Source organism: Scyliorhinus canicula, chromosome 6 (genome assembly GCF_902713615.1).
Source record: "Scyliorhinus canicula chromosome 6, sScyCan1.1, whole genome shotgun sequence".
Classification (NCBI taxonomy): domain Eukaryota; kingdom Metazoa; phylum Chordata; class Chondrichthyes; order Carcharhiniformes; family Scyliorhinidae; genus Scyliorhinus; species Scyliorhinus canicula.
The window spans coordinates 92079287-92151375 of NC_052151.1; the positions used below are offsets into that span (position 1 = coordinate 92079287).

The following is a 72089-nucleotide window of genomic DNA, read 5'->3' on the forward strand; positions in this document are numbered from 1 at the left end:
ATTTGTCAGACTTTTGCCCACTCACTTAACCTATCTATGTCCCTTCGTAGCCTCCTTATGTCCTTTTCACAATTTACTTTCCTACCTACCTTTGTGTCATCAGAAAATTTAGTAACTATACCTTCAGTTTCTTCATCCAAGTCATTTATATGAATTGTAAATAGCCCCCAGCACTGATCCCTATGGCACACCACTTGTCATATTCTGGCCAACTGGAAAAAGACCCATTTATGCCAACTCTGTTTCTAGCCAATCTTCATTTCATGCCAATGCGTTACCGTCTCCAACATGAGCTTTTATTTCATGCAATAATCTTTGATGTGGCTCCTTATCAAATGCAGTGATGTTTATTCGTTTTATCTTCCTTTAACATATTTGATATTGACTTTTATAGGAAAGGAATTGTGCTGCACTATACAAAGTTCGACAGAAATTCAATTTAAGGAAAATCTCATGCAAAGAAACTACAGGTATACTATGCAAATCAATCCTATTTTACTAAGTGACAAAATAGTTATTTGTGTAATCAAGTAGGTCTTGTGGAAGTCTTGTGGAAGATACTGCACTTGATGTATATCTCCAGATGTTCTGTTGCTGTAAAACTTTGATTTTTCCCTTATACAGTTTAGCTCTATAAGAATGGAAATGGTATAAGCAAATTCACTTTCCTCTGAGGATGAGGCATGTACAATTGTTATTTTTTCACTCACAGCTCTCAATGAAGGTATAAACCACATAATGTACTACAGCAATTTCAGATCTGAGAATATGTCCTCTGAGTCAATACAGGCCTGTTGACATTTGCAAGATGTGATCCACATCATCTTCCACATGACGATTTCTCCATCAGTGCAGTTAAATTCTACTTTCACTGTTTTTTCTTTGTTAGGAACACAGCAACGGGAATCTGAGCATGTACCACAGAATATCGGTCTGTACGTTCTTCTACTTGTGCAACCCGAGAGAGTAAATGTTTCAGGCTTGGAATACCTAAGAGTCTGTAGACACATCTTGTCTTTCTAATAGGGAAAGAAATGAAAAATATATAGCATATTTTTGTTCATTAATCAAAAACCATTCAGCCAGTAGTTATGTTATTTTACAAAGTTATTCAAGATCAGACTTCCCTGAGTGTACTTTAATATTTTGCTCTATTTTTACCATCTACGCTTATGGTATAGCCAATTTTGTCGAGGCAGCTCCAGGCAGGGAACAATTATTAAACTAAACCCCAAAAAATCTGATTCCTTAATGTTGAAGTGGAGATGCCTGTTGAAGTAGAGATGTCTGTTGAAGTGGAGATGCCTGTTGAAGTGGAGATGCCTGTTGAAGTGGCGACACTTTGTTTACTCACTGCCTAATATCCTAAATGCAGTTTAGAAATATGGATCATATTGAAGGAGTTATAAAATCTTGTTTTCTTCATGGCAAAATGCACGGAAATGAGACAATTTTTTAAAAATTCACAAATATTTTACTGAAAGTACAGGCAGAAAATATCTGTAAAAGAAGGTCAAATCCCATGCAGCCAATAACCACCCCTTCAATCTACTCTCAATCATCAGCAAAATGATGGAAGGTGTTGCCGACAGTGCTATCAAGCAGCATTTACATAGCAATAACTTGCTCACTGATGGGTTCCTTCAGGGTTACTCATCACCTGACCTCATTACAGCCTTGATCCAAACATGGACATAGAATTGAACTCAAGAGGTGCGATGAGAGTGACTGCTCTTGACATTAGCCCAAGTGTCAAGGACTCCTAGCAAAACTGACATCAATAGAAATAAGGGGGAAGTTGAAATCGTACCTAGCACAAAGGACGACGGTTGTGGTTGTTGGAGGTCAATCATCTCAGGCTCAGGGCATCGCTGCAGGAATTCCTTGAGGTAGTGTCCTCGGCCCAACCACCTTCAGCTTCTTTATCAATGACCTTCCCTCCATTATAAGTAAGGATATTAGCTGATAATTGCACAATGTTCATACCATTCACAACTCTTCATATACTGAAGCAGCTTGTGCTCATAGGTTGTCCAACCTGGGCATAATTCAGCTTGGGTTGATAAGTGGCAACTAACATTTACACCGCACACAAGTGCCAGACAATGAATATCTCCAACGATAGAGAACCCCATTGAATCTCCCTTTGACATTCAATGGCATTACTATCACTAAATCTCCAACTATCAACATCCTGAAGCATTACCATTGACTAGAAGCCTAACTGGACCGGCCATATAAATACTGTGTCTACATGAATAGGTTAGCGGCTGGGAATTCTGCAGTGAGCAACTCACCTCCTGACTCCCTAAAGCCTGTCCAGCAGAGCGGAGCCGCTGATTGGCTTTTGCGGGGAAAATTTGAATCAGTGCATTGCGGTCACTGTATCCAGAAGGTGTACCTGAGCAAGACACCCTCCATATTCAAGTGAAGGCAAGCATCCAGCAGAGGGCAGCAGAGTGGAGCCGCTGATTGGCTGTTGCGGGGGAAATTTGCATCAGTGCATTGCTGTCACTGTATCCAAAAGGTGGTTTGTGGAGGAGCTGTTATCAAGTGCCAGTTTTAACGTGGAATTGGTAACAATTTTCCTTTTTTTTTCCTTTTTAATTTAGCTATTATTTGATATTACAGTTGGACTAAGTTAATTTTAAGATTACAAAGGGCAGGAGTTCTCAGACCCGTATTATGCTCCTCTTACTGAATGTGGGACCTCAGGGACGTGGCTGATATCCCTGGCCCCTTCACGTGTGTCCAGCTGCAGCTCTTGTTAAACCGCATGACGGCTCTGGAGGTGCGGATGGACTCACTTTAGAGCGTCCGCGATGCTGAGGAGGTCATGGAAAGCATGTTAAGCGAATTGGTCACACCACAGATTAGGATTACTGAGGGAGAAAGGGAATGGGTGACCAAAAGGCAGAGAAAGACCAGGAAGGCAGTGCAGGTGACCCCTGCAGTGATCTGCCTCCAAAACAGGTATACCATTTTGGATACTGTTGGGGGAGATGGCTCACCGGGGAAGGCAGCAGTAGCCAGGTTCGTGGCACCGTGGCTGGCTCTGCTGCACAGAAGGGCGGGAAAAAGAGTGGAAGGGCTATAGTCATAGGGGATTCAATTGTAAGGGGAGTAGATAGGTGATTCTGTGTTCGAAAACGAGACTCCCGAATGGTATATTGCCTTCCAGGTGCACGGGTCAGGGATGTCTCAGATCGGCTGCAGAACATTCTGCAGGGGCTGATTTAGCTCACAGGGCTAAATAGTTGGCTTTTAAAGCAGACCAAGCAGGCCAGCAGCACGGTTCAATTCCTGTACCAGCCTCCCCGGACAGGCACCGGAATGAGGCGACTAGGGGCTTTTCACAGTAACTTCATTGAAGCCTACTCGTGACAATAAGCGATTTTCATTTCATTTCATTTTCATTCTGAAGGGGGAGGGTAAACAGCCAGTTGTCGTGGTGCATATAGGCACCAATGATATAGGTAAAAAAACGGGATGAGGTCCTACAAGCAGAATTTAGAGAGTTAGGAGATAAGTTAAAAAGTCGGACCTCAGAGGTAGTGATCTCAGGATTGCTACCAGTGCCATGTGGTAGTCAGAGTAGAAATGAAAGAATGGGCAGGATGACTGTGTGGCTTGCGAGATGGTGCAGGAGGGAGGGGGTCAGATTTTTTGGGACATTGGGTCCGGTTCTGGGGGAGGTGGGACTACTACAAATTGGATGGTCAACACCTGGGCCGGACTGGAACCAATGTCCTTGGGGGTGCTTTTGCTAATGCTGTTGGGGAGGGTTTAAACTAATGTGACAGGGGGATGGGAACCAAATGAGGAGGTTAGTGGACAGTAAGGAGGTCGTAACTAAAGCTTGTAAGGAACTAGATCATGAAGTCAGCGTGACTAAGGGGAAGAGGAGGCAGGGAGCAGATGATGAATGCAAAGGGACTGGTGGTCTGGGATGCATTTGTTTTAATGCAAGAAGTGTAGTAGGTAAGGCAGATGAACTTAGGGCTTGGATTAGTACCTGGGAGTATGATATTATTGCTATTACTGATACTTAGTTGAGGGAAGGGCATGATTGGCAACTAAATATCCCAGGATATCGATGCTTCAGGCGGGATAGAGAGGGAGGTAAAGGGGTGGAGGGGTTGCATTACTGGTCAGAGAGGATATCACAGCTGTGCTGATGGAGGGCACGATGGAGGACTCGAGCAATGAGGCGATGTGGGCAGAGCTCAGAAATAGGAAGGGTGCGGTAACAATGTTGGGGCTGTACTACAGACCTTCCAACAGTGAGTGTGAGATAGAGGTACGAATACGTAAACAGATTATGGGAAGATGTCGGAGCAACAGGGTAGTGGTGATAGGAGATTTTAATTTTTCCAACAGTGACTGGGATACACTTAGTGTCAGAGGTCTAGATGGAGCAGAATTTGTAAGGAGCATCCAGGAGGGTTTTTTAGAGCAGTATGTAAATAGTCCAACTCGGGAGGGGGCCATACTGGACCTGGTATTGGGGAATGATCCTGGCCAGGTAGTTGAAGTTTCAGTCGGGGATTACTTTTGGAATAGTGATCACAATTCCGTAAGTTTTAGAATACTCATGGACAAAGACGAGAGTGGTCCTCAAGAAAGAGTGCTAAATTGGGGGAAGGCCAACTATACCAAAATTCGGCAGGAGCTGGGGAATGCGGATTGGGAGCAGCTGTTTGAAGGTAAATCCATATTTGATATGTGGGAGGCTCTGAAAGAGAGGTTGATTAGAGTGCAGGATAGACATGTCCCTGTGAAAATGAGGGATAGAAATGGCAAGATTAGGGAAGCATGCATGACAGGTGAAATTGCGAGACTAGCTAAGAGGAAAAAGGAAGCATACATAAGGTCTAGGTGACTGAAGACAGACAAAGCTTTGGAAGAATATCGGGAATGTAGGACCATTCTGAAACGAGGTATCAAGAGGGCTAAAAGGGGTCATGAAATATATTTAGTAAACAGGGTTAAGGAAAATCCCAAAGCTTTTTATTCATGTATAAGGAGCAAGAGGGTAACTAGAGAAAGGGTTGGCCCACTCAGTTACAAAGGAGGAAAGTTATGCGTCGAGTCAGAGAAAATGGGTGAGATTCTTAACGAGTACTTTGCATTGGTATTCACCAAGGAGAGGGACATGACGGATGTTGAGGTTAGGGATAGATGTTTGATTACTCTCAGTCAAGTCGGCATAAGGAGGGAGGATGTGTTGGGTATTCTAATAGGCATTAAGGTGGACAAACCCCCAGGTCCGGATGGGATCTATCCCAGGTTACTGAGGTAAATGAGAGAGGAAATAGTTGGGGACTTAACAGATATCTTTGCAGCATCCTTGAACACGGGTGAGGTCCCGGAGGACTGGAGAATTGCTAATGTTGTCCCCTTGTTTAAGAAGAGTAGCAGGGATAATCCAGGTAATTATAGATTGGTGAGCCTGACGTCAGTGGTAAGGAAGCTGCTGGAGAAGATACTGAGTGATAGGATCTATTCCCATTTGGAAGAAAATTAGCTTATCAGTGATAGACAACATGTTTTCGCACAGGGAAGGTCATGTCTTCCCAACTTAATAGAATTCTTTGAGGAAGTGACAAAGTTGATTGATGAGGGAAGGGCTGTAGATGTCATATACATGGACTTCAGTAAAGCATTTGATAAGGTTCCCCATGGTAAGCCGATGGAGAAAGTGAAGTCTCATGGGTCCAGGGTGTACTAGCTAGATGGATAAAGAACTGGCTGGGTAACAGAAGACAGAGAGTAGCAGTGGAAGGGAGTTTCTCAAAATGGAGAACTGTGACCAGTGGTGTTCCACAGGGATTCGTGCTGGGACCACTGTTTGTGATATACATAAATGATCTAGAGGAAGGTACAGGTGGTCTGATTAGCAAGTTTGCAGATGCCACTAAGATTGGTGGAGTAGCAGATAGTGAAGGGGACTGTCAGAGAATACAGCAGAATATAGATAGATTGGAGAGTTGGGCGGAGAAATGGCAGATGGAGTTCAATCCAGGCAAATGCGAGGTGATGCATTTTGGAAGATCTAATTCAAGAGCGAACTAAACAGTAAATGAAAAAGCCCTGGGGAAAATTGATGTACAGAGAGATCTGTGTGTTCAGGTCCATTGTACCCTGAAGGTGGCTGCGCAGGTCGATAGAGTAGTCAAGAAGGCATATGGCATGCTTTCCTTCATCGGAAGGGGTATTGAGTACAAGAGTTGGCAGGTCATGTTACAGTTGTATAAGACTTTGGTTCGGCCACATTTGGAATACTCCGTACAGTTCTGGTTGCCACATTATCAAAAGGATGTGGATGCTTTGGAGAAGGTGCAGAGGAGGTTCATCAGGATGTTGCCTGGTATGGAGGGCGCTAGATATGAAGAGAGGCTGAGTAGATTAGGATTATTTTCATTAGAAAGACGGAGGTTGAGGGGGGACTTCATTGAGGTCTACAAAATCATGAGAGGTATAGACAGTATGGATAGCAAGAATCTTTTTTCCAGAGTGGGGGATTCAATTACTACGGGTCACGAGTTCAAGGTGAGAGGGGAAAAGTTTAAGGGAGATATGCGTGGAAAGTTCTTTACGCAGAGGGTGGTGGGTGCCTGGAACGCATTGCCAGCGGAGGTGGTAGAGGTGGGCACGGTAGCGTCATTTAAGATGTATCTAGACAGATACATGAATGGGCAGGGAGCAGAGGGATACAGATCCTTAGAAAATAGGCGACAGTTTTAGATAGAGGATCTGGATCGGCGCAGGCTTGGAGGGCCGAAGGGCCTATTCCTGTGCTGTAATTTTTTCTTTGTTCTATCTTCTTTGTTCTGTCCATCATCCAGAAGGCATGAGCCAGGAGTGTGTTGGAATAATCTCCACTTGTCTTTTTCAGTTAAAAGCATGGGCAGCAACTGTTCCCTACTGCCTTCTCCATGTAATGCCTCAATGAATCAGAATCCACTTGCCAACCAATCAGTATCCTTTATTCATGCAAGATAAATTGTTGTTCCCTTTGAAATGTTGTATTATTCTATCTGTTTTAATGAGTGGAAGACAAAATGCTTCAATGGCTTGTCTCTTTTTCAGCAAGACTCAATTATTCATCTTTGAGGCTTTTGTTTTTTTTTAACCAAAGGAGAAAGCTTGACAGTCTTTATTGAGCTGAAGATGTAAATAGAACATAGAACATAGAACAGTACAGCACAGAACAGGCCCTTCAGCCCTCGATGTTGTGCCGAGCAATGATCACCCTACTCAAACCCACGTATCCACCCTATACCCGTAACCCAACAACCCCCCCCCCCCTTAACCTTACTTTTTTTTAGGACACTACGGGCAATTTAGCATGGCCAATCCACCTAACCCGCACACGCACATCTTTGGACTGTGGGAGGAAACCGGAGCACCCGGAGGAAACCCACGCACACACGGGGAGGACATGCAGACTCCGCACAGACAGTGACCCAGCCGGGAACCGAACCTGGGACCCTGGAGCTGTGAAGCATTTATGCTAACCACCATGCTATCGTGCTGCCCGAGTTATTGGCGCAATGGACAGAACATGGCAGCAAATTTGTGCACAGTAAGATCCAACAAAATGTAATGCAAAAAGAGCTCGATGATTTTGTTTTGTGATATAGATCAAGGGATAAATATCGGCTATGACATAGTGTTAGCTCCCCTCCTAATCCGTGAAAATAGTGCCATGGGACATGCCTCGTCTGTCTGAGGGCCACATCACTTCAGAAAGACAGGACCTCTCCTTCAACACTGCACTGACGTGTCAGCTTTTTGATTTTATATGCTCATGTGCCTGGACTGGAACTTGAATCCAAAAGCCTGACAGAGGTAAGAGGGCTATAGATCGAGGCGAAACTGGCACCAGAGAGCATCACAGGAACGGTACTCAAGTATTGTACATCCGCACAGAAGTCATGGACCATCTTCTTCCTCAAATTAGGCAAAGGTCCCATGCCACTGCTGTGAGGAGCAGCTGAGTGAGTCCAAGAGTCCTGACCAATAAAGATTGCGAAATAAATACCCAATGCCAGAAAAGAAATCTCCTCACAGGGAGAAGAGTTGTAGTTTGAAAGTAATTGAACTCCTCAGGATTAACTACCTTTTTTGTCATATCTCTGGTGCGTTATAGGTCAAGAGAGGAAGCTGCACCTGCTTAAAAGGGGAAAACTGAGTGGAATTCCGTGGGAAACTGGAACACTCTGGACATGCCCCTAAACTATTTCTGAGATGTTGGGTTGTGCAAGGATGAAGAACCCATCTATGTGGATTGGAATTCAACTAAGTGTGGATCTATGTGGATTGGAATTTATCTTGCATGAATAAAGCATCCAGGTTCACACATTTTGCACTCACTCCCTTTCTGGAAAATCCCAAATTTCAGCCCTCCCCCAATCAATAAATTTAAGTCATATGATTATGTTTACCTACGAATTCTACCTGAGACTACCAAATTAACCAATGGAATGGCGGTTAACTTTAGATTGTATTTTGCTGTGGTACATGAATATATACCTCCATGCAATCATAATAATATTTTCACTCTATTTCTGTCACTCTCCATCACCCACTTCCCCACCCAAAAAATTATATTGTTAATGTGGCTAATAGATTATTTCTGAAGTGATTTACCTTCATATTTTTCAAGAGTCTTGTGTCACAAGGTCGAATAAAGCACAGTCTACTTTCTCTCTCAAGTTCACATTTGGTATTGTCATTTGTTACTCTGACTGAAATTCCTATGTCACAGGACTTTGAACATGAGCTCCATGGAGTTGTTTGAAGCCGGCATTTCTTCCACTGTATTACAGGCCTTGTCTTATAAACTGGTAATATAAACAAATATAGGCAAAACTTAATTTGACTTCAGATTTAAGTTTAAAGGTATTAAAGGTGAGGAAATTGCACAGAAAGAGGAAGATTGCTGAAGGATAGAAAGCATTAATTATATGGATTGCGATGACCTATATCTGTTTTTATCATTTTGTGTTATGTTCCCTTCGCACCAAAGATAAACAGATGAGTATTCAGAAAGGAGTAAATGGATTTTCTAGCAAGCAGGAAGAATTGCTAATTTTACCTAAAGTTGTCATATGGATAAGAAGCAAAGGGTAAATAGAGAGCTAATTGCAATTGATGTTGGGTTTCAGTCTGTCTTTGGGACAGACAGCTCAGAATTTACGAGTCAGTGAAAGCAAACAAGGCTCTCAACAGATACTAGATTTCTGTTTGACAGTTCAGACCAGATTCTGTGTTGAAGCAAGTCTCTCAGAATCACAGAAGTATTATTGTGGGACAGAAGGAAAATAGAGCAAATATGTAAAATACCATCTTTATTTTTAAAAATAAAATGTATTTATTCACAGGATGTGTCCATCCCTGAGGACATTTAAGAGTCAACCACATTGCAGTGGGTCTGAAGTCACATGTAGGCCAGACCAGATAAAGACAATCGGTTTCCTTCCCTAAAGGACATTAGTGAACTAGACGGGGTTTTATAATAGTCACCAATAGTTTCATGGTCACCTTTAGACTTTTAATTCCAGATTTTTATTGAATTCAAATTTCACCATCTGCCATGGCAGGATTTTAATTCGCACCCCCCGAGAATGACTCTGGGTCTCTAGATTACTAGTCCAGCGACACTACTACTAAACCATTGCTTCTTCATATACAATTACAAAGGACAGGGAGCTGAAGACAAGATGATTAGGGAATTGTGAATTGGACAAGACCCACTGCTGCTGTTTCAGTATTGCCAGAGCCAACCGCATCATTTAAATGGAAGGGAGTCTCTGGGACTTCTGTGCCATGAGGAGTGTTGTATTCCGAGTGAGAGAGTTTGTAAGTGTTTGCCTTTCTGGTATCAACTGTGTCCGTGGACTTCAGGTGGAAAACTGCTGCTGGTGAATGCACCTCAAGAGCAGAAACAATTGAGTGGACAGTGAGATAACCTACCTAATGAAGGCCATGTTGGAAAGCCTGCGGAATTGCATGGAGTGACACATTTGTATGGTAAGTAAAGCACAACTAGATGAGGTATAGCTTTGGTGTCTGGACTATTTCAAGTGGAATTTACCTTTATTGATTGAAATATCCCTTGCCAAACATAGATTTATGTTTGAATTATGTTAGTTTTCGGTGGTCAGTGAAACCTTAACCATAGGTTTTTTTTCTGCCGGTGTCGTGGGGATTCCTTGCTTTTAAAAGTTATCAGTCTCTATGGGAATCTTAACAGGATTTATCTCAGATTAGCAAGATTAGCTAATGTTATTTTTTTTGGATGTGCCTATACAGAAATTGTTTAGGCATGGACGTAGAAAATTGCAGACAATGGCAAATGTCAGAGCATAGCAAACCATGAGGAAGAATGGAAAAGATGACAGGATATGGGTCTGGGCTGCCATCCCTGGTTCTGCAGGATAAACTTCTATCTGAGGATTAAATTGGGGAGGGAAGAGTGGCGGACATGTATGGGAGATTTCTGGACAGGGAGAGTGCCCCCGTGGAGGAGGTTAAGTGTAAGTGGGAGGAAGAGCTGGGAGGAGCGTTAGGGACTGGAATGTATTATTCTGCGATTCTGCGATATAATGAGATTAGGGTCCAGGCAAACACATAGCAACTATAGTGAAATAGTTTGGAAAATAGCGATTGAATTTGCAATCTAAACAATAACTTCCCTTCATTATTTCATCATTTTAAGTCTAAATTAAAATTGCTTAATAAAGCATCAGTTGTAGAATTAATACATGTTCAGCAAAATTAATTATTTACATATTGTAAGCTGGTCTTCCCATATCCTATTGAAATAAAGATAAGAGCAAAATATTTCCAATGGGGGTTCTGATTTTAAGGGCAGGCTTACAAGGAGCACCCAGTGGACCTCAACCTAGGGTCGGGGTGCTCAGTCTCAAAAGTAAGCTAGTAATGGAAGTGCTCCCTCCATTGCCCAAGGCCTGAACAAGTTTACCCGCCACTCTGTGAACCCCCTCCCCCTGCCCCCCCCTTTCCCTGAACCGCTCCCGTCAACCTCAAAACCCTCCCCCCAGCCCACCTCCCCTATGTAAAAACCCATTAGAGAGCCGGTAAAACTTTGCACATAGTTTAGAAGGAATGTCTGGTGAAGTGGTAATATGGAAATGTTTATTTTGCCACATATATTTTTTTTTTCTCCTTCCAATTCCAAAATATATTGCAGGTTTGTCAAGTTATAATGATGTCCTTTTTACGACATACTATAATTTTTCTATACAGAGCATAAATTTAAGCATAGAACTACTGAGGCTTACCAGGCTGAAGGAAATCATTTGACCAAACATGTTTGGCCTTGCTGCTGTATTGAATCTTTACAAAATCAAACCGTCTTCCTGGACAGGGAAGTTGTCCTGATTATGTCACCCACATAATATTTAAACAAAGTTATTCAAAGAAAATAAATGTCGGTGTTCGAAACCCAGATTTTCTGAAACCTTCCTTGATTTATATGAATAATGTAACTTTAAAAATAAGCAGTCTGTAGTTTGACTGCATAGAAATCACTTTTCTCACGATATAGTAACTCATTTTTAAAAATGGAAATGCTGAAATTTCACATTCCTTAAATGTTAGAATTAGCTATCTGAAGGCTGCATTATAAAATATTTCTGCACCAACATTACATGGTCTGTACTTGCTGGCAATTTTTATTTTTATTTATTTGGATTTTAATTCCCAGTTTACCTGCTTGATTCTTTCATATCCACACATTTGCAGACTCCTTCAATATCAATGCTACTCTGTAATTCTTTTCAAGAGCAGAACTGCCAAATGGGACCTCCCAGTATTTCAGGTAATCTACCTTAAGCAGAGACATCTTCTTTTTAGCTGGCTAAAAAACAATCAAATCAATCCCATGCCTATCAAACAAGTTGAAGAGCTATCCATTGACTTGGCTGATTATCACCAATTGTGCTATTCCTTTTCAACTGAGGTATATACATCTTTAAACTTTAGACTGCGCGGGCTTATTTAAATTACCTACCAGGCATTACTCTATATGTTGCTGCCTGCTGAATCTTCACTCCAGTCTTATCGCAAATAGACTTCTCACAGCAATATTCAGATATCTTTATGGCCTTGGGATTTCTACATTGGCCAGCTGCCAATTTCTTTGTACAGGTGGGCGTACATCCAAATGCCCCATTCACACATGTGCATTTATAGTGACAGTGTGGCTGGAACATCTGCCCATGCCTGTAATAGATTCCATTTGACTCACACCCAACTCCAAGAGTATCTAAGGAAAGCAAAGAGCAGTTTGAGAAAGTTAGTTCAATATAGGAAATAAGTGTCCAAAATAAAATTGTTCCTCTCAATTTTTGAAAACCTGTAAACAGATTTTACTATTATCATAATAGGTTGTGCAAGTTTCTAACTGACTGAATTTTGATTCTTGTGGCTTGCAAAATAATAACAATGGGTCATGATGTGAAGAGACAATTCCAGGTGTTGGCAAATTTTCTGCTTGCTTGCTATCAGGTAAGACTTTGTAAACATGTCAGCATAGTGATCCCTGCATGGGAGCTGGCCATTCCATCATCGAACCCTTGGGTACAGGGCAGGGGTGGAGAGGGGGTGTTGGAGTTGAGAGGGAGGGGGAGGAGAGGGGAGGGGTACCGGGGGTGATGTGCGGAGTTCGACCTGGAGGCCCCAGCCCATGACCACCTCCACCATCTTCCCCCTTTTCCTCCAGCTCCCCCTTCTGCAGCCAGCCCAGCCCAGCCCAGCCCAGCCCAGCCCTCAACAATATGTGGATATCTGCCTAGAGACATCAGTAGACTGTATTCAAAAGGTCCAGTAATTGGCATCTCTTCCTTTAATGAGTTTAAAAGACATTTTAGCTAAGAATAACGTGTGAATGAATGATTTATGAGTAGAAACAGTTCACATAGATAATTGGAAATCATCAATGAGGTCTACATATGTTAATGTATAGTTGAGGATGTTGATGGGGCAGACAGTCAAATAGACAAAAGACATAATCAAGGAGGAACAAAGGTATAATTGGCTGGATGATCAGAAACTATGCAGACAGTTAACATGAGGTCTACATATGTTAATGTATAGTTGAGGATGTTGATGGGGCAGACAGTCAAATAGACAAAAGACATAATCAAGGAGGAACAAAGGTATAATTGGCTGGATGATCAGAAACTATGCAGACAGTTAACATGTAGCAGTATCAGAAAGCAGACAGGCCAGTTTCCAGCAACTAAACTAAAACTACTTTTCCAGCTAGCGGCTTAGAAGCCAGTTTACTTCAACAATCTTCTAAGTCTTAGAGGCAAGGCAGTGTAGAAAACCTTCATCACAGCAGTTTTAAATGTCTTCCCTGGACCAGGAAAAGAGAATTCCCAGACTTGAGCATCATCCCAGTATTGTGTGGTAACTATAAGCTGGTTATTTAATTTGGATGTTGTTTGGTGACAGGGGATGTCTTACAAAGTTCAGCTATCATAGGTATATTTTGGTTCTACATAAATTGTGCATGAATTTAGAAATTCAAATACTGTAATTGCCTGAGAGTCGAGTAGTCCTGTTTGTGTGTTTTTATCTTTTCTTTATTTTAACAGTGCTTAATAAATGTTACACAATGACTGGGCTGTTTATTCACACTGCGGGGTTCACTTGTGTCCTCATGCCAAAACAAAACTATACATCCCCATGAACTGGTGTTCCAAGTTGGGATACCCTCACAGATAACATCAGCATGCTTCGTGACAGTGGGTTGGATTCTCTGCCGGCAGGATGCTCCATTTTGCCGGCAGCACGGGTGTTTCCCAACGGCATGGGGCTGCCCACAATGGGAAACCCCATTGACCAGCCGGTGAAACGGAGCTTCCCGCTGGCATGCTGAACCAGAAATAGGGCGCGGAGAATCCAGCTCCAGCAGTCAGTTTCTCCCACTTATTGCGGCAGCATCTCTGTTGCATGGATCCTGGCGAGAGAAATTAGGGCTTACTTGTTGGATATCCAAAATAGATTTATATATTTAAAAAAAATTTAGAGTACCCAATTATTTATTTCCAATTATGGGGCAATTTAGTGTGGCCAATCCACCTACTCGTCACGTCTTTGGGTTGAGGGTGTGAGACCCATGTAGACACGGGGAGCATGTGCAAACTCCACACGAACAGTGACCGGGTTCAGGATCTAGCCCGGGTCCTCAGCGCCGTGAGGCAGCAGTGCTAACCACTGCGCCACTCTCTAAATAGATTAATTAGAATTGGTTTGGTCATTGAACCAAACTCAACAATGAAAAGACGGAGATGCCAATGTTATTTCCATCCTTTCAGGCTCCCAAAGTCTCAGGAACCTTCTGTGTCTTAAGACCTGCAACCCAGAGGCAGACCATATTTGATCACTACCCCCTCTTTTGTTCTTTCAGTGGTTAACAGCAGCTCCTCAAACCTGCTAAACTGTTAAATGTGGTAACAGATTAGGCATCAGAGGAAGCACACTTCTGAGGACATCAAGTATATGATTGTGAATATCACCTAATACATGTTCTTTAAAATTAACTGCTTTTGCTTGGATCAATGATTTTCTCTAATTCCCCGAATAGGTAAGTCAGTAATTTTGACCAAAAAACTTCCCTATTTCAAAACTGAAGAATAAATATTCCGATGGGGGTCCTCCGTTTCAGAGACTATGGGCGGGATTCTCTGGCTGCATCCACCTGGCAACCGGAGAATCCCGCTCGAGGTCAATGTACTTCTCCATTGCCCACGTCTTGCCTGTGACATTCTTGCGGCAGGTGGGGTGGAAGAATCCAGTGCTAAATGTTTACACCGGGACAGAATCGGTGGACTCCACTCACCACACACACACATCACAGCCAACAAGACTTAGACGCTTGTTGAAGTAAACTGGCTTCTAAACCTCTAGCTGGAAAAGTAGCTTTAGTTTAGTTGCTGGAAACTGGCCTGTCTGCTTTCTGATACTGCTACGTGTTAACTGTCTGCATAATTTCTGATCATCCAGTCAACAAGATGGCACTGGTTGCACTGGAGAGCACCCATCCTGTTGATGGGTAGGCTGGGGCCAGAGGGTACCTAGGGTGGTGGTTAGCAGGGGAGATCCATACAATTCGTGGCACTAAGTTCACACTAAGTTAGCAGCATGGACAGCCGCATGGCTGCCTTGCAGGCTACGGCAATGGTGGTCCGTGCGGTCTACCCCGATCCCATGTATTTCCAGAACGGCGGAGAACCTGAATGAATGAATCTAAAGGATAACCATTACAGACTGCAAACAAATACCAGGACCCTTACTCTCTCCAGAAAGGCTGTGATTGTTGTATTTCTGGAACTACAGAGGCCTGAATGAATCTACAGTAAAGCCTCAGACTGAAAGTCAAGTTTGAAGAGGAATAAGGTGCTGGTAACAACCATCTGACACAAAGACTCTTTTTCTCTTTTCCCTTTCTTTTAACCCCTAGTCGCCACATTCCGGCGCCTGTTCTGGGAGGCTGTTACGGGAATCGAACCGTGCTGCTGGCCTGGTTGGTCTGCTTTCAAAGCCAGCGATTTAGCCCAGTGTGCTAAACAGCCAGTTCTTGTTATTAATAAAAGGTAATTGTGTTTACATTTGCAAACCTGGTGACTATAGTTATTAGTCAGCCAAGGGCCAAAGACTTTGGGTATTTTTTAAAGAATTATTTGTTAATTCACTTGTGTTGCGACTCCAGGTCAAACTCGAGGGGGTTATAATACCTTTAAAATACTAGAGGTATGGCAGCTTTGAAATACAGATATTCCTAATATATCTTTGGACAGACTGTTTTTCTTTTCATAACATTGACATAACCATATTGCAATCAATTATAATAATTGAGTGAATTAAAGAATTTTAATTCAGTATTTTCAGAAAGCTTGAACAGAAATTATTGTTTGGATTTAACTTACATGCACATATTCCAAATTCATACTTAGGCCTATCGGCAGAATAGTCACAGTACAAGTTCTTGTGAGGGTCACAGGTGTCAGCTTCAGTGCAGAGCTCTCCAAATTGCTTCGCACAGGTTTTGCAACATCCACAGCCATCAGTAACCAGACTCACTCCAGGTAAGCACAAAGGTTTGCGTGAGCATTTGCATGGCCATTTGCAAAATTGTCTGCGTTCAGGAGCATCTTCAAATTCAGCTGTCTTCCTTCCAGTTTTCACATTTTCTCGTTGCACTTGACTCTGTTGTATCCTGCATAAAAACTTAGATACAGTTAAAATCATCTGAGGATTCTGATCTTGTCTAAAAGATACTGCTTTTAAAAATCTAGATGGTGACAACAAAATTCACATTTACTCTCTTGTCCTCAGAGACAGCTTCCATTTGCTTGTGTTAGTGATATCAGCACAAACCAGGCAGAATCAATCATAGCAGTGCATAAAAATCAGGACATTTTAAACGTAGGTGAATTGTGCCCAAAACCATTTGTATTCACCTTTTCTGCAATCGTCAATGCTGGTTTAAGGTTGAATTCGACTGGATCAAGTCCTCCTCATAAAACTGACCTTACCCCTTCCCTCGCCCCAACCAGAATTTCAAGGTTCAACCTCCAATTCTTTCACACACAACCACTAATTGACACATTTTACAAGTTTTTCATCTGAAAAATATTTTAAAAACTGAATAGTGCACAAAAATGAAACTATTAAATGACTGAGAAAAGGTTTTAGTCATTTTCAGTGATCTTTAAGTCCGGTTACTCTCACGTGTTGGACTGAACACTCATAAAAATGCTTCTTTTTTGTGATGAACCCATTTTCAGTTCTGTTAATAATCCTCCACCAAGATACCACTTATGAACTTTTAATGAAAAACAGCATATTATATTAAAGTACCTTGGCACTTGTGCAGTGACGATTTTACATTTGTAATTATGAAATGTATTTTTAAAAATTGAAAGCTATTAACATTGTTTGGCGAACTTGCTCTGGATGGTTTCTATTCATTTGAGAGAAAAAGCAATGTTTCTTTTCAACTCTGGATTCCAATTCCCATGTTGAAATAAATAAGGTTCAGCATTACTCTTCTTCATAAGATTTGTACATTCTGTTTGTTTAAGGATAAACGTAGAATCTGAAGACCTGTGTTGAATGAGCTAATATCAGTTGGGTTTTTTAAATTCTTTCCTGGGATGTGGGCATTAATTTCCCATCCGTTTTTTCTTATAAATTTAGAGTACCCAATTCATATTTCCAATTAAGGGGCAATTTAGCGTGGCCAATCAACCTACCCTGCACATCTTTGGGTTGTGGGGGCGAAACCCACGCAAACACAGGGAGAATGTGCAAACTCCACACGGACAGTGACCCAGTGCCGGGATTGAACCTGGGACCTTGGCGCCATGAGGCAGCAGGGATAACCCACTGCGTCACCGTGCTGCCTTTTTCCCATCCCTAATTGCCATTCAGAAGATGGTAGTGACCAGTCGTATTGGGCCGCTGCAGTCCATGTGGTGCTGGTACCCATAGTACTGTTAGGAAGAGTTTCAGGATTATGATACAGTGACAGTGAAGGATGGTGTGTGGTTTGGAGAGGAGCCTGCAAGTGGTGGTGGTCCCATACATCTGTTCCCCATGGGCTGGCTTCTCCGCAGCCCCGCGCCGAAATCGCATTCGGTGTGGGGGCGGAGAATCCAATTTCACACCAAAATGTCACACCCTGTGCTGGTCTGGCGATTCTCGGGGACCCGAGAAACAGCGTAATCGTGGAGTACGCCGCGCGGCTGGGAGCCCATTGACAGAGCCAGCCTTACGATCCGCCACTTCTGATCGGCCGAGTTCCCAACATCGTGGAACTAACCTGGTATTGCCGGACGGGATGCTGGACTCAGTTCACGGCTGCCCTGGTGTGGGGCGGCGTGATCGGACATCGGGGGGGGCCTTATAGGTGGCCGTGGGTTAGAGCCGCACGGTCCGATCCTCGGGCGCGTGGCCGATCGGGGGGTTCTAATTTTTATGTCTGCCTCCGTGGTCCGAGTCCACCATGGCGCTTGGCGCAGCTGTTGGAGGCCGCTGCTGTGCGCATACGTGGAGTCAAAACCGGACGTGTGGGGCTGGTATCCACAGCTAAAGCTGCGTGAATTACCCCGAGTCCTTGCTAGCCCCTATTATCTGATCTTTTTTGCAGTAATCTCTGGAGTAAAACTGCAGCGTTTTTACGCCGGCATGGGGGACAAATTCCCATTTTGGGAGAAACCAGCCCCTTGTCTTTCCAGGTGGTGGAGGCCATGGGTTTGGAAGATACTGCCAGGCAGCTGCAGCTGGTGAGTTCCGGAAGTGCCTGTGTAGATGGTACACACTGCTGCCATTGTTCGTCGGTGATGGAGGGAGTGAAGGTTTCTGGAAGAGGTGTCAATCAAGTGGGCTGCTTTGTCCTGGATGGTGTCAAGTTTTTTTTGTGTTGTTGCAGCTGAACTCATCGGGACAAGTGGATAGTATTCCACGGCACTCCTAACTTATGCTGTGTAGATGGTGGGCAGGCTTTGGGGCGTCAGGAGGTGCGTTACTCACTGCAGAATTCCCAGCATCTGACCCACTCTTGTAGCCATTTATATGGATTGTCCAGTTAGGTTTGTCGTCCTGTGGGACCGGATATACACAGGGGTGTTGACGGAGGAGTCTGGGACATTGGTTGTAAGTATGCTTCAATGAGTATGACAATATGAGCCTGTTGTTTGACAGCTTTCTCAATTTTGGCACAGGTTCCCAAATACATGTAAGAAGGACTTTGTCGGGTCAACTGGTGAGGGTGAGCTGTTGTAATTTTCTGTGCCTAGTTAATGTTGGCTGGTCCATCCAGTTTTATTCTTATTTGACTTTCTGTCGTGGTTTGATACAACTGAGTGGCTTGCTAGGCCATTTCAGGGGGCAGTTAAAAATCAATTGAGTTGTTTTGGGTCTGGCATCACAAAGGGGAAGACTGGGTAAGCATGACAAATTTCCTCCCTTGAAGGACATTAGTGAACCAAATGGATCTTTCATGCCAATCCGGTAGTGTCCTAATAATCATTACTGAGACCAGCTTTTTATTCCATTTTGAATATTTCACTGAGTTTCCTCATATCTCCAGAGTACCTTAGACCCTGTGCCCTTTTACCATTCCAGTAACAATACCAGTATGCTTCCTTGTGTACTTAAGTTAATTAACAACTATGTAATTCTGTTGAGTTGCTCGTGCTTGATGAGTATTAGGTTCAGATGATAGCACTAATGAGAAATCCAAGAACTAAGTTGCCATTTTTTCAGTTAAAAGTAAGTCGATCTTGAGCAGCAGCTTAAAGACAAACATCACCTGAGCTGAACATCATCAACGTTCCGATAAACGGGAGTTTTTCAACCAGGGTCCCCTGGAACCCAATGGCTTCTGAGGCATCCTTAAAGAGTTCCGTGCAATTTTCTGGCCATTTGGAAATGATAGCAAATTTTTCAAGATATACCTATTCTTACATTTAATGAAAAATAACTATTCCATCATTCAATAATGTTTTACTTTGTTTTCATTTTTAAAAAATTAAAAGAAAAGCGGGTTGGGGTTCCAAAGAATTTTACAATACGTTATAGGGCTCCCTAACCAAACAGTGTTGTAAACCTCTGCTATAAATAGCCATGGTGAAGTTTTCTGAACCATATGCCATCTTTTCACCACCAGGTGGACCTTTTGCTCTTCGTATAATGTCTCCTGCAAAATTGTTCAGACACATGGGGCTGGCTTGTGCCTTAAAGCTATTCTAAACAACTTTCCATTGAACTCCGGTTCACGAAAGCATAATAAATGCTTGCTTTGTATATGAACCAAAAGTCCCTGGAAATTTCTTTGCATAGCCATAGAGAACAAGATGTCTATTATTCAGACGTGTTTCCTGGAATATCCTCCATGAAGGAGAGGCAATTACATCATCTCGTCATGCTGGTGCAAAACATGGGCACATTTTTCTAAAACCTGATATCACCTGTGGGTCAGCTCTGGCAACATATCGAAAAACTGAAAATTCACCCACATTGTCTGGGTTAGCACCTTCTGTGTGTGAGGTAGGGTTGCCGATCCTGGTTGGAAATATTCTTGGAGATTCAATGGCTTGACCTTTTGCGTTAAACCCTCACACCGGCAAATGGTCTTTATACTCAGCCCCAGTATTTTTATAGCAAATTCTAAAAACATATGAAGAAAATGATCACGTCAACCCAGATTGTCATGAGTCAGGGAATTTCCCAGCTTGCTGTACCTGCCTTAGTGCCCCGTGTACCAGGATCTTTTTTCTGGGATGATGGAGTTGGGTGGTGGGCGGGGGGGGGACGGTGGTGAGGTGAGGTGGGTGTTTGTTTGAGTTGAGCCTTCCGCTCCGGAATCTGTTCAAGTGCTGAGGCGGGCTGGTTGAAAAGCCCGCCTCAGTCCCCAGGAACTTTGCCGCAGTTGTTTTCATACAATGTCAAAAGTAAAAGTGATGTTAGGTCCTGGAACTCTCACCACTCACACTCCCTCAAAACTCCAACCCGACAGGTAAAAATAAGTTCTGTCGGTGGGAGGTGGGACTTCCAGATCCAGAGTCCCAGTGCCAATTTTGGATAAGGTGTGGAGTCTCCATGACTCCGAAGCTAGGTCGCCATCTTTAATGCTCCTTTGATTTTTGTCCTCAGTTATAGCACATGGCCATGCAGGAGGGTTGACAATGAGTGGCTCTAGTCTCAGAGGATGTCACCACAATGTTAAAAATTTTGCAGTATCTGGTTCAGAATAACCAGTGAAAATTATGTTTGCAAGTGAGTAACAACTTTTTCAGATTTGACCAAAAACTCAGTTTGATACCTCTTGGCTCAGTTATTTCAGGCTAATTCGGTTTGATTTTTAAAATCAGAATTTACAAAGGATAACATGGAAGCGGCAGGTTGTTGGTTCATTCTAGTTTGTTCATTTAGAAAGACATGACATCACCCCATTGCAACAACCAATTGTTTCTCAAACAATCCAAAGTGTTTTTATCGCCATTACTCTGGCAGTACATGCTATTTACGAACAGCATTATCAGGCGTCAGCCTGAAATTTGCCTTTTATGAGCTTCAATATGTGTCTTTATGTGCCACTCTGGCAATCTATTCAAAGGTCATTTTTTTGTGTGTTTGTTCTGTTGGGTAGCACGATAGCACAAGTGGATAGCACTGTGGCTTCACAGCGGCAGGGTCCCAGATTCGATTCCCCGCTGGGTCACTGTCTGTGCGAAGTCTGCACATTCTCCCCGTGTCTGCGTGGGTTTCCTCCAGGTGCTCTGGTTTCCTCCCACAGTCCAGAGACGTGCAGGTTCGGTGGATTGGCCACGCTAAATTGCCCTTAGTGTCCAAAAAGGTTAGGAGGAGTTATTGGGTTCCGGGGATAGGGTGGAAGTGAGGGCTTAAAGTGGGTCGGTGCAGACTCGATGGGCCAAAGGGCCTCCTTCTGCACTGTCTGTTCTATATTCTCAGTTCAATACAACTTACAATCTTAGGGTGGAATGGTCCCACTGTCCCCCTTGTCCCGTTCCCCCCCCCCCCCCCCCCCCCCCCCCCCAGCCCTCTCCCCTCCCCACACACACACACAAAGCTACTAGTGGGATGCTGGATTGGTGGGGGTCAGAGAATCACACAGGAATTTTCCCGACAGTGGAACCAATGACAAAAACTTGAAGTCCTAACCATCATGGCAGGATAATGGCAGATCACCATTCCTGCCAGATGCCATTAGGAAGCCATTTTGCACCCCCACAACCATGCCAGTCTGGAAAACACCCATAACAACATGATGTGTACGTGTCAGGACTTATCTGGATGGTGTTTTGAGGCAGCTTGCAGAGAATGGAAGAAATGGAGGCTTCCAACAACCTTGGACACTTGGGGATCACATGTAGCAGTGGGCATGTGGAGCATTTATCGTGTGGATCCTTGAGCTGCAGGTGGATAGCTGAGTGAGGTACTATTGGGTAGTGATAGTCTGTGTTGGGGGAGGTGTAAATTAGACAGTGAGGAGAGCAATGAAGAGGTGGGCGGGTGTGTAGGTCTACAGGGGGCGGTAGTGGGTGTGGGTAAGAAAGTGGGATATTGCAGGGGTTGTGGGAGTGGTGACGTGGTTTGAGGAGCGGGACAGTGGGAAGAGCTGTGTTGTAGTATGAGCCATGAGGGTACATGCAAGAGATTATGGGTAGAAGTTGGGGGAAAGGGGTCAGAGTCTTTGCTGTAAATGCCTGCGTCCTGTGGGGCCATACTTAGAACATAGAACATAGAACAGTACAGCACAGAACAGGCCCTTCGGCCCTCAATGTTGTGCCGAGCCATGATCACCCTCCTCAAACCCACATATCGACCCTATACCCGTAACCCAACAACCCCCCCCTTAACCTTACATTTATTAGGACACTACGGGCAATTTAGCATGGCCAATCCACCTAACCCGCACATCTTTGGACTGTGGGAGGAAACCGGAGCACCCGGAGGAAACCCACGCACACAGGGGGAGGACGTGCAGACTCCACACAGACAGTGACCCAGCCGGGAATCGAACCTGGGACCCTGGAGCTGTGAAGCATTTATGCTAACCACCATGCTACCCTGCTGCCCCTTGAGGGAGAACAAATGTACTTGAGGGAGTTGTGGAAGAGTGAGGGTTGGACAATGATGCCCAAAGGGATCTGTGGGTTATTGGAGCGGATAAGGAAGTAAAAGTGTATTCTGGGGGGTCAACAGAATGCTAGGGGGAAGGAGAGATCTACTGTAACAGGAATGGGCTCCCCGGAAGGTAGGGGACTTGGACATTCACTTGGATATTCACAGGACAGAGGGTGATGGGTCTGTTCAAGGGAAGGCCAAATTCTGCACCTATGGGTCAATGGTTACGGTGGGGGGAGGGGGGGGGGGGGTGCGACCTACACTTCTAACGTAACACAAAGCATGGCCGCTTGCAATTATCCCGAGCCCCCTGGTGGAGATCTTGAGATGCTGAACGGGAGTTGGCTCATTGGCAGTGGGCAGAGATGCAGGTTAGCTTAACTGGACAACTGAAGGAGAACCCCAGAATGTAGTACTGACAATGATAGGGTATTGGAGGAGATGAGCACGTGAAGGGCAGAAACTCAGCGTGAGCAGGAATGGTTTTGCACATGTCTCGCAAGAGCTCTGGCAAATACCTTTGCTTCCTTGCACGTGCATGATTCCAGGGGACACAGACCCAGCTTGAGGTGTCCTGAAGAGGGGGGATGCTCAGGCTTAACAAGAAAGATTTCTAATTAAACCACATCAAATTAAAGTGGCAGTGTAGTCTATTTATGAAATTGTGCGCACATTGAACCATTATAGCGCATCTGTACATTCAGCATGTCAAATCAGGACTTCTTAATTTTGCATACACTGCCACTGTTTCTATGTGTTCCCCCAATCTCCGCAGTAGGGATGGAGGCAACCTGCTGAGCACTATGCCCTGTTGTCCTTGATGACTTTGGTGAGCATCCTTGTCGTCCTCGAGTCCTGGAGGGCCTCAGCTTACTTTGGGTCTCCTGCTTTGGTGCAGCTTCAACATTTGCTCCTTCACAGAAGCCTGAGGCTGTTGAGATCACATAAACTGAGGAGATTCCAACATTTGCACACTCTCTGAGTGTTCTGAGCGTAGGGTTCAGTGGTGGCTGCCTGACACTCTGTGCTGTGAGTGCCCACAGACCGTTGCCTAATTCCTTGAGAAGGCGCAACGAGAAGTAGGTCGAGGTGCCCTGTCACCGTCTTGTGTAGCCACAATGAAACTTCACCCATTGATACTGCAATGGATTGCAGATTTCCATGCATCTCTGGCAGAAACTGGTCATTCTGCTAGATAAGGGTCCCCATAGCATCTGCTAACCTCTCATGAAGACCATAATGCTTCTACCACTTTATCAGAGGGCAGCTGGACAGACCCGTCCACCTCATGCACCACTATGCAGAGGGCCTCTGATACCTCGGCCTGATTCTCTCTGCCTCCTGCTGAATACCCAGCATCCTGTGTAGTGATGTTGGCATATTGAGGTGCGAATTTGGTCCCCATGGCTATTCCGTGCTTCTGTATGAAGAACTTGTTGTCGAAGGTGAAGACGTTGTGATCCAGAATGAAGTGGATGAGCTGCAGAATTGCGTCTGGAGATTGGCAGTTGTTAGTGTTGAGTACTCAACAAGTCTTCATGCACAAGTTTGAACAAGGCCTCCTCACTGCACAGGACCTTCAACTGACGTTATACACCAGATACATCGATGACATTTTTTTCCTTTGGACCCACGGCGAAAAATCACTGAAACGACTACACAATGACATCAATACGTTCCATCCCACCATCAGACTCACCATGGTCTACTCGCAATATCAGTTGCATTCTTGGACACACTCATCTCCATCAAGGATGGTTACCTCAGCGCTTCGCTTTACTGCAAGCCCACAGATAACCTCACGATGCTCCAGTTCACCAGCTTCCACCCTAAACACATTAAAAAAGCAATCTCCTATGGACAAGCCCTCCGTATACACAGGATCTGCTCAGACGAGGAGCGTAACAGACATCTACAGACGCTGAAAGATGCCCTCGTATGAACGGGATATGGCGCTCGACTCATCCATCGACAGCAAAAAACCGCACCGACCTCCTCAGAAGACAAATACGGGACACAACCAACAGAGTACCCTTCGTCGTCCAGTACTTTCCCGGAGCGGAGAAACTACGACATCTTCTTCGCAGCCTTCAACACATCATCGATGAAGATGAACATCTAGCCAAGGTCATCCCCACACCCCCACCACTTGCCTTCAAACAACTGCGCAACCTCAAACCATTGTTTGCAGCAAACTACCCAGCCTTCAGAACAGCGACCACGACACTACACAACCCTGCCATGGCAAACTCTGCAAGATGTGGCAGATCATCGACATGGATACCACTATTACACGTGAGAACACCACCCACCAGGTACGCGGTACATACTCGTGCAACTTGGCCAACATTGTCTACCTCATACGCTGCAGGAAAGTATGTCCCGAAGTGTGGTACATTGGCAAGACCATGCAGACGCTGCGACAATGAATGAACGGACATTGCGCGACAATCACCAGGCAGGAATGTTCCCTTCCAGTCGGGGAACACTTCAGCAATCAAGGGCATTCAGCCTCTGATCTCCGGGTAAGCGTTCTCCAAGGCGGCCTTCAGGATGTGCAACAACACAGAATCGCCGAGCAGAAACTCATAGCCAAGTTCCGCACACATGAGTGCGGCCTCAACCGGGACCTGGGATTCATGTCGCATTATATTCATCCCCCACCTTCTGGCCTGGGCTTGCAAAATCCTACCAACTGTCCTGGCTTGAGACAATTCACACCTCTTTAATCTGGGGTTACCCCTATCTCTGGATCTGTAAAGACTTGATTACTTGCAAATGCTCACATTCTAAGCATTGTCTGGCATCTTTGAATTTGTCTATATATATGTTTCTGGAACATACCTCTTCATTCACCTAAGGAAGGAGCAGTGCTCCGAAAGCTCGTGTTTGAAACAAACCGTTGGACTTTAACCTGGTGTTGTAAGACTTCTTACTGTGCTCACAGTCCAACGCCGGCATCTCCATATCTTTAAGTGCAGACATTAATATTTATTACTTATTGGATAGAGGCCAAACAGCAGCCTTGCCATCTCCACATGCCCGGTCTTGATGCTCCCCTACCTCAGGAGCCTGCTCTTCATATGGCATCAGATGCTCTGAGTACAGGCATGCCCTTGCCACCCTCTCTCTCTCTCGCACTTGTTGTGAAGCAATTTGTCCTGCACAAGGAGAGAAAATGGTTTGAGAGCACTTGAGTTGAAGGTGGGATGTTCCATATGCTGCCAGTCGACAGCAGCAGCCCTCTGGCTACTGTATGCCATGTGAAAGCTCCACTGCACCAAGACCACTAGGGCTCTGTGGCAGCACCCTCCAGAACTGTGAGCTCATGTGCTTAAAAGGAGTAAACATCTTCATCAGACCCATCCCTCCAACACCGCCCCCTTCCACCACTCCTTCTGCAATATTAGCTCCCTGTGGCATGGTTAGTGACTTGCAGTCATGTCTGTGGCTGCAGACTGTGTGGACTGTAGTTTGGCTAAGAGGCCTCAGCACTTCACATTGAGAAGCCCTTTGTGCATAGGCAGCACAGATGGTGGCCTGGCCACTGAAGCCCATTACCTAAATTGGAGCAGTAAAGTGTTCATTCACCTTGGATTAGGTCATTTTCCTGCACTGCAGGGCTGTCCTCTGGTGAGTGCTGCTCACAAGCATCCTGCCTCCCATGCAGGGTTGGTGAGTAGGATGGGGCCTCATCCTTCTGTACCTGGGGTACAGGACATCCCTACTCTCCTCTACTTCAGGGATGCATCATTAAATCTGGGTGCCGGTATGGCCTGCTGTCTCTGGGGCCATTTCCTAGACTGCTGTTCAGATGCAGCGGGAGCAGCAGCCATATATAACAGCATGTGACATCCTGCCTGCCCCCCACGTAAAATGTGGAGAAACTTCAAACTGCATAATTAAATAAACTTAGCATCACATGATTCAGAGTGATTAACCGCTGGACCCCTGCTTCCCTCCCGCACAATTGGGAGTTAGGTCCGGAGCAGAAAAACCCAGCCTTAGGTACTTCAATAAGATTACCAACCAGATGTTTCCTTCCAAGATTCAAAATTCCATGTTATTCCAGTCCTTTTTGAAGTTAGATGCGGGGCACCAGCCTCATGTGGTTAAATCAGTTGCTACATGTGAAAAAAATGAAATGAAATGAATTGAAAATCGCTTATTGTCACAAGGTGGCTTCAAATGAAAAGCCCCTAGTTGCCACATTCCGGCGCCTGTTCAGGGAGGCTGGTGAATTGAACCGTGCTGCTGGCCTGCCTTGGTCTGCTTAAAAGCCAGTAATTTAGCCCAGCCCCAAGTCGACTCAGTATTCATGGCGTAATCTGACCAGATCATTATACAGTTTGACCATTGTCATAATATACACACAAGTATATGATGGTGCATAGACACACACTGACTGACACACTGAAAGACCAATCAACACACAGAACACAGCAGCCAATCACCAGATGGCACGGTCACTATAAAGCCAGAGGGCACTAGCTTTCCCGCTCATTCGGGATGCAGCCTCTGAGACAGCCAGAGCCTGTAATCAGTAGTACGAACATCTACCATGTGCTAGCAGTATAGTCTGGTCAGGTTAGCCATAGGTCTTCAGTCAACCTAACATAGTGTCGACCCACAGTGCAAGTATGTTTAACAGCTCATAGTTAAATAAAATAGAGTTGTACTTCTACAAGTGTTGACAGCATGTCTCTTCTACTGCTCTGGTAAACGCAGTCATCACAGACTCAGCATACCCAACACATCAACCACAATTTCTGTTGACATGTATTGAACATCCTAAGGGCTTTGCTGGCTGCTTCTCTGCATTGGTTGGCTATATTAAGCATTGAGCTTATCAAAAGTGCTATCACAATCAAGCCTAAACGCAGTGTGTTCAGTTACCTGAGTCAAAACCAGATCGAAAGCAGAAGTTTAAAACAGGAGACAAAAGAAAAATCAAGAAAACTTAAAGTCAAGTAAAAGTCAGAATAGGTATTCAAGCAATAAATTATATGAAAGAGCAAACAAGGGGAAAATCAAACAGAGCAGAAACAAGGTCCTCTATTTTAATTGGCGGCTAGGGGTGAAGGGCTGAAATTGGATTTGTGGAATGAGTGGTGGGCTCATGTGGATCAAGCTTAAGTTTGGACCTTGGAGGGACAAACCAGCATTGCTGTGCCATAGGTTTACACATCAGGGTGACCTAGTTGTCAAGGACCGACAGGCTTTAAGCAAAGTAGCCACAACAAGCTCCAGATGGCCTTAACGAGGTGAGGATTGGCCTACTGCTACTCAATAGGACGATGTTCTGCTCTCCAGAGCTTTGAGACAGTCTGATTAGCTGTGGCAGTCCCAGTAGCACCAAAACCCAGTAAGTGGGCACTGCTGGGACGAGAGCATCAACATGATGAACAGCGATTGTGTCTGTGAGGTTAGTCCTGGTCTTTTAGGGTGGGAAGGGATCGAGCACTCTTCCGGAGGTGGCGATGGTGTGGGGTTGGGTTTTGCGGGGGAAGGTGGGAGAGGCAGAAAGTGGGAGTAGCATTTTGTAGGGTGTGCCTCCCGATGTACACAGGACACTGCCTGAAGGTTTTACCCCCCTTTCTTCCCAGCTTTTACTCAGTTGTGCTTAAAAACAAACAACCTTCTCACTCTGGCCTACCTGCAATACAGCCTGGTGTATTGTCCCAGTGGAGGGGTATTCAGGGACCGAAGTGGGAAATAATTGGTCACCAGATCCTCAATAGGCCTAAGGGTGGGGGGTCTAGAGGGTGCCTTACCCATCCCACATATTATAGGGATTGTGGGGGAAGGCAGCAGGCGAGCCATCAAAGTATTTTATGTGCCCCGCTGAAAACACAATTAATGGGGTCTGCATTATCCAGCTCATGTTACAAAACCAAGCCACAGAGGACGATTTACAAAATCATGCTTCTGAAGTGAAGCCGCATTCATCAAATCACATGTTAAACATTCCACTGTGTCCACTGTGATTTTCATAACTTTTCACTGGATAGATAATCACGTGGAATCCACACCATGTTTGGGCTTCCTTTCAATGTTCTCACACAGTAGTGTTGGTGATTTACATTGGCCATCTTAGTTTCCAAATGCACATCTCTATTCCTTCTGAAGGTGGGTTGAGGAGACAACTGTCAATATGCCCCTAAATCATCATATCGCACAAAACAAACTCACCAACCATTAGCTCTGCCATGATGCACTGGCTGTAAAATAATCAAAATAACTTTTTAAAAATGTCTTCTTGAGATGGAGAAGCAGAAGCAAATCAGAATTTATTATTAAACCCTCATTCTCCAAATGGCATTAACTGTCAATAACATAGTGTTATATTGATTCATTAAAAGATTTAGAGGGGCACGGTGTAATAGATTTATTTCACTAAAAGAGTGGTTACTTATTGAAATATTTTTACATTATTTCTGATGCTGAGTGAGCTGCAGTCCAGAAAGAAATAAAAGCCGTGGGCAGAATTCTCCATTCCTGAGGCTAAGTGCCGGTGCCAACTGAGGATCCACGGCTGTTTTATGATGGAAAATTCCAATACCGGTGAGGGGCTAGTACCGGCACCGTGTGAAACACTTGCGGATCGTGCGGGAAACTGCGGCTGGAGAATTGGCAGATCCCGGGCCGCTCATTCGTAGGCCTGATGAGCAGCATCGGTCAGGCTGGAAAACATGGTGCCGGATGGGCTGGACCGCGCATCTGCCCACACTGACCCCACAACCCACAACCTGGCCACCTCCCACCACTCCTCCCAGCCCTAGCAGAAGCCACCCCCGGACAGCGGCATGGATCCTGACCAAATGTGGCGACGCTGGACACTGTCTGCAGCCGGCACACCAGGTTCCCGACCTTTGGGACCACACGCGCCATCGGGAACTCGGCTCATTGGGGGCGGAGCACCGCAGCTAGACTGGCTGATGACACGCCAACGCGTTGAGACTGCGCGTGGTGTGCTACCTGATGATGCCGATTTGGAGGGGGTGGAGCATCGTGAACCGGCGTCAATCCGCCGCCTGCCCCATTCCGGCGTCTCCGCCCGATCGCCGATCCCGATTTCGGCACTGGGCTACGGAGAATTGTGCCCCATAGGTTTACTTCCCAAATTCTCAGAGATTACTGTTGCATCTGTTTCAGCCGCCAACTGGAGGGTGGTTTTCTACCTGCAGTATCCTTAAGACAACACTCACCAGCAGATTAAGCTCCAAACTTAAAGATGTTTGTTTGTTTAGTAGTTAATTCTTCAACTCTGAAGTCTGGTGCATTTTATGTAAATTAACTCAATGTAACCATGCCATGTTTAGGGAAGCATGGTGGTGCAGTGGTTAGCTCTGCTGCCTCACAGCACCAGAGGCCTGGGTTCGATTCCGGCCTTGGGTGACTGACGGTGTGGAGTTTGCACATTTTCCCCATGATCCTTGTGGGTTTCCTCTGGGTGCTCCGGTTTCCTCCCACAGTCCAAAGATGTGCAAATTAGATAGGGTTACGGAGATGGGGCAGAGCAGTGAGCCTAGGTAGGGTGCTCTTTCAGAAGGTCCAGGCAGACTCGAGGGGCTGATAGGCCTCTTCTGCACAGTACAAATTCTATGTGCTATGTTATAGGTTCTGAGCAGTTCTGATACAAATTCATCAACATAGACCAGACAGTGCAGAAGGAGGCCACTTGTTCCATCGAGTCTGCACCAACCCACTTAAGCCTTCACTTCAACCCTATCCCCATAACCCAATAACTCCTCCTAACCTTTTTTGGTCACTAAGGGCAATTTAGCATGGGCAATCCACCTAACCTGCACATCTTTGGACTGTGGGAGGAAACCGGAACACCGGAGGAAACTCACGCAGACATGGGGAGAACATGCAGACTCTGCACAGACAGTGGCCCAGCAGGAAATCGAACCTGGGACCCGGAGCTGTGAAGCCACAGTGCGTTCCACTTGTGCTTCCGTGCTGCCCAACGTGAAATGTTAACTCTTTTTCTCTCCATACCTGTTAAGCATTTCCAGCATCTTCTATTTTTCTTTCATTGAAGCCACAAATTCGATACAAGAATATTGAAAAAACACAGGGCACAATTCTTTAGGAATTGCCCTGGATTTACTCCTTTTTAATCATCTCTTTGGAATGGGAGAATAAAGGGAAACTTTATGCGGCTCTTCATGCTTTTGTTTATTTCTTTTTTTGTAATTGTTATGGAGTGTTTTAATGAGCAGGCTTATTTGAAGTGGTCGTATTGTAGCCTGACTCTGTTTTTCCTGAGTTGTCCTGGTGGGTTCCCTGATACTGGGCGAAGATGGGCTGGCCCTCCCTCCTGGGGCATTCCCCCTTTCGGGGGGAGGGGGGGGGGGTGCCCTGCCGGCCCCCTCTTCTTTGATGATCGATATTTATTGTCACATCTACCGAAGTACAGTTAAAAGTATATCTCTGCGGCCAAGGGAACGTACACAGTACGTAGATAGTAGACAAAATAATAATCGACAGAGTAAATTGGCCGGGGCATTGAGTATAAAAATTGGCAAGTCATGTTGCAACTGTATAAAACCTTAGTTAGGCCACACTTAGAGTATAGTGTTCAATTGTGGTCGCCACACTACCAGAAGGATGTGGAGGCTTTAGAGAGGGTGCAGAAGAGATTTCCCAGGATGTTGCCTGGTATGGAGGGCATTAGTTGTGAGGAGAGGTTGAATAAACTCGGTTTGTTCTCACTGGAGCGTCAGAGGTTGAGGGGCGACTTGATAGAGGTTTACAAAATTATGAGGGGCATAGACAGAGTGGATAGTCAGAGGCTTTTTCCAAGGGTGGAGGGGCCAATTATTAGGGGCATAGCTTTAAGGTACGAGGGGCAAGGTTTAGAGGAGATGTACAAGGCAGGTTGTTTAGACAGAGGGTAGTGGGTGCCTGGAACTCGCTGCCGGACGAGGTGGTGGAAGCAGGGACGATAGTGACATTTAAAGGGCATCTTGACAAATACATGAATAGGTTGGGAATAGAGGGATACGAACCCCAGAAGTGTAGAAGATTTTAGTTTAGACGGGCAGCATGCTCGGCACAGGCTTGGAGGGCTGAAGGGCCTGTTTCTGTGCTGTACTTTTCTTTGTTCTTTGTTCTAAATTGACAAATGGTACATCAACAAATAGTGATTGGTTACAGGGTTCCCCCTTTCTGGCTGGGTTTTCATGATATCCTTCTTATCTCAGGCCTCATGGCTATTTTGGTGTTTTCCCAGAGGGGAGGGGCCATTGCTGCATGGTCCGGCAGCCTGTTCCTCACTTGGACCTGGGACACGGGTGTTGAGGGTTGGTAGCTCGGGCCCTTGCTCCTCAGTCTTTGCTCTTCATTTTCAATGGGAGAGCCTGGGTTTGAGGTCTGAGCCTGAGATTTCCTTGCTCGTGTGCTACTGGTCTGTGGTGAACGTATTGTACCAACCATTCAGCACTGTATTACACTGTAACACACTGTTGCCCATGTGGGCTCCACCTATGGACCATTGTACGATATTACACAGAATGTATCATGTTGGTGCCTTTGTGAGCTCCGCCCCTTGAGGGGAGGTATAAAGAGCAGCAGCCCTGTAGGCGGCTCTCACTAGCAGAGCCGTCGCAGGCAGGCACTGTTCTAGTCGATTAAAGCCACAGTTTACATCCACTCTCTGTTTCGCGTGGATTGATGGTCACATCACGGTCCTCTCCTTATAGTCTGTCATTGTACAATGGCTGTCTGCTCTGTCCTGGACCTGGGAGGAAGTTTGACTGCAATGTGGGTGTCAGTGTAATTCTTCCATTGTACTGAGGTTCTCAGCGTTTTTATTCCTCTGTTATTTTCTTGAGCTATGGGTGTGATGGGCTGCACGGTAGCATTGTGGATAGCGCAATTGCTTCACAGCTCCAGGGTCCCAGGTTCGATTCCGGCTTGGGTCACTGTCTGTGGGAAGTCTGCACATCCTCCCCGTGTGTGCGTGGGTTTCCTCCGGGTGCTCCGGTTTCCTCCCACAGTCCAAAGATGTGCAGGTTAGGTGGATTGGCCATGATAAATTGCCCTTAGTGTCCAAAATTGCCCTTAGTGTTGGGTGGGGTTACTGGGTTATGGGGATAGGGTGGAGGTGTTGACCTTGAGTAGGGTGCGCTTTCCAAGAGCCGGGGCAGACTCGATGGGCCGAATGGCCTCCTTCTGCACTGTAAATTCTATGATAAAATTCTATGATTAAAAACTCTGTGCTATTGTCTGTATCCTGCTCTAGTGCAGATGGACCTTGTATCCGTGGAGGGCACATGTTGGGGATTATATTTCCAACTTGTTCCTATGTCTGTGTTATGTGCTGTACCTGTTTTGCATTGATACCAATGGCCTCTTCCTCTTTAGTTTTGTTTTGATGCGATAATTGTAATAACTTGAAAACATCAATAAAAATACATTTTTAAAAAATACTGTGCAATAATGTGCATCGGGGGCAAGGGCTTGTGCAGGTTTTCAGTTTAGCCACAAGAATCTTGGGCAAGATTCTCTGATCCTGAGACTAAGTGTTGACGCTTTCGGAAACGCCGTCGCGTTTCTCCACGGCGGCAAGCGGCCTCAGGATCAGCAATTCTGGCCCCTACAGGGGGCCAGCACGGCACTGGAGCGGTTCACACTGCTCCAGCTGCAGATCCCGAGGGAAACTGGGTGTCGCGGGATCCGCCCATGCGCAGTGGCACTGCTGCCAACGCGCAAATGTGCAATGGCACCGGCGCCAACGCGTACATGTGCAGTGGTTTCCTTCAACGCGCCGGCCCTGATGCAACATTGTACAGGACTACAGGGGCTGGTGCGGAAGAAAGGAGGCCGCCAGTCAGAGAGGCTAGCCCGCTGATCAGTGGGACCCGATCGCGGCCAGGCCACTTTGGAGAACCCTCTCCCCCCCAAGGGTCGGATCCCCCTCCCCACCCCATAGGCCGCCCCGACCCTTCCAAGGTGATTTCCCGCCGACTGAGAGCGGGTGTGGATGGCGACAGCGGGACTCGGCCCATCCCGGGCCGAGAATCGGTGGGCCGGCTGCGTAGAGCGGCCCCCGACCGGCGCCGCGCCAACCACGCCGGCGCCAATGGCGCTGATTCTCCGCTCTCCTCATTGTCTTGCTGATTATGTCATTCTGCTAAATTTCTAAAAAGGCAGTGTTTTCACATCATTCTGTCATGCAGTGAATTTCTGTCAGACCTTTTAACAATATTGCTGCTGCTGTATCTTTTGCTCCACAAAGAGACAAATGGAAGTGAGGCCACCACAAGAGAAAACTTTTAAGGATGTGAAAACACTGCGGCCATCAGCTAACCTGGTGGTTCACATCACGCCACAGTCTATTCACCGGCTGAAATGTTGATGGATGATCGACTTCCGGGGGCGGCCATGGAGGAGTAGGTCGCACATTGATAGCTCCCACCTGTTGCGGACGTTTGAATCTTTAGAACATAGAACATGAAACAGTGCAGCACAGAACAGGCCATTCGGCCCTCGATGTTGTGCCGAGCATTGTCCAAAACCAAGATCAAGCTATCCCACTCCAGGTCATTCTGGTGTGCTCCATGTGCTTATCTAATAACCGCTTGAAAGTTCCTCAAGTGTCTGACTCCACTATCACAGCAGGCAGTCCATTCCACACCCTAATCACTCTCTGAGTAAAGAACCTACCGTGGACATACCTCCTATATCTCCCACTCTGAACCTTATAGTTATGCCCCTTGTAACAGCTACATCCACCCAAGGAAATAGTCTCTGAACGTCCACTCTATCTATCCCCCTGATCAGCTTATAAACCTCAATTCAGTCGCCTCTCATCCTCTTCCGCTCCAAAGAGAAAATACCTAGCTCCCTCAACCTTTCCTCATAAGACCTATTCTGCAAACCAGGCACCATCCTGGTCAATCTTTTTCCCCTGTTTTTTTCTGGATTTTATGGGATAAATCGGTGTCGAGTGAGACAGTGAGGAGACATCCCCCTCCAGTCTATGGAGAATTGGACCAGATGTGGCCGTGTGAGAAGACAAAGTTGTACAAGGAAGACGCGAGCAAAGCTGGTAACGCGGAAAAGCATGGCGGAGAGCAAGGGCCGCGGGGAGACGGCACAGTGGTCGACGGAGCTGCTGGTGAAGTTTTTTGAAGATTGCTTCGTCAAGCTGAAGAAGGACATGCTGGGTCTGATCAAGGCTTCGATTGATCATGTGGTGCAGAATCAAGAGACCCACGGAGGAGCGACCCAGGCGGTGGAGAAAAAGGTGTCTGAGCAGAAGGAATACATAACCGTGCTGGAGACCAAGGTGGAGATGATGAATGACTGCCAAAAAAGAATGCAGGAGAAGCTGGAGGACCTGGAGAACAGGTCCAGGAGGCAGAACCTTAGAATTGTCGGCCTACCTGAAGGCAGTGAGCGATCGGATGCGAGGGCCTATATGACAGACATGTTGGAGAAGTTGATGGGGGCTGAGCCGTTCCCTCAGCCCCTGGAAGTGGGTAAAGCGCACAGAACCCTTGCGAAGAAGCCCCCAGCGAACGAGCCGCCGAGGGCGATGGTGGTACGTTTACACCAATTCCTGGACAAGGAACACATTCTGTGGTGGGCCAAGAAAGAACAGAGCAGCTAGTGGGAGAATTGTGAGCTGTGCATTTATCAGGACCTGGGCGTGGATTTGGCCAAGAGGCAAGCTAGGTTTAATCGGGCAAAAACGGCCCTCTTTAAGAAGGGGGTGTAGTTCTGGATGCTGTACCCAGCCCGTTTGTGGGTCACACAGGAGGAATGGGACTTCTACTTCGGAACAACAGAGGAAGTATGGACTTTTATTAAAGAAAAGAGGCTGGAGGAGAACTAAAAGCCACTGTAGCCTTGGAGAGTACTGTGGTGGTGATTTGTTGTGCTATGCTGTATAAGTATAAGTAGTGTTATGTGTAATAAGGGGCTGTTTGGATCGCTAAAGGTAATTGAGATACCCTCAATCACGACACGGGAGAGAAGATAGATGATTCAAAGGCTTTAATCACCTGATAACTGTACAGCAGCCGAGAAGTGTGCTCATCACATGCTGCCAAGTGAGCCCCATCCTATATACCGTTACCTGGGGGCGGAGTCAGAGGTGGAGTCCCCCAGGGTTCCAAGCCCGGTCTTAAAGGGCCAACGCATTAAAGGTAAGGTACCATTATAACAGCTACTGATAACATTCATCATATTCACCCCCTGTTTAAAAAAAACACATACTCCGTCGGGGGTGAAGTGGAGTTACAAGTTCAGTCTTGTGGGTGGTTTGACCATCCGTGCTGACTTTCTCCGCTCCGCTGGTGGTGCCGTGGATGCGGTCGGTCTTGATGGTGGTATATCCGGATCCGGGAGCATGGTTGACTGAGCCTTTGCCCGCCTTGGAGCGGGGGGGGGGGGGGGGGGGTATCCAGGATGACTAGGGTGATTGGTGCCAGCGCCGGCTGGGGGGCAGGGGGCGCTATGGGGTGGCGCTGTCGGGGTCGGCGGTCGGTGCGGGGAGGGGAGCATCGGGAGGAGGGGGGGGGTCGGTGGGGATAGCGTCGGGGTCGGTGGGCGAGCCAGTGGGGTCGGTGGGAGAGCCAGTGGGTGCCAGGTCTCGCAGGGAGACGGTGTCCTGCCTGCCATCGGGGTGCTCGACGTAGGTGTATTGAGGGTTTGCGTGTAGCAGTTGGGCCCTCTCGACTATGGGATCTGATTTATGGCTCCTCACGTGTCTCCGGAGTAGGACTGGTCCCGGAGTCGTCAGCCAACATGGAAGCGAGACCCCAGAGGTGGTCCTGGGGAAGACAAACAAACGGTTGTGAGGGGTCTCATTCGTGGCTGTACAGAGGAGCGACCTAATGGAATGTAGGGCATCGGGTAGGACCTCCTGCCAGCGGGCGATTGGGAGACTCCTTGACCGTAGGGCTAGAAGGACAGCCTTCCAAACTGTCGCGTTCTCCCTCTCAACCTGCCCGTTTCCCCGCGGGTTATAGCTCGTCGTTCTACTCGAGGCGATACCCTTGCTGAGCAGATATCGACGCAGCTCATCGCTCATGAATGATGTACCCCGGTCACTGTGGATATAAGCGGGGAAACCAAACAGTGTGAAGATGCTGTGCAGTGCCTTGATCACGGAGGCCGAGGTCATATCGGGGCAGGGGACAGCAAAAGGGAAGCGGGAGAACTCATCGATGACAGTGAGGAAATAGATGTTGCGGTTGTTGGACGGGAGGGGCCCTTTGAAGTCCACACTTAGTCGCTCAAACGGCCCAGAGGCCTCTATCAGGCGGGCCCTGTCTGGTCGACAGAATTGCGGTTTGCATTCCGCACAGATCTGGCATGCCTTAGTCATGGCCTTGACCTCCTCTGTGGAGTAGGGAAGGTTGCGGGACTTGATGAAGTGGGCAAGCCGGGTGACCCCCGGGTGGCAGAGGGCATTGTGGACGGCTCTCAGGCGGTCGTTGTGCGCATTGGCGCTCGTGCCGCGGGCCAGGGCATCTGGGGACTCGTTGAGCTTCCCCGGGCGATATTTAATATCGTACGTATAGGTGGAGAGCTCTATCCTCCACATCAGAATTTTGTCATTCTTTATTTTGCCCCGTTGTGCGTTATCGAACATAAAGGCAACCGACCGTTGGTTGGTGACGAGAGTGAACCTCCGACCGGCTAGGTAGTGCCTCCAGTGCCGCACGGCCTCCACTATGGCTTGTGCCTCCTTCTCGACTGCACAGTGTCGGATTTCCGAGGCGGTGAGGGTTCGGGAGAAGAACGCTACTGGTCTGCCCGCCTGGTTGAGGGTAGCAGCCAGGGCGACGTCTGATGCGTCGCTTTCTACTTGGAAGGGAATGGCTTCGTCCACCGCGTGCATGGCGGCCTTGATGATGCCGGCCTTGATATGGTCAAAAGCCGACTGGGCCTCATCCGTCAGGGGAAAAACCGTGGTCTTAATGAGTGGCCGGGCTTTGTCCGCATATCTGGGGACCCACTGGGCGTAATAGGAGAAAAGCCCCAAGCACCGTTTGAGTGCCTTGAGGCTATGGGGGAGGGGGAGTTCCTTAAGGGGACGCATGCGGTCGGGGTCTGGGCCTAGGATCCCGTTTTCCACAACGTAGCCGAGGATGGCTAGCTGGGTTGTGTGGAACACGCATTTCTCTTTGTTGTACGTGAGATTGAGGGCCCGGGCAGTCTGGAGGAACTTCCTCAGGTTTGCGTCGTGGTCCTGCTGGTCATGGCCGCAGATGGTGACGTTGTCCAGGTACGGGAAGGTAGCCCGTAAGCCGTACTGGTCCACCATTTGATCCGTCGCCCTCTGGAAAACGGAGACTCCGTTTGTAACACGAAAGGGGACCCTGAGGAAGTGAAACAGCCGACCGGCTGCTTCGAAAGCCGTGTAGGGTCGGTCCTCTGGGAGGATAGGGAGTTGATGATAGGCTGATTTTAGGTCGACCATGGAGAATACCTGATACTGGGCGATGTGAGCCACCATTTCTGCTATGCGGGGAAGTGGGTAAGCATCGAGTTGTGTAAAGCGGTTTATGGTCTGGCTATAATCCACTACATAGAATTTACATAGAATTTACAGTGCAGAAGGAGGCCATTCGGCCCATCGAGTCTGCACCGGCTCTTGTAAAGAGCATCCTACCCAAGGTCAACACCTCCACCCTATCCCCATAACCCAGTAACCCCACCCAATACTAAGGGCAATTTTGGACACTAAGGGCAATTTATCATGGCCAACCCACCTAACCTGCACATCTTTGGACTGTGGGAGGAAACCGGAGTACCCGGAGGAAACCCACGCACACACGGGGAGGATGTGCAGACTCCACACAGACAGTGACCCAAGCCAGAGTCGAACCTGGGACCCTGGAGCTGTGAAGCGATTGTGCTATCCACAATGCTACCGTGCTGCCCTGTGCTACCATGCTGACCTTCGTTACCATTCGTTGCTTTTGCCCGGAGCGGACTACCAATACATGAGCCCTCCAAGGGCTGTTGCTGGCCTCTATGACCCCCTCTTTTAGTAGCCGCTGAACTTCTGATTTGATAAAAGTCATGTCTTGGGTACTGTACCGGCGACTCCTGGTGGCGACGGGCTTACAGTCGGGAGTAAGGTTCACGAAGAGGGTGGGTGGCGCAACTTTGAGTGATGCCAGGCTGCATACCGTGAGTGGGGGCAGGGGTCCGCCGAACTTCAGTGTCAGGCTCCGGTGGCTGCACTGAAAGTCCAGACCGAGCAGCAGGGGGGCGCAGAGTTGAGGAAAGATGTAAAGTTTAAAATGGGTGTATTCAGCGCCTTGAATTGCGAGGTCAGCGACACAATACCCCGTGATTTGAACCGAATGGAACCCAGAGACGAGGGCGATAGTTTGGGAGGCGGGGTGGGTGCACAGGGAGCAGCGTCTTACCGTGTCTGGATGGATAAAACTCTCTGTGCTCCTGGAGTCGAATAGGCAGGAAGTGCCGTGGCCGTTGATTCGCACCCGCATCATCCAGTTACGCAGGTGTTTCGGCCGCGATTGATCGAGCGTGATCGCTGTTAGTTGCGGGTAGTCCGAGTCCTTGGTTAAGTTGGACTCACAAAATGGCCGCCTGGAGTAGCAAAATGGCCGCTGCCGTCGGTCGCACATGTCGGGGTTCGAAGATGGCCGCCGCCAAGATGGTCGCTCCCATGACTCGCACGAGGTCGATGACGCGTCGGAAGTGGGCATGTCCGGCCGCCGCACGGCCGCGTTGCGGGGCCTGTGAGACCGGGAGCTTGATTTCTGGGTCTGGTGAGGATTTTTTTTGTGGCCTTTGGGGCCAGCCAGGATGACCTTAGCGAAGGTCGTGGAGCCGGGACAACATTGACGTGGGTCCTGGCCTTACCCACAGAAATAGCATGGGGAACACCCGGAGTGAGCGGTTCACCGCGGGGCGCAGGCCTGTAGCGTGGCCGAGTCTGGAGGGGATCGAGAGGGGTTTGCAAGGTCTGCGGAGTATGTACGGAGGTTACGGTGGGCCGTTTCTAGGGAAGACGCGAGCGTTACCGTGCCTTGGAGATCCTTTGCCCCGTCTTCTAGGAGCCGCTGCCGGATGCACGAGGACCTGATACCGGACACAAAGGCATTGCGAATATGCAAGTTCATGTGGGTTTCTGCCGTCACTGCTTTATGGTTGCAGTTCCTCGCGAGCGTAGTGAGTACCTCCATGTACTCGTCCAGAGTTTCCCCAGAACGCTGGCTGCAGGTTGAGAGCAAATGTCTGGCGTGTACCTCATTAATCGGCTTCATGAAGCGTTTCATGAGTATCTCGGCCGCAGCTTCATAATTTGCAACATTCTCGATCGCGGAGGAGAGTCGGTGGTCCACCCGGGCATGTAGTAAACGCAGCTTGCGAGCGCCATCGACATCAGTCACTGAGGAGTCAATATAGTCCTCAAAACACCGCAGCTAATATTTAAAAATTTCCGGGGGCTCCGGAGACCGAGTGTCCAAGTTGAGTTTCTCCGGCTTTAGAGCGCTGTCCATCTTGATGTGCCAGATGATTAAATTGAGATACCCTCAATCGCGATACGGGAGAGAAGATAGATGATTCAAAGGCTTTAATCATCTGAGAACTGCACAGCAGCCGGGAAGTGTGCTCATCACATGCTGCTGAGTGAGCCCCATCCTATATACCATTTCCTGGGGGCGGAGCCAGAGGCGGAGTCCCCCAGGGTTCCAAGCCCGGTCTTAAAGGGCCATCGCATTATAGCAGCTACATTATCTTCTGAAGATAACATTGATCGCAGTAACTTTGGCTTGCAGGGAGCTGGTTAGAGGGGTAGTGGTCTTTGGGGCTGGTTCTGTTTTTGGGTGTTTTTTTTGCTAAAGTGGCTGTTTCTTCACTTTTTTTCTGATGTTTGTTTACTGGGTAATGTGTGGTCTTACTATGTTTGTTCAACTAGGGGGAGAGGCGAGAGAACAATGGGGATACAGACTGCTTGGTGACAGGGGCGGGCGCTATCAAGTCAGCATGGGTCAGCTGACTCACGGAAGCACAGTGGGAGTCGAGCAGGTGTTAAGCTTGAGCTTGACTTGGGGGGTTGGGTTTCTAATGGTGTTGTTAGGAGGGTAGGGAGGGGGTAGCTGCTTTGCTGACAGGGGAGGACCTGTTAACTAGGCGACAAATGGGAGGTCGGTAACGGCGAATGACCGGGGGGGGGGGGGGGGGGGTGCTCGAGGAGGCGGAAGGCACGAGCCAGAGGCTAGCCTAAAAAGGGTGACGGCTAGTCGTCAGGGGGGCTGGTGGTAAGTCGCCCAACCAGGCTGATTACATGGAACATTAGAGGGTTGAATGGGCCGGTCAAGAGGGCTCGCGTGTTTGCTCATTTGAGGGGGCTGAAGGCGGACGTTGCAATGCTACAAGAGACACACTAAAGGTTACAGACCAGACAAGATTGAGAAAGTGGTGGATTAGCCAAGTATTCCACTCAGGGCTGGACTCAAAGACCAGGGGGTTAGCGATCTTGATCAACAAACGAGTGGCATTCGAGGCAGGGAGAATCGTGTCAGACAGGGGGGGTGGGTACATAATGGTGAGTGGGAAGCTGGAGGGGGTGTGGGTGGTACTTGTGAACATATATGCTCCGAATTGGGATGATGTGGAATTTATGAGACAGGTGTTAGGTAAGATCCCAGACTTAGAGTCACATAACCTGATTATGGGAGGAGATTTTAACACAGTTATTGATCCGGAATTAGACTGGTCAAACTCCAGGACATGGAGGAGGCCGGCCGTGACAAAGGAATTGAAGGGTTTATGGAACAGATGGGGGAAGTAGGCCCATGGAGGTTTGCACGGCCAAGGGCGAAGGAGTTTTCTTTTTTCTCCCATGTCCACAAGGTATACTCTCGCATCGACTTCTTTGTTCTGAGCAGGGCGCTGATACCGGGGGTGGTGGATACTAAGTACTCGGCATTCGCAGTGTCGGATCATGCCCCACATTGGGTGGATCCACGGGTTAGTGTGGAGAGAGGGCAACACTGTGGAGACTGGATGTGGAGTTGCTAGCAGACAAAGCAATATGTAGGCAGGTTAACAAGTCCATCCAGAACTACCTGGAAACAAATGATACGGGGGAGGTCACTGCAGCAACGGTTTGGGGAATTAATCTCGATATGGGCCCACAGTGAAAAGTCGGAATGGGCAGAGAGGGATAGGTTAATTGAGGAGATACTCTAGGTGGACAGGAGCTACTTGGAGGCCCTGGACGCGGGGCAACTGAGAGAGCGGTGGAGGTTACAGGAGGAGTTTGGCTGTTGACCACAAGAAAAGCGATGGAACAGTTGAGGAAGGCAAGGGGGGCAATTTATGAGTCCAGGGAAAAGGCGAGCAGAATGCTAGCGCACCAGCTCAGGAAAAGGGAGGTGGCCAGGGAGATAGGTAAAGTAAAGAGTAGAGGCGGGAATACTGTCCTGGACCCAGTGGGGGTGAATGAGGTGTTTAAGGACTATTATAATAACCTATATGAATCAGAACCCCAGGCTGGGGTGGAGGGGATGAGGCAGTTTTTATCAGTTGAGGTTTCCGAGGGTAGATGAGGATCTGTTGGAAGGGCTGGGAGCCCCAATTGAGATTGAGGAACTAATCGAAGGGCTAGAGGACATGCAGTCGGGCAAGGCCCCGGGCCCTGGCGGCCATCCGGTGGAATTCTCTAAGACGTTTTCAGAGATATTGAGCCCACTGCTGGTGAGGACATTTAATGAAGCAAGAGAGAAGGGAGTCTTCCCCCCAACAATGTTGCAGGCCTCAATTTCATTGATCCTGAAATGGGAGAAGGATCCAGAGCAATGCAGGTCACAGGCCAATTTCTCTACTGAATGTGGACGCCAAACTGCTGGCTAAGATACTGGCCACAAGGATAGAGGACTGTGTCCCGGGGGTGATAGGGGAAGACCAGATGGGATTTGTAAAGGGCAGGCAACTCAAAGCCAATGTTCGAAGGCTTTTGAATGTTATTATGATGTCCTCAGAAGGAGAGGAGGTGGAAGTGGTGGTAGTGATGGATGCGGAGAATGCTTTTGACGGGTGGAGTGGAATTACCTGTGGGAGGCGCTGGGAAAGTTTGGGTTTGGTGAGGTCTTCATTGACTGGGTGCGGTTGCTCTATCAGGCACCAGTAGCGAGTGTGTGTACAAGCCGGCTGAGGTTGGCGTATTTTAAACTACACCGAGGGACGAGGCAAGGATGCCCCCTCCCCCCGTTACTGTTTGCTCTGGCCATAGAGCCATTGGCCATGGCGTTAAGGGCCTCTAGGAACTGGATAGGGCTGGTTCGGGGGGGTGGTGGGGGGGGGGGGGGGGGGGGGGGGGAGGTGGAGCACCGGGTCTCGCTTTATGCAGATGACCTGCTCTTGTATATTTCAGACCCGTTGGAGGGAGTAATGCGAATCCTGGGGGAGTTTGTCAATTTTTCGGGATATAAGTTGAACATGGGGAAAAGCAAGATGTTCGCGATCCAGGCAAGAGGACAGGAGAAGAGACTGGGAGAGCTGCCGCTTAGAATGGTAGGGATGAGCTTTCGGTATCTGGGAATCCAGGTGGCCCGGGAATGGGAGACACTGCACAAGTTAAACCTATCCCGGCTGATAGATCAAATGGAAGGGGACTTTAAGAGATGGAACATGCTCCCGCTATCACTAGCAGGAAGGGTACAGACCGTGAAAATGACGGTCCTCCCCAGATTTCTGTTTATCTTTCAGTGCCTCCCCATCTTCATCCCAAAGGCCTTTTTTAAACGGGTAAATAAGGTTATTTCGGGCTGTGTGTGGGCGGGTAAAACCCCGCGAGTGAAGAAAGTGTTGCTGGAGCGCAGTCGAGGGGAGGGTGAGTTAGCGCTGCTGAACCTCTGCAATTACTACTGGGTGGCTAGTATGGCCATGATTAGGAAGTGGGTAGTGGGGGAGGGGTCGATATGGGACATGTGGAAATATGATCCTGTGATTATAACAGAAACCTGGCTCAAAGAAGGGCAGGACTGGGTCAGCTTGAGCTGACAAGTGGCAAGTTATATTCGTGCCACAAAAGTGCCAGGCAATGACCATCTCCTACAAGAGAGGATCTAACCACTGCCCCTTGGCCATTGCTGAATTCCCCATAATCAACATCCTGGGGTTACCATTGGTCAGAAATTGAACTGGACAGCATGGTAGCACAGTGGTTAGCAATGTTGCCTCACAGCTCCAGGGTCCCAGGTTCAATTCCTGGCTTGAGTCACTGTCTCTGTGGAGCCTGCACGTTCTCTCTGTGTCTGCGTGGGTTTCCTCCGGGTGCTCCGGTTTCCTCCCACAAAAGACGTGCTGTTGGGTAATTTGGACATTCTGAATTCTCCCACTGTGTACGCGAACAGGCACCGGAATGTGGCGACTAGGGGCTTTTCACAGTAACTTCAATTCAGTCTGAATGTAAGTCTACCGGTGACAATAAAGATTATTATTATTATTGGACTAGACATATTAATACTGCGGCTATTAGGGTAGGTCAAAAACTTGGAAACCTACGGTGATTAACTCACCTCCCTACCCCACCCCCCAAAGCCTGTTCACCATTTACAAGGCACAAGTCGGGTGGAATGGAATACTCTCCATTTGCCAGGATGAGTACAGATCCAACAACACTCAAGAAGCTCGACACCATCCAAATCAAAGCAGCCTACTTGATTGCTCCCCATTCCACAAACATTCAAACCCTCCACCACTGACGAATAGTGGCAGCCGTGTGTACCATCCACGAGATGCACTGCAGTTACTCACCAACGTTCCTCAGATAACACCTTCTAAACCCATAACCACTACCATCTAGAAAGGCAAGAGCAGCAGATACCTGGGAACCCCACCACCTGGAGATTCCCCTCCAAGTCACTCACCACCCTGACTTGGAAATATATCACCGTTACTTCCCTGTCCTGGAACTCCCTCCCTAACATCACAGTGGGTGTACTTACACCTCAAGGACTGCAAAGGTTCAAGAAGGCAACTCCCCACCACCTTCTGAAGGGCAACTAGGGATGGGCAATAAATGCTGGCTAACCAGTGATGCCCACACCCTGCAAAATGAATTTAAATTTTAAAAATGAAATCAACTAAATAGTCCTTGATACAAAGTGTTTGTGAAAGATAGAAAGGAAGAAAAGTCAGGGGAGAACAGTATTGGTTAACGGAGAACATTATTGGTTAAGAAGAGCACTACAGTGCAGGAGAGGGAAGGATCAAGGACATAATCTATTTGGTGAAAGAACAAAAATGGTGCTATTACATTGATTGGTGTAGTCTATAGGCCTGTAATCAGTGGAAAGGCTGAGAAGGAACACATTGGCAAGGAAATTATAAGAATTATACAGTAGTTATAATGGGGGACTTATCCGAATATAGACTGGGATAATAATATAAAGGGTGGCGAAGGGCAAGAGTTCCCTCTAGTGTTTTCATGGAAGTTTTCTATAGCAGTATGTGTCCAGTCCAAGTAGAGAGGAGGCATTGCTGGACTAGGTTCTTGGCAATGATGTGGGGAAAATGGATTGACTATTAGTAGGAGAACATTTATGGGACAGGATCTTTGTATTATAAGATTTAGGTTGGCTATGGAAAAGGACAAAAACAAATGAGATAAGAATAATTAATTGGGGAGGATCCAACCTCAATGGGTAAGAGTGGATCAGGGACACGTAAATGGCAGCCAAAGGTTGACAGGAAAAGGGGTAGCTGAACAATGGACTACCTTCAGATAAGAAATAATTCAGACACAGTCAAGGTATTTTCCCTCAAAAAGGAAAGGTAGGGTAAACGAATGAGGCAGGAGGAATCGCTGAGATATTAAAGGATTACTTTGCATCTGTTTTTATTAATAAGAAAATGCTACTCAGACAGGATTACAGATGAAGTAATTAATACACTAGAAGTATTTAAAACTGACAAAAGATATTAGGTAAGCAGCATATAATTAAAGTTGATAAAGCACCAAGACTGAATGAAAATGCATCCAAGGATGCTGCAGGACCTGAGAGTGGGAATTGTGGAGATATTAGCCATAATTTTCCAGTGTTCCTTGGACTCATGGGTGGTTCTAGAACACTGGAGAATTGCATATGTTGCACCCTTCCTTCTTCAAAAAAAGGATGTAAAGATAAGCCCTGCAACTACACGCCAGTCAGTTTAACTTCAGGGGTGGGGAAATTTCTAGAAACAATTAATTCAGGACAAAATTAATAGTCACATGGACAAATGTGGGTTAATTGAGGAAAACCAGCATGAATTTGTTAGAGAAACTCATATTTAACTAACTTGTCGGAGTTTTTGAAGAGGTAACAAAGAGGGTTGTTGATAGCAATACAGTTGATGCGGTGTACATCGACTTCCAAAAGGTGTCTGACCCAGTGCTGCACAACAGAACCATGACCAAAGATATTGCTCGTTGAATAGCAGCATGGATACAAAATTGGAGGAGTGATAAGAAACGGATTAGTGCTTAATGGATGTTTTTAGGCCTGAGGACGTTTTGTAGTGATTTCCTCAGGAGTCAGTGTTGGGACCTTTGATCTTCCTGATATATATTAATAACCTAGACCTTGGTGTACAGAGCACTATTTTGAATTTGTAGATGAACTTGGAAGCATTTAATGTGAACAGTGAGGAGGATAGGAAGGAAGATAAACTAAAGGATACAACTTTGAAGGGAGTGCAAGAACAGAGGGACCTGAGTGTATATGTCATTGAGGTTGGAAGGACAGGTAGCCAGAACAGTTAATAAAGCATACAGTATCCAAGACTTTCTTAATAGGGAAATGGAGTATAAGAGCAAGGAAGTTACATTGAACTTGTATGAGACATTGGTTCAGCCTCAGCTTGGGTATTGCATCGGTTTCTGGGTGCTGCACTTTAGGAAAGTTGTGAAGGAATTTGAGAGAGTGCAGAAGAGGTTCGCAAGAATGCTTCCAGGAATGAGGGACTTCAGTTCTGAGGATAGATTAGATAGAAAATAGGACTGTTTTCCTTGGCGAAGAGAAGGATTAGATGAAATTTGATTGATGTATTCAGAACCATGAGGAGCCTGGTCAAATCGATAGGGAGAAACTGTTTCTACTTGTGAAAGGATCAAGAACAAGATGGCACAGGCGCTGACACGATGGGCCGAAATGCTTCCTTCTGCACTATAACAATTATGTGGTCCTGGGGTGCAGCTTTAAGAAGGTGGAAATAAATGCAGAAGGAAACTTAAGGCACCATAAATTAACAATGCAATGTTCAATTAATCATGTAATTACTTGGTGCAATTGCCAAGCAGGCTCCATATTAATCAACAGGAACAAAGGTTTTCAAATAGGACAGTGCTTGTTGTAAATGGGCATTGAGAACTAACAGCAGCCCCAGCGCTTCCACTTCAAAGGCAACACCACTGAATTTCCAATTCAGGATCACTTGCCTAAACTGGTTTAAAGGTAACTCCAAAAAAGTGAGATAAAACAAAAGAATAAAGCATGGGCAGCATGGTAGCACAAGTGACTAACATTGTTGCTTCACAGCACCAGGGTCCCAGGTTTGATTCCCCGCTGGGTCACTGTCTGTGAGGAGTCTGCACGTTCTCCCAGTGTCTGCGTGGGTTTCCTCCGGGTGCTTCGGATTCCTCCCACAGTCCAAAGACGTGCAGGTTAGGTGGATTGGCCATGCAAAATTGCCCTTAGTGTCCAAAAAGGTTAGGAGGGGTTATTGGGTTACGGGGATAGGGTGGAAGTGTGGGCTTAAGCGGGTCGGTGCAGACTCGATGGGCTGAATGGCCTCCTTCTGCACTGTATGTTCTATGTTCAATGTTCATAAAGCAAAACCGTAACACCAAGCTGTGTCCAGCAGACAGGCTAAGAATGTAATTCTTTCATATAGAAAGGAGGAGGTAGTGAGATTGAACTACATTTAAGGGGACCGGGATGCAAAAGGTGCCCCTTGTATTTCACATCAAACTTAGTTTAAACAGAGAACGCTGACAGAAATAATTAAAATAGAAACTCAAAACAAATGGGTAAAAAAATGGGTGAGATCGCAGAAGACACTGAAGCAGCCCTTTTTTCTAATACAGTGAAATGGCAGCATAAGATGGCAAAGGAAAACATGTGCAATTACTTTATTGATCAGTCTGTGAATGCATTCAATCAGTTTAGTGTAATTATCACTACTTAAATATTTTGTAATTATAAGTTGAAACATTTGTATGTTTGCAACAATGTCTATTGTTTAAGACACCATACATCAGAAATAACAACAGACATGAACAACAAGTGTGATTCTGGGATTCTGCACCACTGAACATAGTTTGTAATCATTTCCTCAGATCTATTTATATCATAGTAAATAATACTAAAATTTTGAATCTCAATGACTTATTGGCAGTGCAAATATTATATAGCGTAGACACACTCATATATGTATATATAAAATATCTGCCTGTATAGATGTTGTATATGCAAACGGACACATACATATATATATACATATATATAAAGAGAGAGGCTGCTTACTTTGTAATCATAGAATTCCTACTGTGCAGAAGGAGGCCATTCAGCCGATCATGTCTGCAGTGACCCTCTGAAAGATCACCATACCTAGGCCCATTCCCCCACCCTATCCTCGTAACTTCATAACCCCATCTAACCTACAGATCACTGGGGGCAATTTAGCATTTAACCTGCACACCTTTGGATTGCGGGAGGAAATTGGAGCACCTGAAGGAAACCCACATAGAAGCGGGGAGAAAGTGAAAACTTCATTTGGACAGTCACCCAAGACCAGAATTGTAGCCAGATTCCTGGTGCTGTGAGGCAGCAGTGCTAACCATTCCACATTGATAATGCTGTAAGGCTCTTCAGCATATTGGAATCAATGAGTAATTGTTATGTTTATAATTTCTTTCTTAACTACTTCCAGAGGTAGTGCCATAACCTCACATGGCCTGTTAGAATCATGATGGCTACAAGACATTAGATGGGCAGGGTTTTTCCACTATCTTTTGAAGTTAATGGGTAGAAAATCATGGTCAACTAAACAGAGAGTGGAAGTCAGCCTTTCCAGCAATTAGCCAAGACCAATGATTCACCTCTGTTATGTGATATTAGCAAAAAGGTCAAATGTATTCACAACTTTGGTATATTTGCAGTAGCTGTGGGATATTAACTGAGGCATTTAAACTTGCCCCAGTGCCAATTTTCAACTGTGTTCCCAAACCTCTGAAAATTATAGGAAACCTATCTGGTATCATATCTGATTAAATTGTGTAAATGAAAGATTGCTGGTTAACAAAAATGTATTTAATGGTCTCTAACCTTCCATGAGTGACATAAATATCAGATAAATGGTTGGGGATCATTAACCAGCCTTGTGATACTAGGATTGATTAGAATTCAAGCCCCTTTCTGTATGATTTATCATTGAACTTAATCTTCATAGATTGTTGAAGACCTTTGTGACTTCCACATTTTGACAACTTTTATTTAGATAAAATGTATTTGTAAATATTTAGCCTCGCAACTTAATTGGAGTTATGTATATTTAACTTAAGATCGATGTACCATAACAATGTATCCCCCTTTTTGTCCATTTTTTGGTCAATGTGAGTAGATTATTTATATGTTTATAACTTTTAATCAGAAATTGATAATTAGCAATAAAATGTTACAAGTACTTGCATATATGTGAAGGTTTTTTGCAAGTGCAGGGAGGGATTTGCCCAACAACTATGACTAAGTTCGGCTTGTAATGCAGAACAATGCCAGCAGCGTGGGTTCAATTCCTGTACCGGCCTCCCCGAACAGGCGCCGGAATTGGCGACTCGGGGCTTTTCACAGTAACTTCATTGAAGCCTATTTGTGACAATAAGCGATTATTAAAAGTAATTCAGACTCCAAACGTTAACTCCGTTCTTGCTCCACAGATGCTGTCAGACCCGCTGAGATTGTCCTGAACTTTCCGTTTTTGTTGCAAGTAAATAAGTTGCTTTTGGACATTTCCAATTGAAAAACGACTTTGCTGGTGCTGAGTAATAATGCATCCCTCAATTCGCTCTGAGACATTTTCATGCTGTGCCGGAAACTCACCAGATAACACTCTCAATTTGAGTGATAGAGCGAGAGCTGATTGGTAATTTCACAAAGAGCAGTGATTTCACTGAGGGCCAGACGCTTTGACCAATCGCTAGTTCCAAAAGTTAACGTTGTCACCAAAAGAAATTGCTTTGAAGAAGACATTGAAAAAGTGACAAATAGAAACTGTTGGGTTACTGGAACGATGTGAATAGATGCATACAGAAATTATCTGCGCCAATATGCCATTAACGCAAAAGGCTGACTTGAAGGCAGTAAAACGTGTCAAAATGTTTACAGGTTCTTGGCCACGCTATTTCCTCTGTACTAAATGGGGAAATCGCACCCTGAAGCAAAAATATATGAGCATTTGTTTTCAAAATAAGGTGGAAACTCCTATATATGCGTAATTTCAAATTAGGGTTAGGGTTAGTTTTAAAAATTGGTCAGTTTCCAAAACACAACTTCCTGGGAAATGAAACATTTATTTTCACGAGCTCGAAGCAAGTATCACTGTACATTCTGCCTCACATATTGCTGCGATCAGAAAGACTTTCATACTGAAAATACCAGGAAATGTGTGAAGCGTTTAGCACCGCTGGTTCCATCTCACTGCTTTTATTCATCGCCCACTTGGTTGCTAGAAGGCTTTGAAACTTGGGTCACCAAATTAAAGATTGTGAATATTCGCCGTGGCGTCCATCAGTTTTCTATCTCAATGACGCTTACTAAATTACAAAGCTAATGTCATCGTGAACGAAAACAAATCGAATTTGTGGGAGATTTAAACCAATTAACTGGGCGCGTTGAGCTATTGCAACCACACAGTGGATGGTTGCCAAATACCTAATGCAATTTACCGGCATAATTTAAGCAACGGTGTAAAGCAAAATATAGATGAAATCATTTCATAAATAGTCTTCATGAATGGTCCTGTGCCTGAAAGCGCGCAACTTTCAATATTTAGTTCAACAATCCATCTGATGACGGAGCAAACAAAAAAGAAACATTTATTTAAATTAACTTATAATTAACTTACATTTGGACGACAAGTCAGCTGCAAACTTGAAACATATAAGCGTTGAATAAAATATTTACAAATCTTAAAGCCTACCTGGTAACTATTGATGAAAAGCAGGATGCAAAGGAGGAGTGCCTGCATGGTGTGAATTGAGACCACGAGCTGGCAGGAGCTGGAGACAAGCTGTGCATAATAAGGCGTACCTCTGTCTCAAACCCACAGGCACCTCTGTTAGCTTTCATATTTCTATTCATTCCAAGCAATTCCCTATGACCTTCCTGCTGCATTTCCCATTCATAACATCTGTCCTGCCAGCAAGCATACTTTGGGCACACGTTTTCCTATTTGGGATAACTTTAGTTGCCATGTAATTTGGTTTAATAGGGAATATTATAGATCAATGTTAATATCAAATTCGATAATACAAATATATATATTAAGACTAATTTGCATTTACGTTGCATCTTTGACACTTCACATGATAGTAGTCAGATAAAAATTGCCACCAAGCCAAAAAGATATTAAGATGGGCTTCTAAAACTTGGTCAAAGAGGTTTTGGTGAAGTTTAGGGAGGAATTTCCAGAGTTTACAACCTGGGTGGCTGAAGTCATGGCCATTACAATGAGGTGAAGGAAGGGCGGGTACACGAGTCTCAAAAGTTGGAGGAAGACAAATATTTTGTACTGGAGGTGTTTCCAGAAAAATGGAGATCTGAGGCTTTGAAGGTATTGAATACAAGGCTCAAAAATTTTAAATCTACACATTGGTGGAGTGAGATCCAATGGTCTGGTTGAACAGAACATGGGGTGGGATTCTCCCGTACCCGGCGGGGCGGAGGGTCCCGGCGGGATGGAGTGGCGTGAACCTCTCGGGCGTCAGGCCACCCCAAAGTTGCGGATTTCTCCACATCTTTAGGGGCGAAGCCCTAACCTTGAGGGGCTCGGCCCACGCCGGAGTGGCTAGCGCCCCGGGAAAGGCCTTTTGCGCCACGCCAGCCGGGGTCGAAGGGGCTTCGTTGGCAGGTGGAAGTCCACGCGTGCGCCGGAGCGGCAGCGGCTGCTGACGTCATCCCCGTGCATTCCGTGTCCACCATCATGAAGGCTATGGCCAATGCGGAAGGACAAGAGTGCCCCCACGGCACAGGCCTACCCGCCGATCGGTGGGCCCCGATCGCCAGCCAGGCCACCATGGGGGCACCACCCGTTCCAGATCGCCCCACGCCCCGCCCCCAGGAACCCGGAGCCCGCCAGTCCCGCCGGTAAGGAAAGTGATTTGATTCCCGCTGGTGGGACCGGCATGACAGCAGCGGGACTTCAGCCCATCGCGGGCCGGAGAATAGCCGGGGGGGGGGGCCGACAGGCGCGGTGCAATTCCCGCCCCCGCCAAATCTCTGGTGCCAGAGACTTCGGGAGACGGCGGGGGCGGGATTCACGCCGCCCCCCCGGCGATTCTCCGACCCGGCGGGGGGTCGGAGAATCCAGCCCATGATGTCAGTTCGGATACAGAGTGAATTTGGATGTAGGCAGCATAGTTTAGGCTGAGCTGCATTTATGAAATATAGAAGTTGAGAATCTGGCCAGGAAAGCATTCAACTCGTCGATTCTGGAAGTAATAAAAGCATGGATTAACTTTCACCAACGAATGGGCTGAGAGTGATCAGGGAAGGGATTGTAATTGGTGCCTAAGGAACAAGAGTTCATGGTGGGGGCCGAGCCCAATAGCTTTGGTCTTCCCAATCTTTAATTGGAGGGCATTTTGACTGATCAAAGCCTGGAAGTTAGGCAAGCAGTCTGACAACACAGAGGCAGTGGAGGGACAGAGTGTGAAATGGCCATGAGATAGAACTGTACTGTACTGTGCTGTGCTGTACTGTTCTATTCTATTTTAACTGTGTCATAGTTTACAATAATACAGTTCACAGTATTTTCTGCATTTTCCAAAATGGTTTTCTTTCTGCTATAAAACCATGCTTTATCAAAACTGACTTTATTAAGTTATTGGCTGCAAACCACTCATTGCACTCCAAAAAGACACCATATTTCAGTGACATGGAGGATGTTCCCGATGGTTGGTGTGTCCAGAACCAGGGGTCACAGTCTGAGGATTCAGGGTGGGCCATTTAGGACAGAGATGAGGAGACATTTCTTCACCCATAGAGTGGTGAGCCTGTGAAATTCATTACCACAGGAAGTAGTTGAGGCTAAGACATTCAATACATTCAAGAGGTGGCTAGATATGGCTCTTGAGGTGAATGGGATCAAGGGGAATGGGGAGAAAGCAGGATTAGGCTATTGAGTTGGATGATCAGCGATGATCGTGATGAATAGGAGAGCAGGCTCGAAGGGCTGAATGGCCTCCTCCTGCTCCTATCTTCTATGTTTCTATGACATGAAACTGCAGCTACTAAAATGACTGGAAATTTGTATCACTACACACAATAATTTCCAGAGCCTTTAATTGGAGCTAAAATGAGCAGAACCACCAAACCCAGCCCGTTAAAATCATTAACTTATGAAAACCATCAATGTGTGCGTGTGAATATCGAGTTCATGTGCATGTGAAAGTTAGAGTAGTTTTGTTAGTTTTCTTCGGTTAGATTAATGCAATCATATATTTTTTTTGAAAAACTCAAGGAAATCTTTCTGTAAGTGTATAGAAACATAGAAAATAGGAGCAGGAGGAGCCAATTCAGCCCTTTGAGCCTTCTCTACCACTCAAAATGATCTTTACATAATCCAACTCAGTAACTGTTCCCACTTACCCCCCCTATCCTTTGAATCCTTTAGCCCAGAGCTATATCTAACTCCTTCTTGAAAACATACAGTTTATTGGTCTCAACTGCTTCCTGTGGTAGCGAATTCCATTCCAGACCGACCAGTCTGGTTGAGGAAATTTCTCCTCGTTTTTATCCTAAGAGGTTTCCCATGTATCTTTAGACCATGGCCCCTGGTCTGGACACACCCACCATCAGGAATATCCTCCTGCCTCTACCTTGTTTAGTCCTGTTAGAATTTTATAGGTTTCTATGTGATCTCCCCTCATTCTTCTGAACTCCAGCGAGTATAATCCTCTATCTTACAGTCACACCACTTAAACAATTAAATTGAATTGGTTAGTATATGCTTTTTTTAAAAATTAATTTTATTCAAAATTTTTGTCAAAAACATAATTTTTGCATAACCGTGCACAACCATTAACAACAAAATAAAAGAAAAATTAACCATATATACAAAGAAAAGAACAACACAATGTAACGATTCCACCCTGCTGCCCCCCCCCCCCCCCCCCCCCCCCCCCCCCGCGCCACCCCCGGATGCTGCTGCTACTGAACATTACTGCTCTCCTAGAAAGTCGAAGAACGGCTGCCATCTCTGAGAGAACCCCAGCAAGGACCCTCTCAAGGCAAACTTTATTTTCTCAAGACTGAGAAACCCAGCTATGTCACTAACCCAGGTCTCTACACTCGGGGGCTTCGAGTCCCTCCACATTAAAAGGACCCGTCTCCGGGGCTACCAGGGAGGCAAAGGCCAGAACGTCGGCCTCTTTCGCTTCTTGAACTCCCGGATCGTCTAACATACCAAAGATCGCTATCTCTGGACTCGGCACCAACTGTGTGTCCAAGATCTTGGACATTGCCTTAGCAAATCCCTGCCAGAATTCCTTAAGAGCCGGGCATGCTCAGAACATATGGACATGGTCTGCAGGGCTTCCCGCACACCTCGCACATTTATCCTCAACCCCAAAGAGCTTGCTCATCCTGGTTGCCGTCATGTGGGCCCGGTGGACCACCTTAAACTAGATTAAGCTAAGCCTGGCACATGATGAGGAGGAATTGACCATGTTTAGGGCATCCGCCCACGGGCCCGCATCTAGCTCCCCACTTAGCTCCTCCTCCCATTTGCCTTTGAGTTCCTCAAGTGGGGCTTCCTCCACCTCTTGAAGTTCCTGGTAGAAGCAAAACCTTCCCGTCCCCTACCCAGGTGCCGGAGACCACCCTATCCTGTATCCTGCATGGGAGTAGGCAGTGGAAATTACATCACCTGTTTTTTCAGAAAGTGTACCGGAAGGTATCTGAAAGAATTTCCAGGGGGCAAACTGAATTTCTCCTCTAGCGCTTTCAGGCTGGGAAAGGTCCCGTCTATATGAACAGGTCCCCCATCCTTTTAATGCCTGCCCTATGCCAGCTTTGAAACCCTCCGTCTATCTTGCCTGGGACAAATCTGTGATTGTTGCGTATCGGGGTCCAGACTGAGGCTCCCTCCATCCCCTGCACCTTCTCCACTGACCCCAGATCTTTAATGCCACCACCATCACCGGACTGGAGAAGTAGCGGGCCGGCGAGAATGGCAGAGGTGCCGTTACAAGTGCTGGTACCTTTGCATGTGGTTGCCTCTAACCGCTCCCAGATTGACCCCTCCCCCAATACCCATTTCCTAATCATGGCTATGTTAGCCGCCCAATAGTAGCTGCAAAAGTTCGGCAGCGCCAGCCCCCCCCCCCCCTCCCCCCCACCCCCCTGCCTAAAAGCGCGCAAAGCACCTCCAGGTATAAGAAGGAACTCCCACGAGACAATCTCTCTCATTGACTTGGCTCTCAAAGTGGAGAGACCCGCCCACCAGCATCACCAGAAGCAAGTAAGTTCAAGGTCAACGCTTGCTACCAGATGGACGACCTTAGCTGTTCTCCTGTACCTCTTCGAACCCAACAACCTCAGATCCGAACAACGGCCATTGTTCCTCTGACTGAGTGGGCACCCAAAGTTAAGTATAGGCATTAGCGTTAGAGATAGTTTAGTTTGTAGTACTTTGTGCATGTGTAGATCATACTGTGTGTGTAAATAAATAGTATTGACTTTGAACTAACTGGTGTATTGGCTCTTTGATCAGTATTCGGATTTGAACACTGTGGCGGTATCGAAAGATACCTGCCGACTTTAAGTGTAAACATAATTAGGAAGAAGGAAGGCGACCATATTGACTGCTATATTTATAGCAAGTAAACAGAGCAACATTACTGGCGACTTCTGACGGGACTCGACCTAGAAGCGGTTTTGTCACTCCGAGAGAACCCAAATTTGAATTAGAATCCAATTGGAAAAAGAAAAAAAAACAATAAGCGCATGACCAATACTGATCAAACCACCAAGATTCGGAATGTGTTACTTGCATGCGTACTAACAGGGATATAAGTTAACCTGAGAGATTTTGTTGCGTAAAACTGTCAGGAGTTTTGTAGGCCGGAAAATAGTGTAAGCTGTACCCGTGTTTATCATAGAATTTACAGTGCAGAAGGAGGCCATTCGGCCCATCGGGTCTGCATTGGCTCCTGGAAAGAGCACCCTACCCAAGGTCAACACCTCCACCCTATCCCCATAACCCAGTAACTGCATCCAACACTAAGGGCAATTTTGGACACTAAGGGCAATTTATCATGGCCAATCCACCTAACCTGCACATCTTTGGACTGTGGGAGGAAACCGGAGCACCCGGAGGAAACCCACGCACACACGGGGAGGATGTGCAGACTCCGCACAGACAGTGACCCAAGCCGGAATCGAACCTGGGACCCTGGAGCTGTGAAGCAATTGTGCTATCCACAATGCTACCATGCTGCCCTCACCATCATCATGTTTACATCATCACTTTATTGCCCCCTGTTCCAAATTCGGTAGAAACCCCAGAGATAGCGATAGAAATGGCAATGAAGGCAATGGACGCCTTGTGAACCTCCAGTAATTCGAGGTCGCAGTAACCAGTAGAGTAGGACAGTGTCCCGTATTGGGAAGAGGAGATTAGAAAATACCTCAAAGGGAAAGGATGGCCCCTTTGGATTGAATTTTGTGTGAATGATGAAACAGGTCCCGGAAGTATAGGGCATACTTGGTGGGAGAACCTGACAGAGATCCATAAGAAGAGCTGAGGGAAAGCTCGCAAGCCGATGGCAATCGTGTCCTCCTTGGCACAATTGCGAGGCACAGAGGAGGTCGTGAGGACACTCCACAGAGAGATTGAAGAGAGAGATAAGAATAGTGAGGGAGACATGAGTGAGTATGAGAAAGCAAGCAAGGAACCGAGAGAGCAGTTAGCGGTGAAGGACAAGGAGATGGAGGATGTCAAACGGGCACACCAATCTTGTCTCGCCCATTTAAGCAGCTTTCAGTCGCAATATGACAAGGCCTACCAAGACACGCAACGTGCGGTGTTGGTAAGAGAAGAAACAGAACACCAAGTTGAGCAGTTAGAGAAACAATGTAATGATCTAAAAGCAGCCCTACGAGCACTCCACACTTCCACAATGGAACAAAGGCAGAGCTTGGTAGATCACGGAAAATGCCAGAAGCAAATTGCAGACCTGCAATCTCTGCTTTCTGTACAAAATGGATTCCAGAGCACGTTTGGACCCCAGTTAGACCAAGAAAATGGCCCCGATTAGCAGGAGTTAAATGAGACAGCCCATAGATAAGTAGTGGCACATGTACGCAGGACAAACCACAGAAAAGTAAAGCACCCCCACCCCCGACTGCACAGGCAGAGCACAAACCTATGAACCCTGTCACCACACAGCGCAGGGCCACAACAGACGGAGACCCCGATTTTCTGTACACCACCCCATTAACTGTCACTCAATTAAGGGACGCGTGTGAAAAGATTACACCATTCCAACCCACAGCGGATCCTAGCCATTATTTTGCAAGAGTCAAACAACAGGCGACCATTTACGGCCTGGATGAAAAGGAGCAAGTGAAGCTCACAGTTTTGAGCCTCGACCCCTCAGTTGTGGCAGCCCTTCCTGACCCACAAAATGTAGGAGGAGGCACACTCCAGAAAATGCAGACAGCAATCCTAGACGCGATCGGCTCTAACAAAGGAGACCCCATAGAAGGCCTAAACAAATGTAGGCAGAAAAAGACAGAATACCCCACAGCGTTTGCTGGACGCCTGTGGATTCATTTCACAGTGGTATTTGGAGAGTTAGCCCACACCCATTTGAGCCCAGACAATATTGCCAAATGGACTCGAATCCTAGTCTCTCATGCGACAGAAGCAGGACAGAGAACCTGCGCAATTTACGACCCCTCAGACGAGACCCACAACGAGAAATAGGTACTAAAAAGATTGTCCCGAGCTTGGAAACAGTCCATGCAGGGAAAATCAGCTTATGGTAGAGCAGAGGAAGAGCAGGTAGATGCTAACATACATCCAGTTAGGACGCACCAGGACCCCGCATGGGTAAATAAGGGAAGAAACAGCCCAAAGCAGCCTAAATCCCAAGAATGTTACAATTGCGGACAATTAGGACAATACTCACGAGAGTCCAATACGCCCCAGAAACAGGAGCGAAACCAGCAGACAGGCACCTTGAATAAGAATAGAGCAAACCAATTCATAGTATTAGCGCCCGTTCCGAGAACACAGACATAAACGGCACTGATTGACGGTGTTCAGACTCCCCAACTTGGGTCTGCGACATCCTTTCGGACAAGCCAAGTAAACCGGTAGTTGCAGGCACAGTCCGGGGACACCCCATAGAATTTCCTTGGGACACAGGAGGGTCCCGCACCACACTAAACTCCTCCACAATATTTCAACGAGACACATGGCCCACCACAGACACCATTACTCTCAGCGGTTTTACAGGACACTTGCAGCAGGGACACATCACAGCCCCTGTAGCGATTCAGATAGGGAACATTAAAACCAAACACCCCGTAGTTCTAGTCGATCTACCCCAGACAGCCGAACACATTTTAGGTATCGATTTTATGAGCTCCCACAATCTATCATTCGACCCAGTAAATAAATGTGTGTGGAGAATGGCAAAGGCAGCACAAACCCCCGCCACACTCACAGTAGGAGACTACGCACATAGGATTAGCGCAGTTGGAGACTTCTGGTTCGACCCTCAAGCCATTAGTCAGGATAAAGAAGTTAGGGAAGTTTTGCAATGACACAAAGCAGCTTTAGCCCAGCACAAGCACGACTGTGGCAAGATCGCTGGCTTAGTGAACATTACAGGTCCCGACCCCAAACCCCAAAAGCAGTGCGGTTTTCCCCAAGAAGCAGAGGGAGAAATCTCACAGGTTATCCAGAGTTTGCTTGAACAAGGCGTACTCTGTTCAGTAGCCTCAACAAACAATGCCCCAATTTGGCCCATCAGGAAATCCGATGGATGATGGTGACTGACCATCGACTATCGGGCACTAAACAAAGTAACCCCAGGAGCAGCCCCCACCGTAGCCACAAGTCCCGAGACAATGCTAAAACAGGGACTCTAGTCAAACAATTTTCGGTTTTGGACATTAGCAATGGCTTTTGGTCCATTCCATTGGATAAAGCGTGCCAATATAAATTTGCTTTCACCTTCCAGGGACAGCAATACATGTGGGCGTGCCTTCCACAAGGCTTCCCCAACTCCCTCTCCATTTTGCACCGACAGCTGGTGAATGGATTAGCCAAATTTTCCCGACCCGACTGCCTTGTCCAGTACGTAGATGACTTGCTTCTACAGACACTAAGAAAGAACACATTTTGCTTCTCGCCGAATTATTCGGACTCCTTCAACAAATTGGCTGTAAAGTGAACCCCAGAAAGGCCCAGATTCTCCAGGAAAAAGTGATTTACTGAGCAAACGCGAGATCGAGCAGAAAGAAATCGACTCGCTCGTCAAATTACCCCTGTCCCAGAATGTTACAGCCCTCCGGTCATTTCTAGGACTGGTTGGCTACTGTAGGAATCACGTTGACAGTTTTCCCACAAAGGCAGCGCCCCTCTCCAAACCCTTAAAGAAGCAAGCACCATGCGAATGGCTTCCACAGCACACGGATGCCGTGGATACATTAAAAAGATCCCGCAGCACAGCCCCCACGTTACAGGTCCCAGATCCACTCTCCCCATACGCAATTGAAGTTGCAACCACCGACCAAACCCTTTCGGCCGTGCTCTTCCAAGAAAGACATAATCGTTTAGGCCCCATTGCATACGCCTCACGAGTACTTGATCTAGTTGAGCAACGATTTCCTGCCTGCGAAAGGCACCTGCTCGCAGTTTTTTGGGCAGTACAATACTTCGCCTATATTACAGGACTCAACCCCATCACCATTTTAACTGAGCACACCCCAACACAACTCCTACTTGATGGTACATTAAAGGACAGCACAGTCTACCAAATTCATGCAGCCCGATGGACCCTTCTCTCACAGGGACGGGACATAATAGTGAAGAGGACAAAAACACACACTTTTCTCGCAGATAATTTACACTACGCCGGCACCCCACATGAATGTGAAATAATAACCAAAAGGCACAATACAGGACCCTTTGTACCAAAGTCAGCTCCCCCGAAACCCAGGGGCTGGGTTAGCACACTGGGCTAAATTTCTGGCTTTTAAAGCAGACCAAGGCAGGCCAGCAGCATGGTTCAATTCCCGTACCAGCCTCCCCGAACAGGCACCGGAATGTGGCGACTAGGGGCTTTTCACAGTAACTTCATTGAAGCCTACTCGTGACAATAAGCGATCTTCATTTCATTCATTTTTCATTCCATTTCATTACATTTCATGGGCGGGATTCTCCCCTACCCAGTGTGACGGGGGGTCCCGGCGTAGGGATTGGCGCCAACCACTCCGGGGTCGGGCCTCCCCAAAGGTGGGGAATTCTCCGCACCTTTGGGGGCTAGCCCCGCGCCGGAGCAGTTGGCACCAGAAGACTGGCGCAAAAACCGGTGCCCCAGGCAGCGGGGCTGGCCGAAAGGCTTTCGCCGCTGACGTCACCACCGGCGCATGCGCGATGTGGGTTTCTCTTCCGCTTCCGCCATGGCGGAGGCCGTGGCGGCCGCGGAAGAGAAAGAGTGCACCCAGGGCACTGGCCCGGAGTCTGAGCGGGGGGCCCCGATCGTGGGCCTGGCCACCGTGGAGGCACCCCCCCCGGGGTCCGATTGCCCCCCGCCCCCCCCAGGACCCCGGGGGCCCACTCGTGCCGCCAATCCCGCCGCCACCAGAGGTGGTTCAAACCTCGGTGGCGGGAGAGGCCTCCCAGCAGCGGGACTTCGGCCCCGCGGGCCGGTGAATCGCCGCAGGGGCCTCGCCGATCGGAGTGCCGTGATTCCCGCCGTCGCCACTTCCTGGGTGGCGGATAATCTCTGCCACGGCGGGGGCCGGATTTTCGGCGGCCCCAGGCGATTCTCCGACCCTGCTGGGGGTCGGAGAATTTCGCCCCATGTCTGTAATAGTTGAACAGAATTCCTACCCCTGTGGGAATCTAGAGGTTTTGTTTCCGCAGATGGAAAACCACTACGCTCAGCCCCATTACTCCAGCATATTCTAAGGACAGCTAAAGATCCGAAATATGGGTCGCGATTCTCCGACCCCCACGCCGGGTGGGAGAATCACGGGAGTGCCGGGCGATTCACGCCACGCCGCCCTGGCACCCGCACGCAATTCTCCCACCACCCCCCCCAAAACGGCGTGTCGCGTTTTGCGACAGGCCGCTCGGAGAATCGCCGCTCCGGTCGAGCGGCTATTCTCCAGCCTTGATGGGCCGAGCGGCCTGCCTTATCCGACCGATTCACGCCGGCGCCAACCACATCTGGTCGCTGCTGACGTGAACTGCGCGCGACCGTTGCGTGTGGGGCATGTGGAGGTGGAGGGAGGATTGGGGGTGCTCAGGAGGGGTCTGGCCCGCAATCGGTGCCCACTGATCGTCGGGCTTGTGTCTCTGAAAGACGCAATCTTTTCCCTCCGCCGTCCCACAAGATCAATCCTCCATGTCTTGCGGGGCGGCGGAGGGGAAGACGGCAACCGTGCATGCGCGGGTTGGCGCCGGCCAACCTGCGCATGCGCAGGTGACGTCATTTAGGCACTGCCGGCCACGTCATTCAGGCGGCGCCGTTTTGACGCGGGTGCCAAGGCCCGGCGTGCGAGATTGACGCGCTGACGATCCTAGCCCCCTGGGGGTGGGAGAATAGGGGGCGAGGTGCGGCCTCCAACGCCAGAGTGAAACACTCTGGTTTTCACTCCGGCATTGGCACTTTGTCTCCCTTTGGGACAATCGCACCCATGGTATTATTAAAGTTCGTAGCCACCATCGTTCTTCCCCTCCGGTAACGTTAAGGCAGACGCCCTAGCAAAGGCAAGTTCCAGACACGGTCACTTTTGGAATCCCCCCGAGAGTGCCCCACTACACGCGGTTCAGGTCTCACAGACCAACATTCAGGATTTAGCACAAGCCCAAAATGAAGACGCACAGCTCAGCGAAGTTTTAAAAGGCAACTTCCCAGCCCCTTACAATAAATACAGAAACATGTTGACAACACATGACGGCGTGATTTTAAAATAAGGTATTTATGTGATCCCCAGTCAGGACAGAAACCAAATTATTTGTCAATTCCATGCCAACCATGGACATCAGGGTATAAAAGCAACCTTCGCCCACCTCTGACCTCTCTGCTGGTGGCCTGATTTAAAAGCCAATGTAACGCACTACATTGAAACTGTTTAATCTGCGCTCAGAACAATCCGGACAGATACGCAAGAAAAGGTCAGCTTAGTCACACCCGCCTGTTAATGGCCCCGGACGAATTTGCAGATTGATTATATAGGACCCCTACCCCCCTGCAGGAATGGTTTCAAGTATGTGTTGGTGGTCATCGACATCTTCGCAAAATGGGTGGAAGCTTTTCCATCCAGAACAAACACGGCTAAAGCGAGAGCCAAGATCCTCACTCAGCACATCTTTACAAGATGGGGACTTCCCCGCAGCATAGAGTCCGGCTCACATTTTACAGGACGAGTGATGAAAAACGTCCTCACAATTTTCGGAATCAGACAAAGATTCCACATTGCATACCACCCCCAATCCAGCGGCATAGTAGAGAGAATAGAACATAGAACATTACAGCACAGTACAGGCCCTTCGGCCCTCGATGTTGAGCCGACCTGTGAAGCCACTCTAAGCCCATCTACACTATTCCCTTATCATCCATATGTCTATCCAATGACCATTTGAATGCCCTTAGTGTTGGCGAGTGCACTACTTTTTCAGGCAGGGCATTCCACGCCCTTACTACTCTCTGAGTAAAGAACCTACCTCTGACATCTGTCCTATATCTATCTCCCCTCAATTTAAAGCTATGTCCCCTCGTGCTGGACATCACCATCCGAGGAAAAAGGCTCTCACTGTCCACCCTATCTAAACCTCTGATCATCTTGTGTTCCTCAATTGAGTCACCTCTTAACCTTCTTCTCTCTAACGAAAAAAAAATAGGACTTTAAAAGCAACCCTCAGGAAAATGGTGCAACAGCACAATTGCACCTGGGACACAGTTCTCCCCTTTGCACTAATGTTCTTAAGGAACACGGTGTCCATGTCGACAGGATACATCCCCCACACCCTCATGACCGGATGCCCCATGAAAGGGACAGAAGTTTTGTTAGGACTCGCTTTGGCCAGCCTCATTCCTTTCCCCCAAGTTTGCAGGACCGTACTCCATGTCTGATAAAGTCAGCCCCTCCTGTATAAAATCACCTATCCCAATGGCAAGTCTGCATGGTTCCACATAAACCAGCTTAAGGCTTATGGCATGCAGAACAACCATTCACACTACATCTCACTTGCAGCAGCAGAAGAACACGTCCCGCCCACGAACGACCTATTCCTACCCTTCCCCAACCAGTCCAGCCCATCCTCAGACACTACTTTGACTCCACTCCCAGAGGCACGACTCTGCCTCTCCCTTCATTCAACCAGCAGCGACAGCGATAGCGACAGCCCCATGACACCATGACACGATTACACCCCTGCACTAGGCCCCACTCCCAACGACTCCGAACACGATTCCAGCAACCCCTTTGAAACCACGTACATTAAAGCCCCTGATGCAGACCCACCGCCTGACGATTATGGATTGCCCCCTACCACCTCCAACCTCGACACGAAACACGGGCACCGAGACAATTCATACAGACACATCCGGAATGATGAGATGGACCTCAATTCGCCCCAAGTAGCTTTGGCACAACTACTCCAGTCACGTGTATGGCAACTGGGAGAAGATGATGACTTAGAGTCTGACTCCCACCAAAAGAAACCCTTTGCGATTCTGTTCGCTATAGACCAATGAGGTGTCCAGATGATGGTAAAAAGGAACCGAGGGAGATTTAATCATTTGTAGAGCTCGGCCACAGAGGGAGGAGAGGGGCCCTCCTTCCCTGTGGAAAGCCCAGCTTATCTGCTTCAACGGCCCTTAAAGAACATTTCCCGCCCCCCTCTCCCCATGAAACAAACAACAAACCCCGTCCGCAAACCTGGCCCCACAAAAGAAACGGCTCCGGCTGCCAGGAGAGCAGCCCTCCATGTAGGGCCCCTCTCCTCCCTCTGTGGCCGAGCTCTACTAAAGCTGAAAACATGGCTGAAAATACAGGGAACAAACAAAAATAAGAGGGAACAACATAATGTCGCTCCCTCCGGCTACGCGGCAATTACATTCCCCACCAGAGTAACGTCCCAGTGTGGCTGTCCTTTCAGTTGAGACCAACTTTTCTTGCTTGATAAAGTTCCACGCCTCGTCTGGTGTATCAAAGTAATGGTGGCGATCTTGATACGTGACCCACAGCCTTGCAGGATGCAATCGCCCGAACTTCACCCCTTTGCTGTGGAGCACCCTTAGCCCGGTTGAATCCAGCGCGCCTCTTGTCCAGTTCTGCTCCCAGGTCCTGGTAGATGTGGATTACCCTGTTCTCCCTGCTGCTCTGCTCCTTTTTAGCCCATCGCAGGACTCGTTCCTTATCCGAGAAGCGGTGAAACCGGACCACCATGGCCCTCCGTGGTTCATTCATTTTGGGCTTCCTTGCCAGGACTCTGTGCGCTCCATCCAGTTCCAGAGGCCGAGGGAATGCTGCTGACTCCATCAGGGTCCCCACTAACGTGGTCACGAATGCGCTCACGTACGACCCGTCCGCGCCCTCAGGTAGGCCCAGAATGCACAGGTTTTGCCTCCTGGACCTGTTTTCAAGGTCTTCCAGCATCTCCTGCCACCTCTTATGTAGGGTGTCGTGCGTCTCCACCCTGACGGCCAGGCCCAGTATCTCGTCCTCATTATCCGAGACCTTTTTCTTGATCTCCTTGATCGCCTTCTCCTGCATTTTCTGCATCTCAACCATTTTCTCCATTGAGGCCTTCAAAGCAACTTCTTTTTAAAAAAATAATTTTTATTAAAGTTTCCACAAAATATCAACAACAGAATGGAAAAAGAACCCCATAGAATTAAATACAAAACAAAACAAAACACCCCAGTACCCCCTGTGGTGAATGTAATTCACACTGTATTGTATTGCATTGTATTATGTCCTTGTGGGCTCCGTCTGTGAGCCGTTGCGCGGCTCTGCCCACAGGGGGAGATGAGGAGCTTGTACAGGGCTCCACCCTTGGCTCCGCCCATGGCCCCTCCCACTACCGGAAGTATAAAGTGCTGCCGCCGTGTGAGCCTGCCCTCAGTTCTTCTGGTCACAGGCAGGCTCAGTTTTTTTTTTTAATTTAGATTAGCCAATTATTTTTTCCAATTAAGGGGCAATTTAGCGCGGCCAATCCACCTACTCTGCACATTTTTGGGTTGTGGGGGCGAAACCCACGCAGACACGGGGAGAACGTGCAAACTCCACACGGACAGTGACCCAGAGCCGGGATCGAACCTGGGACCTCAGCGCCGTGAGGCGGTTATGCTAACCACTAAGCCACCGTGCTGCCCTACAGGCAGGCTCAGTTGTAAGACTATTAAAACCACAGTTTACTTCCAATCGTGTTCCAAGTGAATTGATGGTCACATCACCCCCCTCCCCCCTGTACATAAATAATAAATTAACACCCATCAAAACACAAAGCAAACATAACAAATATGTACACCCCCTCAGATCCCCCAGTATTGAACAACAAAAGTAAAAAATAACTCACCCCCCCCCCACCTCCCCCCCCCCCCCCCCCCCCCCCACCCTTGGGTTGCTGCTGCTACTGACCATTGTCTACCATTCTGCTAGGAAGTCTAGAAACGGTTGCCACCGCCTAAAAAACCCTTGCACCGACCCCCTCAAAGCAAATTTAACCTTTTCCAGTTTAATACACCCTGCCATGTCGTTGATCCAGGCCTCCACGCTTGGGGGCCTCGCATCCTTCCACTGAAGAAGAATCCTCCGCCGGGCTACCAGGGACGCAAAGGACAGAATACCGGCCTCTTTCGCCTCCTGCACTCCCGGCTCCTCTGCAACCACAAATATTGCGAACCCCCAGCCCGGTTTGACCCTGGATCCTACCACCCTTGACACCGTCCTTGCTACCCCATTCCAAAATTCCTCCAGCGCTGGGCATGCCCCGAACATATAGGTATGATTTGCTGGGCTCCCTGGGCACCTAACACACCTGTCCTCACCCGCAAAAAACTGACTCATCCTGGTCCTGGTCATGTGTGCCCTATGCAGCACCTTAAACTGTATGAGGCTGAGCCTCGCGCACGAAGAGGAAGAGTTCACCCTCCTGAGGGCCTCTGTCCACGTCCCCTCCTCGATCACCTCCCCCAACTTCTCCTCCCACTTACCTTTCAGCTCCTCCACCGAAGCCTCCTCCTCCTGCATCACCTGGTATGTTGCCGAAATCTTCCCCTCTCCAACCCATACCCCTGAGAGCACCCTGTCCTGTACCGTGCGTGGCGGCAGCAATGGGAATTCCACCACTTGCCGCCTGACAAACGCCGCAAAGCAACTTCTAAAGGAACACCTGCTGTTCCGGTCACCACTGGGCCCACGCTGCCTGATCCGAGCCGGCCGCCATTTTCTGTTCCATGCCCGTTCTTGCCACTTCTCGTTGCTCGTTTGCTTGGCCATTCTGCTCCTGGTCCCCTCCATTAACTACTGTGGGGAGCCTTCTAGCGCCGGTTGCCTGCCGATTTGTGCCGAAAAGGGGCCGAAAAGGCTCCTTGAATGGACCCGTTTGTCCATTAGCGGCGGGAGCTGCCGAAAACGCGACCTATCCGTGCATGGCCGCCACCGGAAGTCAAATATATGCTTTTTAAAAACCTGTTGTGATCAAGCGTGGAGAAGATAAAGAAAAAAGTCATGTGACCCCTTCTCACCTGATCGTAACATATCATATGATTTATTTACTGTTTGTATGAGTAATATTATATTGACTGGGTGGTGATATTATTTATGATATCATTGTTACTAGATTGATTTATCTTAATAGAATCAGTGAACAAATGTTTCTGGGCATCAGTCAGTGCACGTGCCAGGTGAGCATTAAATTAGTAATATTGTTTATCAATGCAAATGCTTTAATTTTTCTTCTTTCTCTCCCTTGAAATTACCTTGCATTAATATTTGTCACCTATGCCAACATTTGGCATTTAAGTTTTCTTTGCTCATCAGGACCTTGTTAGTAATTTTCTTCAGAAAAGAACAGGACAAAAGTATGGTCAGGAATAAGATAAAAGCTATAGGGTAAGTATAACAGTGATGAGCACAGCCCTCAAATTGTACATAAACTCTCCCAGGAAGGAGTTGCATAATATCTAACTTATCTAAAAAAAATAACAATCAAAGTATTTTCCTTGAACTCTGCCCCTGCAGTTTAAGAAAGAGATAACTTTATAAGATTATGTACATAGTACAAGTTGAGGCATGTTTTTGCATTTTTTTTCTGTATAGATTTTTAAAAAATGCTAAATACCAGATTCTGCCTTCATAGTATCAGGTGGATTGTAATTTACACATCTTTCTTTTGGGACAAACTGAGTACATCAATTGCTTAAGATATTTTCTTTCAAGCAAAAATATTTTCACACAGATGTTACATGACAGTGACAGTGGCAGATAACGGGCTGGGTGCTCCGATTCTGGGGCTATGTCCCCACGCCGGCATGGGAACGGTGGCTTTTTCGGCCAGGAAATATGGCATAAAATGTTCACCGATTCCCCGTTTTGCTGGGGGCTAGCATGCCGGCAGTGTAGAGCACCCGGTTCTAGCTGCCGATACGGCCCGGAGAATTGCTGGGTCTGTGGCCGCGCATGCGCCGTGTCGTGCTATGTGCAACATGGCGGAGGCCACTCATGGACCTGGCCCGTGAAATAGTGCCCCTCTTTTGACTGACTCCCGCGCCCCGGACCACCCCCCACAGTACCCCCAGCTCCGAATAAAGTAGCCCCCTGCTGGCAGATCGCCCTCCCCCTACTGGGGCGGCCCTGGGTGAGACTATAAGAGACCCACGGCATCAGGAACTCGACCGGTCAGGGACACAGCATGGGGGGCAGGCCTCAGGCAATGTCCTGAGGCTGTCGATACATGGCGTGGCGTACTTTCCGAGTTCACCGCTTTGGAGGGGCCGGAGCATCGCAAAAGCATCGCCGCCCCCAATTTGGTCGGGAACTCTGATTCTCCAGCCAATTGCCAAACACTATTTCGGCGTTGGCGACCAGAGAATCCAGCCCAACAAATTCATTACAGGAGAACAGCATTTTAGAAATGATGGTCAGACAAAATCTGGACGAATTAAAAATTAAACTGCTTGAAATTTCAGAATATCGGAATTGAACAATGTTGAAATAATGCTGAGAAATAATTAAATAACAAATGTAAGGGGTAAAATTGGATAGTATTCCATCCACCTTCAGGGCAAATAAATAGGTGCAAGGCAACCCAAATTATAAAGGAGGCTGACCATGCACAAGTAATATATCAAATGACATGTTGGTTCCAATGCTACAATGACATTGCTGGCAGCTGTGCTAACAAAGGGATTAATGCCTGTTTACAACAAAAACTTGAAATTGATTTGCCTTGAATGTGGCCAGTGTTGGGTCTTCTGCATTCAGATATATCAGGTTGACATGCAGGCTGGCTGGAAACCACGGTAGGCTACCAACAAAAAGGTACTTTAAAAAAATGTTTCATCTGAACATAAAGCTGTGAGGAGCGGGAGAGTTCTTCACAGATTCGCATGAAAACTGCGAACATTTACCAGCCACCTCCTACCATGCTCAGTTCCCAACTGCCCCCCCCCCCCCCCCCCCCACCACCCTCCATCTACCTCCATTCCACCTCAGATTGACATGGGACACTCATATCGCCATCCCAACAAACGGAATTAACTTTTGCCACAATCATCTCTCTGATTTGGGTAGCACACTGGTACCTTCGGCTTACCAGCACAGCAATAAAAACGCTGGTTGGCTAATTTGTTCTTGTCAGCCATTGGCACTTATAGGCGCAGCGTTGTACACCAAAGTAAATTATCCCCCAAGTTGGGCATGGTCACATTCTAGGCTCACATGTTCAAGAGACATTTTAAGAAGATTCTCCTGTTCGGCCACTGTAACGTCAGAGGGAGATAGTAACAGCGCTATTCAAAACCGCGAGGAAATTGCCAATGATACTTTTGTTGCAAGTATACAATAAAAGACATTTAGAAGTAACATTCTGATTTTGTACTCCTAGCTAGGAGGGTTATATACTTCGAGCATATGTCAAAAATTCAGCCGCAAGCTGCAGATGAAAATCTTGTGCATAGGACTTTTGATATGTGCTCTTGGCAGAAGAGGTTTCCTGCCAGCCTCAGGGAGTTGGTCAAAAAATTATATGTGGTGCGCAATGGAATTTCAAATATGCCCAACTGGTCAGCAAGGCTGACTGCCAAAATGTGAAGTTGCAAATGAACTCTTTTGAGGTACACTTCTGTACTCAGAATTACTGGATTTGGAAATGAATGGTTCCAGGACCAGTGAGTTTGTAAATTTGATTAAGTACTTTAAAGGAGAGAACTATTCTGAATTTCTGCATAATCTCCCAACACCCATAAAGAGAAATCAGTAAATATATGGCTATCTCTGTTTTCACTTGTAACCCATGTTGAACTTCCAGTCGGAGACATTAATTGGGGGATGACTTTCATGCTTTTACAGGAGGTTTTACAATGTTTGCAATCTGCCTCCAATCAACAATTCTAAATGTGTACAATGAATTATCAACAGTGCACTGAGGGAAGTTGCTTTTCTGGATTATAGGTCAACTCATTAAAATATAGTTCTGTTGTAATTCTGTGCAGAGATGTTTATGATTGGGATGCATTGCAATGGTAGGTGATTAAAATGCTAATGAGTTGAACTTTGTTGTTTCCCCCCATTGACTGAAAATAACAAATAAGTACCACATTTACTAAATATCTCACTCCCATCTTGGTGGAACATTTCTGGTCCTTTTTGGCTGTGAACAGAGGGAGGGCTAAAAAATAACCAGATGCCATTTCCTTCAAATAGAACTCTCCAAAAACAGCCAAGTCCAGCAAGAATGATGTAAAGATTTGAATATATTTGAATACTTTTCCTGTCTGCCTGCAGTTCCTCCATAACATTAGGATGATTACATTCCTTGGCAGACAGGGTAGGGAGGGGCAGTATTTCAGAATCATTGCACCTGCCCCCCCCCCCCCCCTCCATCTTTTTAAAAAAATGTATTTTATTCCAAACTTACATAAAAGGTTGCAAAACATAAACAATTCGGGGAGCAAACTCACCAACATCCAACCATACAGTTTATACAATTTCTTTCTCTTTTTCACTCCCTCCTCCCTCCCCCCTCACCTCTCTACCCCCATGACAAACAGCTCCTCAAACACGACCATGAACATCCCTCACCTTGCCTCAAAATGTCTCCTCAGCTGGTTCCAGACCATTGCTGTGGACTGCACCACCAGGTGCTCTGCGTATTGCCATTGGCAATGCTGCCTTCACCATTGCCCTCAAAATGGACCCCCTATAAATAAATAATCTTTATTGTCACAAGTAGGCTTACATTAACACTGCAATAAAATTACTGGGAAAAGCCCCTAGTATCCACATTCTGGCGCCTGTTCGGGTACACAGAGGGAGAATTCAGAATTCTCAGTTGGTATGGGAATTAAACCCACGCTGCTGGCCTTGTTCTGCATCACAAACCAGTTGTCTAGCCCATTGAGCTAAACTTCCTCCTTCCTAACCCATTCTCTCCCCTCTCCTTCCCACCACTGCCTCACTTCTCCACGGTCGTCACCCAGTAATAGTGTAGCAGGTTGGGCAATGCCAACCCTCCCTTCTGCCTGTCTCTGTAACGGGGTCCTCTTCACCCTTGGCAATTTCCCTGCCCACACAAAGTCTGAGATAATCATACCCAGTTTTTGAAAGAAGGCCTTTGGTATGTCTGGAATCTGAATAGGAACCTTGGCAATGTGTGCCACCTCTTCAAATCCTCCCTAACCCCCTTCACCAGCTTTGTTACATTCCATTTATGTAGGATTGCCCATCCCCTTGCCACTTGAATCCCTAGGTATCTAAACTTGTTTCTGGCCACTTGAATGGCAACCCTCCAAGGTTGGCTTGCTGACCCAACTCTTCACTTTTCCCAACATTTAGCTTATATCCCGAAAATGCCCTAGACTTCCCCAACACGCCCATAATCCTCTCCATGCTCTCCAGTGGGTCCAAAACATACAATAGTAGGTCATGCACGTATAGGGACACCAGGTGCTTCTTTCATCCCCTCGTAATCCCTTGTCACTCTGTCCACTCTCTAAGAGTCATAGCTAGAGGTTCTATAGCCAGTGCAAACAACAGTGGCGACAGCGGGCACCCCCACCTTGTTCCCCAATGCAGTTCAAAGTTTTGTGAGCTCCTGTCATTAGTCCGCACACTTGTCTTCGGTGCCATGTATTACAGGGACACCCATACCCCAAACTTCGTCCTAATCCAAACCTTCCCAGAACCTCAAGCAGGCACCGCCACTCCACCCGGTCAATGCCTTCCCCTCGTCCATGGACACTACTAACTCTGGTACCTGATCTCTCAACGGAGTCATGACCACATTTAAAACCCTCCTTATATTACTAGAAAGCTACCTGCCCTTTATGAAGCCTGTTTGGTCCTCCGCAACCACCCCGGGACATATCCTTCCATCATTCCCGTCACCAACTTAGCCAGCACTTTCACATCCATATTTGAAATGAAAATGAAATGAAATGAAAATAGCTTATTGTCACAAGTAGGCTTCAATTAAGTTACTGTGAAAAGCCCCTAGTCACCACATTCCGGTGCCTGATCAGGGAGGCGGGTACGGGAATTGAACCGTGCTGCTGGCCTGCCTCGGTCTGCTTTCAAAGCCAGCGATTTAGCCCAGTGTGCTAAACCAGCCCCTAACAGCGATATTACATAAAATTTACAGTGCAGAAGGAGGCCATTTGGCCCATCGAGTCTGCACCGGCTCCTGGAAAGAGCACCTTACCCAAGGTT

At 47.2% G+C, this 72089-nt stretch overlaps 1 protein-coding gene across 1 annotated transcript; it reads right to left on the reverse strand.

Annotated features, from left to right (window-relative positions):
• Window positions 1-524: 524 nt before the first annotated feature.
• Window positions 525-50941, reverse strand: ccn6 (cellular communication network factor 6). Its single transcript, XM_038798792.1, has 5 exons — window positions 50887-50941; window positions 15969-16269; window positions 12044-12298; window positions 8656-8849; window positions 525-1019 (listed from the first exon to the last, which is right to left on the reverse strand). The coding sequence occupies exons 1-5, from the start codon at window positions 50932-50934 to the stop codon at window positions 744-746; spliced, it is 1074 nt and encodes a 357-aa protein (XP_038654720.1). The 5' UTR covers window positions 50935-50941; the 3' UTR covers window positions 525-743.
• Between the last annotated feature and the right edge of the window lie 21148 nt (window positions 50942-72089).

Coding starts and splice junctions, on each gene's coding strand:
- ccn6 (XM_038798792.1), bottom strand. CDS start 50,934: ATGCAGGCACTCCTCCTTTGCATCCTGCTTTTCATCAATAGTTACCAG. Junction 12,299..15,968: donor TGAATTTGGAATATGTGCAT/GTAAGTTAAATC, acceptor TGCTTTCCTTAG/ATACTCTTGGAGTTGGGTGT. Junction 1,020..8,655: donor GACTCTTGAAAAATATGAAG/GTAAATCACTTC, acceptor TTTCCCTATTAG/AAAGACAAGATGTGTCTACA.